General features: G+C 32.4%; 5 protein-coding genes and 2 long non-coding RNA genes across 9 annotated transcripts; 4 read left to right on the forward strand and 3 right to left on the reverse strand.

The window, feature by feature from the left end:
• The first annotated feature begins 4197 nt into the window (after nt 1–4197).
• Nucleotides 4198–14353, forward strand: LOC101252061 (protein NRT1/ PTR FAMILY 8.3-like). Of its 2 annotated transcripts, XM_004252238.5 has the most exons (5): nt 4198–4470; nt 5133–5238; nt 5322–5539; nt 9155–9711; nt 13434–14353. In XM_004252238.5, exons 1-5 carry the CDS (start codon nt 4417–4419, stop codon nt 14254–14256), a joined length of 1758 nt encoding a protein of 585 aa, XP_004252286.1. In that variant the 5' UTR covers nt 4198–4416; the 3' UTR covers nt 14257–14353. The 2 variants fall into 2 exon arrangements, with proteins under 2 accessions (XP_004252286.1, XP_010314236.1); XM_010315934.4 differs by lacking the exon at nt 5133–5238 and having other exon boundaries at nt 4200–4470.
• Nucleotides 14354–15019: 666 nt separating this feature from the next.
• LOC101252367 (uncharacterized) lies at nt 15020–25286 on the reverse strand. Of its 2 annotated transcripts, XR_011213498.1 has the most exons (5): nt 25021–25286; nt 19862–19927; nt 17025–17349; nt 16430–16594; nt 15020–15385 (listed from the first exon to the last, which is right to left on the reverse strand). It is a non-coding gene; the product is annotated as an uncharacterized lncRNA (long non-coding RNA). The 2 variants fall into 2 exon arrangements; XR_738922.4 differs by lacking the exon at nt 19862–19927.
• A 14370-nt stretch (nt 25287–39656) lies between these two features.
• On the forward strand, nt 39657–41569 carry LOC104645014 (uncharacterized). Its single transcript, XR_738923.3, has 3 exons — nt 39657–39836; nt 40008–40094; nt 40196–41569. It is a non-coding gene; the product is annotated as an uncharacterized lncRNA (long non-coding RNA).
• A 3873-nt stretch (nt 41570–45442) lies between these two features.
• LOC104645110 (uncharacterized) lies at nt 45443–45865 on the reverse strand. The gene has a single exon (XM_010316133.1). The coding sequence runs from the start codon at nt 45863–45865 to the stop codon at nt 45443–45445; it is 423 nt and encodes a 140-aa protein (XP_010314435.1).
• Nucleotides 45866–46289: 424 nt separating this feature from the next.
• On the reverse strand, nt 46290–50393 carry LOC101268847 (uncharacterized). The gene is made up of 5 exons (XM_010315935.3): nt 50159–50393; nt 49932–50057; nt 49691–49753; nt 48307–48924; nt 46290–47623 (listed from the first exon to the last, which is right to left on the reverse strand). The coding sequence occupies exons 1-5, from the start codon at nt 50315–50317 to the stop codon at nt 47336–47338; spliced, it is 1254 nt and encodes a 417-aa protein (XP_010314237.1). The 5' UTR covers nt 50318–50393; the 3' UTR covers nt 46290–47335.
• A 10303-nt stretch (nt 50394–60696) lies between these two features.
• LOC112940458 (uncharacterized) lies at nt 60697–62191 on the forward strand. The gene is made up of 4 exons (XM_026028664.2): nt 60697–60838; nt 60995–61026; nt 61108–61209; nt 61280–62191. The coding sequence occupies exons 1-4, from the start codon at nt 60758–60760 to the stop codon at nt 62034–62036; spliced, it is 972 nt and encodes a 323-aa protein (XP_025884449.1). The 5' UTR covers nt 60697–60757; the 3' UTR covers nt 62037–62191.
• A 1845-nt stretch (nt 62192–64036) lies between these two features.
• On the forward strand, nt 64037–67379 carry LOC138340471 (uncharacterized). The gene is made up of 3 exons (XM_069292197.1): nt 64037–65147; nt 65344–65510; nt 66348–67379. Exons 1-3 carry the CDS (start codon nt 64037–64039, stop codon nt 67377–67379), a joined length of 2310 nt encoding a protein of 769 aa, XP_069148298.1.
• The last annotated feature ends 4710 nt before the right edge of the window (nt 67380–72089 follow it).

Consider the following 72089-nt stretch of genomic DNA (forward strand, 5'->3'; position numbering starts at 1 on the left):
AGCTTAATTTTTTACTGCAAGTCATAGTAATTCATGTATCTATTGCAATTTCTTTTTTTTATTTTAGTGTCTTTTTTTAACTGAGTTAAAAATTCCAGTGAGGATGATTAAAAATTTATCTTCTATTTTGTCTCTTTCTATAGATTTATTCGTATACTTTTTGGAAAAATTTCTTGTGGATTGTGCTATATTTAATAGCACAAAATAATAAATATGTGATAACTAATACGCAACCAATGTTGAAGTTTGTCAAAAGAACCAAACATATTGCTCTCTTCTTTGCCATAGTTAGTATATTATTTTGATTGCTCATTCTTAGGTACAAACATTTTATATGTCATTGCACCCTTCCTAGAATATCAGTATAGAGACAGTCAGTTCACTTCTTTTATCGCAAGTTAACTAATTTGTCATATTTCTTCGTCTCTTCTTTTTAGGCATAATAAGAGTTCAAGTTTTCTCGAGACAAATAAATGTCCAAAATACACTAAAGCAAAAATATTTTTTATCGACAATGAATATTCACAGTAACGAAGAGTGCTAGAGCCTTTAATTTACCTACATTAATTAATTGTCATTACATTCAATGTTGTTATATGGACTTTTTCTATGGACATTTATAATTGTTGCTAAAGATCATTTTTGCCATAGTGATAATTCTTTCTTTTGAGATAAAGAAGTAATAACTCTTTTTTTTTTGTTTCTTTCAATTAAATTTGTGAACCTTAAATTTGGATACAAACCGATAGACTATCTTTTTGATATATATGTGAAACAACATGCGTGATTGTTAGGAAAGTAAGGTTGTCTTTATTATTATTTGTGGATATTTGTGAGTTCAAGCACTCAGAAAATTATGCTTTGAGATTTTATGTTAGGCATAATACATATATTGGACCCTAAATTTGGCTTCAATTTTTACCTTTGACCTCAAACTTTCATTGTGCACAAATAGGCACTTTAACTATCCTATCTTTCAATAAATAAACACATGATTTTTGGAGCCAAAAAGCATGAAATCAAACGCTCCCACGTGTATTGGTGAGCCAATCAGTGACTGTCAACTAAATAAACATTTTACATGTCTTTTTAAAAAAAAGTATCTTATATGTCATTTTGAAACTTAAAAAAAATTAAAATTAATTTTAATTAATATAAAAGAGATTCATTAAGAGTAGAATTGTCATTTCAGCATTTTTTTACCTTTGTGGGCCTCGAAAATTACCCCTCACTCGCGTAGAATGCGTGCATTTCATGCATTTTGCCAGGTATGAATCGCTTGTTTATTTATTAAAATATGGGATAGTTAAAGTGCCTATTTGTGCACTATGAAAGTTGAGGTCAAAGTTAAAATTTGAAGCCAAGTTAGGGTCCAATATATGTATTATGTCTTTATGTTATGTGTAAAAACTTTGGTTTAGAATATCCAGTTATGAATGATGTCGCCTACTGCTTGGTTGATAATTACACTATAACCATAACAATAACCATGATTCAATTCCAAATAAGTTGGGCTGGTGATATAAAACCTAAGCAATAGTGATGACTATTCTGAGACGATGAGAAAAATATTTATGATACTAACAATTCTAGGGTCATAAAAAAGGAGCCGAAGGTGCTTCATTTGAATTAGTTGATTATGTTTTTGTATGGACATGATATTCCACTTTACTTGGGAGTGTTGTTGTTCGAGACTTTTTGGTCTCTTCTTTAACATCTGATGTTGCTCTTTATAAGTTCTTGTAATTTAGAAAATTTCATTACTTCTGACCATGGAAATTTCTTAGACTTCTTTCTTATAATTAAAATAACTCAATGACTTATAAATTTTGTATAAAAAAATTAAAAGTAAAAAAAATATAGCACTTTTAAGATTTTGAATTGCCTTAAGATGAAATGATCTTGACAATGTAGTGTATATATCGAAAATCCGGACATTACTGAATGATCGATGTGAGCTTAATAATATAATTTAATTCCGTGCGAAGTACGAATAATTTACCTAGTAATATATAAATATATTGTTTCTTTGTTAGCTGCCAAACTATTCCATAACTTAATTTAATATTTCTTTCTTCTTATAATATAAAATAATTTATAATTATATAATTTGTTTAAATTATAAAACTTTTTTTAAATTATATTTTTCCTTCGAGCTTATTTTAGTGGTTGAGCACTTGATAATTCTGATGATGGAGTGGACAGAATAAAATATTATTCCAAAACAAAAAAAAAAACAAAATTAAAAAAAAAACATGAGGAATTATTTAAGTGAAATAATTAGGTAAGAGTGTAGTGGATGGACAATTATTGGAAGAAACGTGCCCTCTAAACTAATTTATTGCAATTTACAATGCCCTCTTCCACTTCTCTTTATTTATATTTATTTATAACAAAGCACATCACTTTCCTCTTCTTTTCATTAGACTAGCTTCTACTTGGCGAAAGATTTTGAAGTTAATTTTTTAAAAAATTGAGTTTTTATAATCAGCAGTTGATCATAAACATTTAAATATTTTTTCAAAAATATTTGAAGATTAGAGTAAAATTTGAATTGATGTTTCAAACATATTTTTGGAATATATTTCAATTTTTTTTTTTAATAAAAGAAAACATAAAACAAGATTAATACTTGTATGTTTTATAAAGGAAAAAGATTTGAAATATATTGAACTTTGATTGAAATTATTGTAACAATCTCAAATTTTAGGCATGACTTATTACCCTCTCCACTATTTAATAGTGTATTTTAGAGATATATAATTGTCCACGTCGACATCATAAATATTACATCATTATAATAGTAACTTGTCCAGCTGAACAATTATGTATCTTTAAAATACACCACTAAATAGTGCAAGGGGTGATAGATTCTATCCAAAGTTTGAGATTGTTACAACAATTTTGGTCAAAGTTTAAATGTATTTCAAACTTTTTTTCCTTTTAAAAACTAAAAAAAAAAGGTCAATTATGTGTACTAACTAATTCTAAAGGCATAATACATAAATATGTCATTTAATTTTACATCATTTTACATTTATGTTTTTCAACTTTGAATATGCACAGGTAGACACTCAAACTTGTATTAAGATGGAACAAAAAGACACACATGTCTGACATGACATCATACATGGTAATTTGCATCCTACGTGGTGTCCTGTAAGAATTATGCCACACAGGATTCATGTTTTCGTTTGTTCAACTTTATATGAGGTTAAGTATCTACTGATGCATACTCAAAGTTGAGAATATAAATGTGAAATAAGACCAAATTAAATAACATATTTATGTATTTTGCCGAATTAGAAAAAGATACGGTCTTCACTTGCATATGCACATTTTTCTCTTTGTCACGTCAGCTTTTGGAGTTAAGGGGGGGGGGGGGGATTATTTCATTTTAAAATAGTTTGATCCTAATTAAATTTAAATATGTTCCAGAGGTTTGGATCATAATTTAGGAATACTCATGCATTACTCCTAAAGGAAAATCAACATTAGGAAAATAATTTGTTAAAAAGGGAAAAGAATTAAAATATTCATTGAAATAAGATAGTTTTAAGTTTTAATCCGTTTAATTATAATAAGAGAATTTTTCAACCAAATTATTAATCATGATAAATATTTTAAAACTAAATAATCAACTAAGAATATTTTTCTTCATTTTACATAGTTTTATGTTTGAAGAATTTAAATTACATAATTTTTATATCTCATTTTATGTAACATTTTGGTGTTTCGTGTATCAAACAATTTAAGTTTGATCATAAATATACACATAAAATTTTTAAATTTTTTGAAATGAAATTTATATGGAAAAATTCTTTTTTTGCTAGAAAAATTTGGTCAGAATGAAATAATTTTACTTTTTTAAAAATATTTTTATCTTTTTATCTTTAATATCTTTTACTAAAAGATGAAAAAAAAGATCGAATTATTTTAAAACAAAAAAGATTATAATTTATAAAATTTTCTGGTCAAATTCTGGCCAAATTTTCTGATTATATAGTACTTCTCATTTATATATTTATAAACTACACCGGTGATACTAGTGTATAAGTTACAATAATTGACAATCCTAAATATTTAAATGATATATAAAAGTTTTACCTCTCAAAAAGTAGATGTATCCCATAAATTGATATATATATATATATATCTTTAAAACTGAAGCAGAGACTAAACTTGATGTCAAAAGTGATAATTGGGTTTGACTAAGTATAGATCAATATGATTTGAAATGAGATCAAAGTATGACTGTATATGCATCTTCAAACTGACCCAAAATATTAAAATGAGAGGGAACAATATCTTTTTGGCCTATTCAACTTCTCTGTCAGTTGACCCATTTTTGCTCTTCTGCCATTTCCCTTTGTAGATTCAACAAATATCTCAATTTTTAGTAAATTGTGAGATCCAATGGGTACTCAAACAGATGAAATATCTCTTCTACGAGATGGTGGTATTCATCAGGTTCTAATTTCTCTTTCTTTACTTCATAATTCATTTTTAATCACTCTGTAAGTGACCATTGCTTTATTTGAAATTTCCCAAGTTGGAGTTAGAATTGTATTTGATCATAATTACTATAGTATTTTATTTTGTTCACAAAAATTTCAATTAATGAAGTAAGAAGAACCTTCTCATTAAGGATTAGTTAGTTGAAACTATATGAATTTGCTAAATCTGAGATTTCTATGAATATTCCTTCATTTTATTTTTATAAATGCAATAATGCAATGACTTGTATAGTTCATTTTAGTTACTCTAACATATACATTATAGCAAATTATTTGCACTACAACTGTATTTGAAAGTTAATCATATACAATTGGGAAAATGCATAAGTATCTCAAATCTATGCTTGAAATTCAGGGACACATTTATACTATACCAAGATTCTATTACTCCTAAACTTATTTTATAAATAATTTTTTATCTTTTTTTCGGCGTACGTGGAATTAGCTTGAAAAATTTTTCGAACATGCGCTGGCTCAGAAGATAGTAGGACTTTAGTATAGTATAAGTGTGTTTGTGAGATTTCGGGCATAGGTTGGGGCTACTTATGCATTATGCAAATGTGATTACTTGCAAGTTATTTTTTTTGCTATTCTTAAAAAAATTCCTATTTGTAGAATGAGGATAGTGGAATGTACACTAGAGATGGTTCTGTTGATATCAATGGTAATCCTGTTTTAAAAAGTGAGACGGGGAACTGGAGAGCTTGCCCTTTTATTCTTGGTATGCATTAGTCAAATTGCCCATTTATTTTCTTCTCTTTTTACCTGTTTTGGTATTGATTTGGTTGTGGATCTTGGTCTCAGGTAATGAATGTTGTGAACGTTTGGCGTTTTATGGTATTTCTGTTAATCTTGTTACCTATCTTACCAAGAAGTTACATGAGGGAAATGTCTCAGCTGCTAGAAATGTCACAACTTGGCAAGGCACGTGTTACCTAATGCCCCTTATTGGGGCAGTACTGGCAGATGCATACTGGGGAAGATATCGGACAATTGCTACCTTCTCTATTATCTACTTCGTGGTAAATATCTCAGCTTCATTTTAAACAAAATTTTAAACTTATTGCTTGTGAGATGATTATAAAATTTCTTTCTGTGACTTGAATATTCATATTTTGTCATTTTTCCATTTCTCTTGAGGTTGTGTTCAGCCTCCTAACCGAAATTCTGATGCTTCACTCCTTAAACCCTTCAATGCTATAACCCGTGCAACTTATTCCACTCAAATTTGTTGTGTATCTGCACAACGAACCTACTATGATGTGGGATTCAGACAGAGTTTTGATCGACTTCATCAAGGAAAATTTACAATAAGATGTTATTGGTAAATTTCATGTACATGGTCGTAACTCAAAGATTTAAGGAAGATCATTCCAATTCAATATGATCAAGGTTGATTGTACGATAAGTTTCTTAAGAAATCATTTTGTGGTGATAGAACTTTTAGAGGACTAAGTTAATGTGCTAGCCAAACCGGTGTTCTATCTCAAGTTTAAAGATATTTTACCAATGTTAAAGTGAAATCCTTAGTTTGATTCAGATGAAGAACGCCATTGCAGTTGCATATATTTCGTTTCTGGACTACCTCTTGATTTATCTGCTGAAGAGTCGGTATTTCTCTTGCATCAGCTCTCGGGAAACCTTTGAAGGTGCAAATGGCTACAAATAATCAAACTCGACTTAGCTGAGGTTGATTAGCTTGGAGATTTTACAAAAAAGTGTAGATTGATTGTTGTGACATTGTCATCGGTAAAGTCAGATCAAAATGAATAAAAGCACATTATGATTATTTGCCCAAATATTGCAAACACCACTGGTAGGTTACACCGAAAAATTGATTGTGGATTAGAATGAAGAACAAACTGGTAGGTTAGATGATGTACCTTCTATTGATACGGCTGAACCAATTGAAATTGTGAGCAATCCTTAAAGGAAGCAGGTTTAGGATAAGGCTGAGACTAATAAGAAGGTTGATGGTGCAACTGATCAACGGATTGCTGCTTATAAATCTGATGGTTCAAAAGATAAGGAGTTGTTTTTTTACCAACAAATGATCCTCTTGCTCCAATAGCTGATATAGAGTAGAAAACGAAAACTAAAGTGATACTAATAATAATGTGGTGACTTTACCAGATGACTCCCTAAAGGAATGAAGCTAATACTTCTAATTTAACTACAACGCCATTTACTATTTTGGAAAGGGAAGATATTTCATATCAATCTAGGATGGAGGATATTGGGGACAACAATAATGTAGCCAGTCTCTTAATCACAAGAAACATGATTAAAATACTCTATTTTTCCTTTTCCTAGTGTAATTATAGAAATAAAATATTTTATTTCTTTAAGGACATACTGAAATACGAAGAAGGTTTTTCTTCTTTCTCAATTCTAAAGGAAGAGAGATAAGTCTGCTAAAGTGGTTATTAAATTGAATATAGATAAAAGTCACAATAAAGCATCTTGGATTTTTCCTTCAAACGTCTTGCATAAAATGGAATCTCGAGAGAGCTTTATTGACATGGTCACGAGAATATTTTCAAACAACTGGTTTTCGATTTTTCAGAATGGACAATCTTATGGATTCTTTTAATCTTCAAAAGGTGTGAAGCAAGGTGATTCCCTATCTCAAGATCTTTTTATTCTTTCTGTCGAAGTATTTTCTAGGAGTTTAAATGCATTATATGAAAACTTAATGGTCTGTGATTTTTCTATGCCAAAATGGAGTCCAAAAATCAATTATTTAGCATATGCGGTTGATACCATAATTTTCTATTCAACGGATTCTCTTTATTGAATTATAGAGGTATTATTTGAGTATGAAGATGTCTCGGGCCATAAGTGAAGAGAAGATTGGAGTTTATATCCATAATAAGCCATCAGAGGAATTGGTGCAAAGAGTATAGGATGAAGAGTTCTCATCTTTACTGGTATCAACAAGAAGAGTTCTCCTTAGAGGATCTCTTTTATGAGTGATAAAATATTATAAAAATCTTCACTCGATTATTGTTCCATGGAATAAGGTTCTCATGTATAGCGTAAAATATTAAGAGGCAAGAGAGTTGATTGAGCATTGAATTTGGTAAAAAAATTAACACGGGATCCTCTAACTTTTGGTTTGATAATTGGACCATATTGGGTGTACTTTACTTTATAGCGTCAGATAATTTTCCTATTGAAGAAGATGTCATGAATGTACCGGAGGTCCTGGACGATGTTTCATGTAAGGCTGCTATACATTCCCATTTTTTATCAGAGGATATTACTTCCCATATTATTCATGAAATTTAGCCCCCTAAGTTTGTTGATACTCATATTTGGAAAATGTTGCATTTGACGACGATGGTGAGGTATGTTTCAACTTTTCACTCATTTGAAGAGATTTTTCCCAAAGATAGTAGGATTCTTAATTTGTTCCAACATCCATTCCCCCACGTACCAACCATCAGGAAGTGATGAGTGAATGCCAAGGTGCTTACTATTTGTTGAAGTTGTGGGCCAATTCAAGTGAATTCATGTACCTGCAAAACATCATATGCAATAGGGATGAAATTATGAGGACAATGGAAATGTACTATTTCTTGGTTAATGGATGTGCAAGGCTACTATCAGTTTTTTATTATTTTACATGAGCATTTCTACTGTGTTTTCATGGTGTATTTGAATGTTAGTATTCAGTTTAAATCCTAAAATGGTTTTGCTCTACTTAATTTTTGCAAGTTCTAACTTTAGATATTCTGTAAAAGGTAGAAGTGACCCTGCCTATTCTATTGGTTTGGAATAAGTTAGTCACTTCGGATATTACCTAGTGAGATATTAACATTAAATAGACGTGATACATATTTAACCTCTTTCGTTTGTTTTATAATTGGTGGGTGCAACTGTGGCACCAAATATTTGACCTTGGTTCCAGGTGTATGTATTGGTTGTTGCAACCTATGTTGCGCCAACTCTGCAAAACAGTTGATGCACCAGTGTTGGATCCTCCAAAAATGCACTACTTTTGGAGGGCCCGACACGTACTCATCGACTTTTTCAGAGAGACCGAGTAACATAGGTTGCAACTTTGAGGAAGGTAGAGCCACTTTCCTGGAAAACTATTTAAGTGCCAATTTCCTTTTATGAAAGATCCAAAGAGAATCATTTATTTAGAGAAGGGCAGCCCAGTGCACTAAGCTCCCGCTATGTGTGGGTCCGGAGAAGGGCTGAACCACATGGGTCTATTGTATACACTATCCTAATACTATTTTAAATTAGCTATTGAATTCATCATATGGAACTTATAACAACTTTGTGAAGTGTGTGATATTTTACAAGTTTTAAACAAGCTAAAGTTGGGGAAAAGTAAGAATGTGATAAGGAAGAAAGATAGTAGCTATCTGCTCAATGCCTTTTCTGTTTTGAACTCTTGTGGTTAAAGGTCTCATCTTTACTGATATAGCAAGTTAAATGAGAGAGTAAATACATGTCTTGACTTTTGAACCGGAACATATCTCTCCTTTGTAATTGGGATTTTATCTTTGCTCCAGAATTAGTGCAACAGTGAATTACAAAACTATCCTCTTCTTGCAGTCTTTCTTTCTGCTGGACTTACACATCTTATTTCATGATTTTTGTGTTGTTGATTGGTTATATAGGGAATGTGCACATTGACACTATCAGCTTCAATTCTAGCTTTTAAGCCCCCTGAATGTGTGGGTTCTGTGTGCCCTTCAGCAACTCCTGCCCAATATGCCATATTCTTTTCTGGCCTCTATCTGATTGCTGTTGGAACTGGTGGGATTAAGCCATGTGTTTCGGCATTTGGTGCTGATCAATTTGATGACACAGATCCAAAAGAGAGGGTTAAAAAGGGATCCTTCTTCAATTGGTTCTATTTCTCCATCAACATTGGAGCTTTGATATCAAGCACTTTGATTGTGTGGATTCAAGAAAATGATGGATGGGGCCTTGGGTTTGGCATCCCTGCACTTTTCATGAGCATTGCCATTGCAAGTTTCTTTTTGGGTACGCCGCTCTACAGATTTCAAAAACCTGGGGGAAGTCCTCTCACAAGAATGTACCAGGTTCTGGTTGCAGCATTCCACAAACGGAACTTGTCTGTCCCCGATGATAGTACACTACTTTATGAAACCCCAGACAAAAGCTCTGCAATTGAAGGAAGCCGAAAGCTACTGCACACTGATGAACTGAGGTAATAATATTTTCTTCTCTGCTAAGGAAAACATTTAATTTTACACTCTTCTCCTCTATGCTCTCATAAAGCTCATATGATAGTTGTGACATTTATAATCGATATGATGCCAAAAGTTCTTACTTTGAAATCAACATCACAATATCTTTTATCATATTATTATATACTTAGAATTGTAATTTAAGCCATTACACTCATGAATGATGGGAACTTCACGCTCGTTTGCCTGCCCTTTCAAACATACATTCACATTCTAAAACATTTTCATACATCTTTGGAATTATGTTGTTGGGTAAAGAGTGTATAACTCAAACTTTCTTGGACGTACTCTTAGCTTTTCAAACAATTGGCACTTCAAACGGTCAACAATATCTACATAGATATAGTTCAAATCTATCGATTCATATCCAGTACAACTCAACATAAGCCATTAAGGTTTTAGACTTAGAGTGTGTTTGGTATGAAGGATAACATTTTCTGGAAAATGTTTTCCAATTTTCTCATGTTTGGTTGGGGCAAAAGTTTTGGAAAATGTTTTCCAAATCAACTCATTTTCCTCACTTCCCTTCAAAAACTAAGGAAAACATTTTCTAAAGCTCTCCTCCAATTTTAAATTATATTTTTTTAAAAAAAAATATCAATTTTTTAAAAAATATTTTCAATTTCAAAATTTTATTTTTTCACCGATTTCTGACCACCCTCCCCCTCTACCCCCCGCCCCCAACACCACCCCTCCCCAAAAAATTAATTTTACTTTTTAAAAATATTTTATTTTTAAGCTCCTACCTCTCCCCCCCCCCCCCCCCCCCGGCCAGCCTAAATACTATCAACTTCAAATTTTTATTTTTTCATTCCTACCTCCTCCCTCTGCGTCCCCCCCCCCCCCACACACACACCACTACTCCCACCCCTTATCACCACCACCCAAAAAAAAATTATTTTTTAAAAAATATTTTCAATTTCATAAATTATTTTGTATTCTAGTAAAAATAAAAGATATTCCTCAAAAGTATTTTTCATTCATAAATCAAACACTAAAAATCATTTTCAAAAAATATTTTCTACTCACCAACCGAACATGAGAAAATAAGTCCAAAATTTACTTGTTTTTCAGCAAAACATTTTCTAGGAAAACATTTTCCTTCGTACCAAACACACCCTTAGTCTTCAAGTCATCCAAGTCCCTAATGTTCATGGATGGTTGAAATCTTGATTTACCAATTAATCCCCTTGATTAAAATAGACTATTGGAACTGTTTGGACCATTACAATAACCAATTAATATTCACCTTCTTCCCCAACCAACACGACAACGTTCATTTATACCCGTTCCCCTATGGTTCATCCGATACTTCAAATCAACCATGGTTGCTCCTCAGAAATACTTTCTAGATACTTATTTAAGCATCATAAACGAAGTGTGGTAGTGTAATTACCTTTTTGAAGTCAATCCATCCTAGAAATCCAGTATGTGGTGATTCTTAAAAATTTGACGAGATAACAACTAATTCAATGTGAATTTGATGTTAGTGATAGCCTTTAATCAATGAAACCTATCCAAAAAAAAACATCATAAGATGATTCCTAGTGTGTTAACTGCCTTCAAACAATAAAGTCTATCCAAGCACTCTTCTCTAATACTCTATTATTTTCTCCCCCACTAATCAAATATATATATATATATCATATTATATTATAAGTGGGAAGCCCCTTAGCTCAAGTTGAATTACGAACTTGCCCTTCACTTGAACATTATTTGAATATATATAATATTATACGAAAATAAAAGCATGATATTATAATTTTTAATTACCTGAAAAATAAATTCACATTTCAATTACAATAATTAGAATGATTGAGAAGACAACTGTTGAAACTTACATTTAAATAACCATGAAAAGGATAAGCGAAAAGGCAATTAAAAATAATAAATCTTTTTCCAAGTGAATAATGAAATCATTTCATCTTCATATACATTTCAAAAGGCATAGAAGATATAGGAACACTATTTTAGTTAAGAAACAGAAGACTCTAAGACAATCATATGAAGTGTGGTGTCTGCAGCAATTTCTCGAAAGCGACAACGGCCAAGAATTGATTTTGTGTTCCTAGAAATCTCATAGTCCTCCTCCATCCCCTGCCCTTCACTAATTTTTTTTTTTTTAAATCGGAAGGTTTCAAATTTTTAACAATATTTCTTTGTTTGTCCCTCTCTCTCTCTCTCTTATTGTAAAATATGTCTCTTTTTAAATTAATGATGCAATTTGAAGTGTTCTTGGAATTCAAGATATATAGATTTATCCGAGTATTTTTATAACGTAGTTTCAGTCAGGATATTTACTGGGTTTTTTTCCTTTCTCTATTTTATTATCTTTATTTGTTCCTTTTACTCCTTTCTATTTTTTTCCTTAGTTTTTCATTTTTTAAAAGGTGAAATTTCAACAATAAATATGATGAAAGTATATAATTTACAGGTAATAGTAAAATAATTTTACCTTTGAAAATCACACAAGATATTTATCGCAGCTATAATTTTTTTTATGCAATATATTTATTCTCTTATTTTCGCATATGAGCTTTTAAATCGTATAAATCATCATTTCTCTTATAAGATTAAGATTTTAGTTAGAGAACATATTTTAATCATTCTATGTCTTAGATATTATTTTCTCTTTAGTTTGAATTTGTAATATTTTTTTCTGCAAATTATACATGACTCATCACAAACGTGTTTATAATGTTGTTATTGAATCGTCTATTTTTCTTATTTTATTAATTTATTTTCTGTTTTGTAAAAAATTAAATTTGAAAATGAAAACATATTTATTATTTTTTACTATTTGAATGAGTGTTGAATTTTTCATGAATACTGAAGCATCATATCATTAAAAAGTAACACAAATAGTGCTATATTTTATATAAATACAATAAAATATACTCATATATAGACCCGTGGACTTATCACAAGTAATTGCATTTTCAAGGCAATCTTATTATATTGTTGTTAAACTTCGATTTTTAGGTGCTTTATAGAAAAATAAGTTATTGTTTGGTACATATTTTAGGATCTTTTTGTTGTAGTATGCAGAATATGTAATTGAAATTTATATTTCTGATAAAGTTGTCTCACGCCTTTGTTATTTCATTGAAGACATTAGATACATTTATTATTATTTTTCAATCAATTATTCATAGATATTCTTTTAAAAGCGATTCATAGACATATTTTACATTCAGGTTTCACATATTTCTGGTTTGATAGCAACTGCATCATTCTATTTTATGAGTTATTCTAATGAATAAAAAATAATTAGTAAAATTAATATTGTTAATATTTTATATCTTATAACTCACTTAGGGAACCTGATTCTATGTAGAACATATATTTAGGATTGAAGAAAAAAAGATATAATGTCCCGAGGAAGGAGTAGAAGGTTTATAAAGAACAAATCTGCAACTCTACTATATACAACTGTAAAGAATTTTGTAAACACTTAGTTGTAGAAGTAAGAACCTGGTCCTTACACTGATACTGAAGAGATGTTCTTTAAAAAAGACAAGGATTTGATTGGGGTACCTGTGTATTTTCCCTTTTATAAAATATGTGAACAAAAACTAGTTCTCTGAAAAATGCTTTAAAGAATCACCAAGTATGTTTTCCACACTCCTTGCAACTTATGTTGAATTTGCTGCAACTTATTAGAATTATATTTATTCCTCAGGTGCCTTGACAAAGCTGCTGTAGTTTCAGACACCGAATGCATAGCTGGAGACTATTCCAATGCTTGGAGGCTCTGTACTGTTACTCAAGTTGAGGAACTGAAAATTTTGATCCGCATGTTCCCGATATGGGCAACTGGAATTGTCTTTTCTTCTGTTTATGCACAAATGGCTACATTATTTGTGGAGCAAGGGACGGTGATGGACACTGCCATTGGTTCCTTCAGAATTCCTCCTGCATCTCTTTCACTTTTCGATGCTGTAAGTGTAATTATATGGGTCCCAGTCTATGATAGAATCCTTGTTCCAATTGCAAGGAGTTTTACCGGAAATGAAAGGGGATTTTCCAAGTTACAGCGAATAGGAATTGGACTTTTTCTTTCTGTGTTGTGCATGTCAGCTGCTGCTATCGTTGAGTTCAAGCGTCTACAACTCGCAAGAGACCTTCATTTGGTGGATGAAGCAGTTGCAGTACCTCTGAGTATCTTTTGGCAGATCCCGCAGTATTTTATACTGGGAGCAGCTGAGATATTTACTTTCATTGGGCAACTTGAGTTCTTTTATGATCAATCACCCGATGCAATGCGTAGCTTGTGCAGTGCATTGTCACTGTTGACCACTGCTATGGGTAACTACTTGAGCTCTTTCATACTGACAGTAGTAACATCCATTACAACTCAAGGTGGAAAACCTGGATGGATTCCAAATAACTTGAACAGTGGTCATCTTGATTATTTCTTCTGGCTCTTGGCTGCACTTAGCTTCTGCAACTTTTTAGTCTATTTTTTCTGTGCCAAAATGTATAAATCCGAGAAGTCATCCTAAGTTCAAGTTTGTTTTACATGCCAAATGGGCATTTGACCGTCGTGAAAATTAAATATTAATCACTTTATTTGAAATTTTTAAAGATGGAATTGTGTTTCGTCATGCTTCTATAAAGTCTTCACAATTTGAATGTATTTTTTCTAAATTCCATTAACTTTACTCAAAATTAGAGCCGTCAAAATGGGCTTAGCCCATGTGGTCGGCCCAACCCAACCCGGGATAGGGGTTGGATAGAATTTTTCAAACTCATTCAAAACTAGGGCTTATTGTTGGGTTTTAGTTGTCCTAATTTCTTACCATAAATATGTTTCCCTTTAGGAAAAGGTTTTTAAATTACTAATTATTTTTCTTGTAAAAGAAGGTTTAGGAATCTATAAATAGAGGCTTATTCATTCTAAATTAATTAACATTCCACTGCTAGAAATTTGATATACTGTCACGATTCAATTAACGTTGCAATAGACCATCCTACCGTAGCCATAGGCCTAACGCCACGATTAAGGCGACCGCTACAACAGATCGAGTAGCAATAGATCTGTTGCTACAGTTATGTGTGACGGTTCCCATAATCGTAGTAGTAGGTAGACCTATTGCCACGGTTTTCACTTTAATTAGTTTCCCATGGTTAGTGTCGTATTAGTACGGTTATGAACCGTCGGAGTTTAAATTTATGCCACAGTTTTTCGAGGCTATGGCTACAATTCCTCTCTATTCAACAACCATTTGATTCTATTGTGATGATTGTTACATAGTACTGCAACAATTTTAAATGTCGCTCCGTGGCTATTGCCAACAGTTTTAAATGATTATAAATGTCGCTCAATGGCATTTGCAACAGTTATTATATGTTACTGCAACAATAGAAGATGGAGTTAATGCCTTGTTTTTCAAATAAACCTGGCCAACAATAGAAGATGGAGTTACAAAAGCAATGAACCATCGTTCATTTCCCATTCAGACTCAGTCATCAACCAAAACATTGTGGCTATCCTTGCTTTGAATTGCAATGTAACAATAAAAAGACACCATCCTTGATCTTCTCCCGTCTCTTCACTAAGTTGTCAAAAAGATTGATTATCTCTAAAAGGAAATTCACCTTTATGATCTTGACCACTGCATAGAAGCCAATCTACCAAAACACAAATATACACAAATTTGTATGTCTTTATTTCTTTCTAGTTTTTCCATCGTTGATAAAAAAAAAAAAAGCACTTCATATATATACACTTTGTCCATAATAGGTATTAAATCTAAGATGCCCTTGATTGGAAGTTAGTTTGATAAAGTTCACACTCCATAAGTTTCCTACTTGATTTTTCTTTATGCTTATGACATGTTATTTATCTAATTATTGTCTTCTCACTTTAACAGACAGCCCAATGCTTGTTTGAATTATTGTCTTCTCACTTTATAAGCTATATTTGACAAGTACAAATGGAAGAGAGAGTCGAGTTGGACTTGAAAAGTTTTTGGAACACTACAAGGCCATCAAACCAACACTATATTCTTATACTGATATTAAGAAGATAACAAATGATTTTAATGAAAAATAAGGAGAAAGGAGTTATGAAACTGTATACAAAGGCAGACTTTTCAGTGAAATATATGTTGCAGTAAAAGTCCTACGCGATTCCGGGAAAGAATTTATCAATGAAATTAGCACAATTAGGAGAATCCACCATGTTAATTCAAAAGGTCATGGATATACTGGTGGCCAAGACAAGCAGGGCATTACCAATTCCTTATCAATCAACATATAATAAACAAAGACAAGCTCAATAATTTGCTTCAATCAATGTATTGATACAAAAACAAATTACTCCAATGAAGTACCATTCAAAAATACTTTTTTTACTCGACTGCCACAACCACTAAAATTACTTGACTGCCACATTTTAAAAAAAAAAAAAAAAATCAGTACTTCACGCTATATCTTTCAACATTATCACCAAAATTAGTTCCTTTCCGTTTATCACAATTTTTTTCCACAGCAAAAGAACATAATTCACCACACCATCCACATCACCGTCAATAGAAAAATGAAGAAGAACAGCAAGAAAAAGGAGTAATAGAAAATAAACAAAGTCACAACAGAGAAAGGAAATAGAGTTGCAAGAGAAACATAAATAAGAAGAAGAAGAAACAGTCAAAACATGGAATAAGCGACACTAACCTTGCTCAGCCCCTTGAACATAATTATGTTCTCTTGGCGAAGGGATGGACAATCCTGTCAATATGTTAGTATCAATTCATCCCGCATTCGAACTCTTGTATAAACGCCTGTGTTTTCTTCTTCTTGTAACCACTAAGAGATCCTTAGATGACACTGTCTCCTTATCTATCTCCCAGTCACAGTGAAATGTATGTTAGAGATTGTTTAAATGTCATGTTAAGACTAGATAATAAATAAGTTAACACACAAGTTTATTACGGACTAAAGCGAAACTCTTTTTGCAAGCAGTGTGTGGATTCATCAGCTTTTTCGATTCTTAGTATTTGTTTCAGAGATTTTATGCAAAGAAATGAATCTATAATGTTAACCGAAGGTATATTAGTGCTATATAGTGTACTAGACAAGGTCAATATCTCAATATTTCTTTTTTAACAAGTCCAACTTAATAAAAAGTGCAAGTAAACAAATTTGAAAGGCTGCTATAACTATCAAACTCACAGCATTAGTCAAGTTTCAATTCAAGCCAATATAGAGACCAAAGAAGGCCAACATTAATCATGGATACATTTAATAGGTTTCTAAGATTATATCTTACCTTGTTCTTGAAATTGATCATCTGTTTGAGGAGTGACATAATTCATTTGCACTTGATCCTCGAAAGGCGGCTCCTCAATAGGCTGCTCAAGACATGTTGCTCTTCTATAGATTGTCTATTTGCTTCAGATTGTGGTGCCACTGGTTGTTGTACTCCAATTAGTTTAAGCAGATGCCCTTTCTCGTACTCTATATCTTGAACAATTTCATTTGTTGTCAATAACTCTTATTTGCTTAGAATGATAACGATATTGGTTTAGCAAATGTCGTATTTTTGCTTTTTTGTTTCTTTTTGAAGGTTCTTGTTGACTCATGACTATTCAAATCTGTGTAAAAATAGGACTAAAGAAGTTAAAAAGTAGGACAGAGTACACCTGCACTTAAACATAATCACCAAGGTCTTACAAATCACATTTTTATCTGTAAAATTTCAAACAAAATAATTAACTCTTTAATAATCATATAAGTTATATGAGACAAAGAGCTGAAAATATTTAAATTTTAAATAATCAGTACATGCTATATCAAGAGAACTTAACCTTTTGAAGTGTTAGATTAATCAAATATTAAACCTCCACATCAATTCAACACCAAACAATGACAGTATTAACAATCGAATAAAAAAATATTTACAAGTTAAGTTATGAGCAGCTTCTACCATTTAAGAAACTTTATACAAATGAATGAAAAAAAACAGAAGCAAAACTAATTAAAACCTGAAGTTTCAAAAAAAAATAAGGATGGGAAGACACCATCTCTTTATTCTCTACTACAACAAAAAAAGCTCACAATTTTATAATTTGTATTTCACTAGTATAATTTTGACTTAGCGCCGAAACACAAATCCATAGATTAAGAGTATTGAGAGCTTTTCCACATTGATGTCTTGCTACTCCTTCAGCTAACTTATCAACTCGCCCTCTAACTAGTAATTTTGTTGCATCATTTTGTATCAAAATTTTCATTTGTGCAGATAGGTGACATGATTAGTAATACTTCGAATTCTATTCATTGATAGTTATGAAATTAGCTTAACTTATAAATTTTCCATAACAAGTAATCTTTCATAGCAAATGTGATATGGTAACTTAAGCAAAATCATAATCATTCTTAATGTAACGCCCCAAAATGAACTAAGGTGAACTAGAGCCTCATGGTTGTATCTTGAGTTAATTTTAAGTTAAAATGAGTTATATTAGTGTTCTTAGGCAGTGTGTGAAGTTTGGTTAGGTTTGGAGGTCAAACGTTCATGACGTACGGAAGGTGTGCCTTAGATAGTGTTCTTGCGTCTTGATGTGTTTGAGTGAGCTTTACGTGTTCGTTTTTGCTTAAAACTGATGTGAGGTGTTCCTAATACCTAAACGACTTAGTTAAGGGGCTTAATGTCCGGTCACGAGCCCACCTAGGACCCACAAGGCCCTAGATGAAGGGCCCAAGAATTGGACAAGACTACCAAGAACACTGCCCAAACGACGGAGCAATCTACTGGGCGTAGGCCCATCGACGCCCCGTCGACTGGGGCCGTCGTTCCATACTTGGTGAGAGGTCCAGCCCTCCCTTGAACCAGCCTCGTGCCATCGATGCCCAACAGCACGGGTCGTCGACTCATCGACACCCAGTAGCTTGGGTCGTCGATTGGCCACTTCGAAAAGCTGTGGAAAGCTGCTGCCAACTTGGGGTGTTTTATGTAAATTCACCCCAAGTCTTTTATAACCCTAGGTATATACTTTTAGTGTTTTTAAGATATATTAAGTTAGTTTTAAACCCTAGACCTAGACAAGACCCCTCACTTCAAATATTTTAAAACTCCCTCTCTAAAGAAAACTCTCCCAAAGTCACCATTGAAGCTATGACTCAAGGAAGGCAAGGAGGGATGGTTTGGACGTGTATCTTCACCAAAATCAGTGGGTTTCCTTCTCTTTGAGGTATGGTATCCATCCTTGAACCCTCTTCCATTCAAGGAGCCATTTCCAAAGGATTTCAAAAAGGGTTTTCAAACTCAAATTCCTTCTATCTTTGATTTTAAGTATGAGTCTTCTTTTAAAAGTGTTCTAATAGTTTGAATGCGTTTATTATTGTATGAATTGATTATTTTAACGTTAAAAACCTAAGAACTCATGTATATGCATATTTCAAACTTTTAGCTTAAGAAATGGGTTAAATGAGCATGTTTGGGTAAGGTATGAACTTTGGTTTTCTTATGTTTCCATGTTGGTTTAGCTACTGCCCTAAGGGCCTTATTATGATGAAATATTAAGAAAATGATTATAGTTGATTATGGCTTTGTTAAATGGTGAATTTTTTATATTGCAGCTCTTATTGTAAATTGCTCTTGAGTGGTATGGTCCACATTCTTGGTGGCGGTGTTTATTTGATGAACTTGATATTACTTAGTATGTTTTGTGAGTATGGCTTTGAAGGCCTAGTAAATGAAATGAAGTGATATTGAAGATAAGTCTTGTCTTGTGTTTTGTGAAGTTGAATTGCATGTTTGGTTTAGATTATGTGTCACGACCCAAATCCGGGTCGCGACTGGCACCCACACTTACCCTCCTATGTGAGCGAACCAACCAAATCTAACCTTAACATTTCAATATAATATCAACAGAAAGTAATGCGGAAGACTTAAACTCATTAATAAAATCAATAACTATTATTATTCAACATCTATTATTCCCAAAACCTGGAAGTCATCATCACAAGAACATCTACTTTAAACTACTAATTCTAAGAGTTTCTAAGAAGCTAAAAATACATAAGAAGCTAGTCCATGCCGGAAGTTCAAGGCATCAAGACATGAAGGAGAAGATCCAGTCCAAGCTAGAAGCGTTAGCTCACCCTGAAGATCCGGTGTGACGAAGACTGGCTTGAGTTAGTGTTGAGTCGAAGATGACGGCACGTTTGCTGCACTCCACAAATAACAAGAAGAAAAACATAAAAGTAGGGGTCTAACAAAACACGGGTACTGAGTAGATATCATCGGCCAACTCAAAATAGGGAACAGTATATATCAAATATTATCGTAAATCAACTATAAAACTCAACATGTAGCAACAACAAGTACTATAATCATCAATAAGTACCATCAAGTTCATCCATGAGGGCTCAAGCCTCAACACCATACTCATTTGGGAATTAAGTTTATTAAGTTGAGTATATTATCATCTTTCAAGATTCATTATATTTCTTCCTCTTGTATCGGTACGTGACACTCCGATCCCCTACTACCATGTGTCGGTACGTGACACTCCGATCCCCTAATTCTATGTGTCGGAACGTGACACTCCGATCCCCTAATTCTATGTGTCGGAACGTGACACTCTGATCCCCTACATGTGTCGGAACGTGACACTCTGATCCCCTACATGTGTCGGTACGTGACGCTCCATCCCCTACATGTGTCGGTACGTGACACTCCGATCCCCTACATGTGTCGGAACGTGACACTCCGATCCCCTACATGTGTCGGTACGTGACACTCCGATCCCCTAATTCTATGTGTCGGAACGTGACACTCCGATCCACTAATACTATGTGTCGGAACGTGACACTCCGATCCACTAATATCATTCTGTAAATCATCAAGCCTTCTCTATTCCAAGGCATCATTAATCCCATTACTTTAATTCATCAAGCCTTCTTCTATACCAAGGCATCATCATTAATAATGTATATTAAAGTTTCTTTTCAAGATTTGGGATTCAATATTTTCATCATGCTTATCTTATCACAATCACATGATCATATTCATGCAAACATACCATTAAGCATATAGTAGGGTTTACAATAATACCAATACATATCATTCACTATTAAGAGTTTACTTATGAAAGCATGAAAACCATAACCTACCTCCACCGAAGAATTGAATCAAGCAAGAATTTTCCCAAAGCTTTGTTTCTCCCTTCTCGTTCGATTCTCTCTCTTTCTCAACTTTCTCTCTCTTTCTCTTGTTCTTTCTATTTTCTTTATTCAAACCCTCTTTCTTTTACCCTAATTAGTATATAATTAAGAATAAAAGATGGCAATAATACCCCACTAATTAACTTAAGGTCAACTCTTTTAACCCCCAAGTAATTAGACTTATAATCCTTAACCCTCTAACTTTATAATTAAGGCAAGAATAGTCAAAAACGTCCCTTAAAACGTATCAAGAAATCCGACCCAGACTGGGATTGCGCAACCTGTGACGGGCCGTCGTGCCTGCGACGGTCCGTCCTGCAGGTCGTCGCAAGGGTCAGAGAGTCAATTTCCACTGAACAATCTATGACGGTCCGTCACGCCTGTGACGGTCCGTCCTGCCATTCCGTCACGAAGTTCAGAGAGTCGATTTTCAGTACCCAATTTCAGATTTTCTAAGTGTTTTGAAACGAGACTCTGCGACGGTCCGTCGTGCCCATGACGGTCCGTCGTGGGGTCCGTCGCCTCAGCCTGTTTTTCCAGAAATAAAATCTGCTGCTCAAAACGACTAAACAGGTCGTTACATTTAGATTATGCCTAGGTAAAGTATATGACTAGTGAAGCATGTAAAGTGTGTAAATTGATTAATGTAGGACTAAAGCATGTATAGAAGCTAATGTTAATTAAATGATATTTATATGCAAGATGTGCTCACAAGTACTCACACACATTTAAATGAATGTATGAAGTTAAATTTAGTAAATAGAGGAGTTTTGAGGTGGACACTCTTCGTGAGTTGAGACGAAGTGTTTAGTAGCAACCTCACTACATCCTAAGAGCTTTCAAAGATAGGTCGGAGGATGAATGCCCTTCGTGAGTTGAGATATGGTGTTCACTAGCTATCCTTAACCTATAGTTTAAAGTGTTTAGAATCCGTAGGGGTTATGTCTAGCACAGAGAGGATATGAAGAAGGGGTGATTACACTTCGTGAGTTGAGATGTTGTATTCCAATGTACCTCTTGAGATGAGTACTCCTCATGAGTAGAGAATGATTACTTAGTAGAAATCTCTTTATCCCTTAACTATGCACCCATATAGGTGTAGCCATTGGAAAAGCCATGTAAAAGCTAAAAAGAATGACCTTACTCTACGCAAGTGAGGATCCCTCATACGATAGGGGTTAATGTCGAGATTCCATGTCTAACTATCATGGTAAATGTCGGTTAAGCTAACCCTCCACAAAAGAATTGATTAAACTAAGTGTTCTAAAAGAACGTACTACTTAGGGTAGGTGGTGGTATGAGACGCTATCTACTCATTGCACTAGGTAGGACCTTCCGAAAGGGAAGACTTGGTGTCAAACCTTCTAAAAGAATGTACTACTTAGGATAGGTGGTGGTATGAGATGCTATCTACTCATTGCACTAAGTAGTCATTCCGAAAAGGAAGACTTTTGTGGTTTGTTGGGTGTCTTTTAATGTCTTGCCATTGATTGAGGGGCATGTTTCTCCCGAGTTGAGTTAGCCGAAAGGGGTAGTCTTGAGGGTTGCTTTGGTGTGTATTGAAGGAGGCATATGCATACTTTCTTCATGTCTTACTCTTACCTTAGTTTGTCTTAGGATAATCCCGAGCAGTGTTTTGGGAAGCGAGAAGCGGAAAAAAGCGACGAGGGCTTGCTTCACAGAAGCAAGAAGCGTGAAGCGAAGCGCGCGCTTTTTTTAAAAAAGCGACATTTAGTATAAAAATAAAAAAATATTAAATAACTAAAAAGAGGTAATATAGTCTTAGATTGAAAGAAATTACTTAGGCAAAAATACTCACAAGTCATAACATATAAAGCAAAAAATCAAAAACATAATTAAATCACAAAATACTACAAACAAAAGGAAGTTTCAGAAAATAATAAAAAAAAGGCTGCTAGCATACACACTGATCACAAAAACATAAAATAAAAAAACAAAAAAATTGAAAAAAAACAGAGGTAGCAGTCAGTAAGAACTAAGAAGAAAAGAGCAGGCAGTAGAGGATAGAGATGAAGAAAAGAAGAGAAGAAGAAGAAAAAAGAGATGAACAAATTACCTGCAGGCCTCAGTCGAGATCTTGAGGAGAGAAAGAAGGGAGGCAGCCAGCAGCCTCAGTCGAGATCTTCACGAGAAAAAGAAGGGCGGCAGCCAGCAGCCTCAGTCGAGAGCTTCAGGAGAGAGAAGGGAAAGAAAGTCGCGAGGAGAGAAGGGAAAAAGAGTCGCGAGGAGAGAAGGGAAAGAAGAGTTGTGAGGAGAGAGAAGTTATATTTCAGATTTTTTAAAAAAAAACCTAATTTTTTTTAAAAAAAACACTCTAATTGTCGCTTTTTTTTATAAAAAGCGCGCTTTTTCCTCAGCGTCGCTTCTCGCTTCTTCCTCTGAAGCGAGTGCTTTTTTCAAATCACCTCGCCTCAAGTTAAAAAAGCGCACAAGGGTCGCCTCGCTTTGAAGCGCGCTTTTCTGCGCTTTTAACAACATTGATCCCGAGGTAAGGAAACTCTTACGGAAAATGAGTTCACTTTCTCTTTCGCTTGGCCATGGAAGTTCACTCATTTAGGAGAGGATAGTTCATTGTGAGTGCCTTAAATGATTCATTGTTAAAGTTCAAATTTGTTCGCTGTAATATTGGTTGGAGTTTACTGTAAAGTTTTGGAAGTTACTGTAAATGGTCCCTTTTGGTTTTAAATTATGGAATCTCTTATCTAGGTGTTAAGTGATGTTTCTTATGATGTTTTGCTTCTGTATTCTTGAATATTTTACTTAAATTGCATGAAAAGTAATTTTACTAAAATGTCCCTTTTCGCATGCATATGTCATACTAAGTACATTATTTGTACTAACCCCGTACTTTTCTATACCTTATTAAGTATAGGTTGAAGACTTTTTGAATGATTCGAAGGCGAAGCTTGGGAAATTCACTCTCTCAAGAATTGGTATGTCCTCCTATATCCGAGGACATAGTCTATTGTTTTCCAGCTTTATTATTAAGACTTAATATGTATTTAATTTCAATGTAAAGGGTCATGTCCCTGAGATATTATATGTTGTGTCTTAAGTTTGGCTTGTGACGAGGAGATTTGTTAAGTATTTATGAAAGATTTCTTTTTTATTAATTTATTCGTGAAAAGTTTTTACTCCGCACTACTTTTCATGTCATATGTAATGAATGCTAGTTGAAGGTCTTTACAAGACCCCAAAAGGTCAAGTACGCCCAGTCACGAAACGAGGGTTCCTCCTAACTTTTAGGGGATGCTTTCGAATCGTGACACTTAATAAGAGATTGTCCCATTCAAGTAAAACACTTGTAGTAATAACTTATACATTGTCTCATCCGTCTCTGTTCAACATAGATTAACAAAGTTTGCCCTTCAAATTTGGATGTTGATTGTGAGGACAATCTCGATTGCCAAAAGACTATTTATTTTTCAAAAAAGAAAAATTTATTTTTGTCTCTCTGTGGCCAAAGCTCTTAGAGTTGTGTGCATCAGAAGGTGATAAATAGACAGAAGGGAAAGAAGTAGAGAATATCACGGTAACTGAGCATATTATTGGTGAAAATGGGGAGGTGTACCAAATGAAGTAAAACTGGACCTAGTTAGCGAGATTAAACCTAAGTATATATGAATGACCTGATTGTGAAAACAAACAAAATTCGGACAATCCGTGAATTTGCAACTTGAGTTTTTCAAATCTGATAAGTCCATTATATTCAGTTTATTGTATAGAAAAAGAAGACAAGTATCTTAGACTTATTTTTTGCCTGAAATATGTCCTGTGCGTGATTTTGAGGAAAACAATCAACTACAAATTGAAATTTCTCTTATGAAATTGAAATTTCTCTTATGAAATTGAAATTCACCCTCTCAAAGACTTGTGCTTAAGAGTTGTCAAATCAACACCAAACAGGAAATACAATCTATAATCGACAAATATATTATATGGCAGACCTAGATTAGAGCAAACAACGTAGATTTAAGACAGACCAATGTAGTATTCTTTAAAATTTCTCGAAAATCATTCAATGGGGGACTTAGAAATCATGAACCAGCAGAGAATAGATCAAAATTATTCACCTTTATACCCATAAATTGCTGTCGTAAGACCAGTTAAGCTTCAACTGAAGTAAAAGACATCAATGTCCAAGAAGACAAACGAGCTTCACTAGAGAGATTTCTTCACCAGAAGTTCTGCTATTCTTTTCTTCACCAAGAACTTCGTTGAGAATTGCTGGAACAGAACATCGTTGAGAATTTGGTTGAAAGAGGGTTTTATGGGAAAGGGCTTTTTTCTTTTTGATTTTTTAATCAGATGAAAAATTTTGGCGCTTTGCACAATTAACGGAGGGAAATATATATATATATGCCCTTGCATTGCACGGGGCACAAAGCCAAACAATTTATATATTTTGAAATCTTAAATTTTATTTAAGGAAAAATGGTCAATAATTTAGTATACAAAATGGCTAAAAAAAGTCTTCTTTCCTGAATAAATGTATTTTTTTTTAAAAAAGACAATCTTCCTCTTAATTAAAATATTATTAAGCAATACTATTCTTATTTTCTTTCTTTTGAAATTACTTAACAAATAAAAGTGTAGGAAATATTTTTTTTTCTTTTTTATCTTATTTTATCAATTAAAATAGAATAATTTCATGTACACTTTTCATAGATAATATATGTCATATATGTAAGATCATAGTATATCTATCATTTACATAACAATAAAAATATCTTCATTTTTTATTTTTATTTTTGAATTAAAGTAAAATAAACATTAACTAATATTTTTAAAAACATTAATTGAAAAAAAAATGTGTCAAAAGAAAATAATAATACATTTATTTGAAAAATGAGGTTTTTGACCTATTAAATAACAATAATGACAATTTTGGATCAAAATATTGATGACAAGAGCATTTTTTGATCAAACTACAAACAAAGGATATTTTTGTTCTTTTCGCATAGTTTAAGGAAATTTTTTAACCAAAGTATTGACGATAAAGATATTTTTTGAGTCAAACTATAAACGAAAGATATTTTTATTTCTTTCACATAGTTTAAAAGTATTTTTGACCGTTTTCCCTTTATTTAATGTATAACCTTTTGTCATAAAGGGACAAAATGAAGGTGGAAGTAGTAATCGACAAGAAACAAAAGTTAAGACATAAAGGCTACTCAAATAGAGATATCATGTAAAATACGAAATTCACATTGTTAAAGAACTCTCACAACAAGTCTTATCTATAATAATCGCAATATATGAGAAATAATTTTAATTTCAATACATGAGAAATAATTTTTAAAAGATTGACAGAATTTGTAAATATGATGGGTGTGTTTGGTATGACGAAACATTTTCTGGAAAATATTTTCCAATTTTCTCATGTTTGGTTGGAAAAAAAATTTTGGAAAATGTTTTTTATATCAACTCATTTTCCTCAAAATTAAGGAAAATGACTTCTTTCAAAGTTAAGAAAAACATTTTCCAAAATTATCTTCCAACTTCAAATTACAATTTTTTTTTTAAAAACATCTATTTCTAAAAAATATTTTCAATTTCAAAATTTTATTTTTTCACCTCGATCCCGGACCCCACCACCTTCCCCGGAACACCCACCCACCCAAAAAAATAATTTTGTTTTAAAAAAAATATTTTCAAACTTCAAAATTTCTTTTTTCCACCCCTACGCTTGACTCCACCATCCCCTTACAACCCCCTCCCCCTACCCTCCTCTCCCCAAAAAAAATTAAGTTTATTTCTAAAAAATATTTTTAACTTCAAATTTTTATTTTTTCACCCCTAGCCTCCCCCCACCCTCTCCACCCCACCCCAACTCCTAAAATAAATTTTCATTTTATTTTTAAAAAATATTTTCAACTTCAAATTTTTGTTATTTCAACCCCCCCCCCCTACCAGCCCCCCATCCCCATCCAAAAGAATATTTTTCAACTTTAAATTTTTATTTTTCACCTCTAACCCCACACCCTACCCCATAAAAAATTTATTTTTTTAAAAAAAATATTCTCAATTTCATAAATTATTTTCTAATATAGTAAAAATAAAAAATATTTCTCAAAATATTTTCATTCATAAATCAAACAATAAAAATTATTTTATAAAAATATTTCCTAATCACCAACCAAACATGAGAAGAGAAGTTAATTATTTACTTATTTTTCAGGAAAATATTTTCTAGAAAAACATTTTCCTTCACACCAAACACACCCAATATCACTACCCTTTCAGTATATTGCTTTAGCTATTGCATTACCGAGAAACCTATGATTTCTATTGAGATTTTTATCAAATCTGGAGCTATCCCGTCTCCGGACTCCATCATAATAATATCAAACCACCATGAAATTAAACACATATAGCATAATATCATTTGTAGCCTAAGAATTGTTTTTTCATCTAGTAATTGTAAGGAATGCAGCTTGATTTTACATGTGTGTACACTTTTGTATTGCTCTCTGGTTTTCTTAGTGTCCACATTGCTTCATGTCTTATTAAAACGGGAGTTGTCTGTCCACTTTTACACCTAGAGCTTGTGAAATTTACAAAAGTGTTGTAAACCTTGTGGTTAAAGGTACTATCAAAGGAAAGAAATGTGTTTTGTAATAGGAAGTGTCAACAATGAGCCAACCTATTGAAAGTTAAGTTGGAAGAGTTTCTTGGATTTTTGCAGACAGGAGTGAGCCCATAGAAATTTATAAATCAATTCAATCATAGAACAATATTGACTAACAAATTTTACAAGATCCAATGTGAAGCATAGGCTATAACGTGAACATAATTATTTTTTTACAACACAATTGTGGTACTTATCTTTCCAAATTTTGTTCGTAATTAATCAGGAGTCCGGAGCCTAAAGGGTATAAAATATTAACAAAAATTTTAAAACGGTACATAAAATTTTATATTAAACAACACGGCAAAATCGCTGGAATAGCAGCGATTTACTCCACCGAAAAAAGCAAAATTGTTGCTACTACAGTGATTTTGCAAAATGTGATTTTTTTATTAAAAAAAAATCAAATCGCTACCTAGGCAGCGATTTTCAATTTTTTTAAAAAAAAATTAAAATAAATAAAAATCGTTGCCTATGAAACGATTTTTTTTTTTAAAAAAAATGAAAATCGTTGCCTAGGAGCGATTAAAAATGGATTTTCTAAAAAAAAAATTTAACTAAATCGCTTTCTAGGCAATGATTTTAATTTTTTTTTAAAAAATATTTAATTTTAAAAAATGAAATCGCTGCACATGCAACGATTTTTTCCAATTTTTTTTAATTTAAAAAAATCGCTGCTCTAGCAGCGTTTTCTAATTTTTTTTATTTTTTAAAAAGTTAATTATATGGATGCACTGGCAGCGATTTTATTTAAATTATTATTATTTTTAAATATAAAATCATTGTTAGTGTAGCGATTTTAGCTCCTTTTTTTTAATATTTTTAAATATCGCTTCTCACGTAGCGGTTTCATAAACAACAATATATATATATATATATATATATATATATATATATATATATATATATATATATATATATATATATATATATATATATATATATTCATGATCATTACTTCAAATTGACGATCATTATTTCGAACTGAAGTTTGCCATTATGGGAGAGTCTAGCCAAAATTTCAAACATTTGAATTTTTTCTCATCGGATTCAACTAATAGGTAAATAAAGTAATGTTTTCTTATTTCTTAAAATTATTTTCTTATATGTAATATATTTATATTATTATTTTTATAGGTATGATCAAATTTACAATGCAGTGAATTATTGTACACAAATTGTAAATAATAATGTTATGGGTGATGAACGAGTTGGTGAGTTGCACAATGATGAATCTTCTGAGCATGAATTAACAGACAGTGATGATGATAATGTGGATAATGCACCTAATGTATCTGTTGAAGATCAAAGTATTAATTATCATTCTACAGTGATTCCATACTTAGATCACACTGAAGAAAATGCAGAAGATTTTATCTACACGAGAAATGACGGTTCCATTCGAACGAAACTTTGAAATTTAAACAATCCTAAACATATCCAGTCAGGTTCGATTGTTGAAAATTAATTATTTTGTAGTTGTTTGTTTATTTGTTTATTTATTTCATGTTGATTAATTTAATTTGTATATGCAACTAGGGTATGTTATTTATGAATAAGATGCAAATGAATTATGCAGTAAGAGCATATAGTCTTGCTATTAAAAAAGAATTTCTTTGTGATCAATCCAAGAGTAAAAGTTGGAAAGTTATTTGCAAGCGTCATGAGTTTGGGTGTGATTGGATGATTCGGTTTAGAGAGATTTCAAGTGGTATTGTGGAAGACAACAAAAATGATTGAACCGCATACTTGTCTTACAGATAACTATAAAGAGGATCGTTTTAATTTGAATGATAACATGATTGTCACTTCATTAATACCATATGTTATGCAAAATCAAGACATAAATATTAAGATGATCCGTGAAATTATCAAAGGAAAGCATTACTATACTCCTGGTTATTGAAAAACACAAAAAGGTCGAAGAAAAGCATTTCGAATGGTTTATGGTGATTTTGAAAGTTCATTTAAGGCATTACCTCGATACATGGCTGCACTACAATTATTCAATCCATGCACTATTATTGAGTGGGAGCATCATTCTACAACAATTCAAGGTGAGCAAATTTTTAAATTTTTTTTTTGGGCTTTTAAACAGAGGATTGATGGTTTCAAAAGTTGTAGGCCGGTCATTTCTATCGATAGCACACATCTTTATGGTTTGTATGATATCAAACTGTTAATTGTTGTTGGAATTAATGCGAATGAAAATATTTTTCCACTTGCATATGCTTTAGTTGCACGTGAGAGTTTTGAGTCTTGGTCATGGTTTCTCAAGTTATTATGGACACATGTAGTTTGTGAACGACAAGGAATTGGTATTATTTCTGACCGTCATCAAGGAATCTTGCAATGCGTTCAATCTTATGATTGGTTGAGTCCACCCAACACATATCATAGATTTTGTGTTCGACACTTAAAAGCAAATTTCAATGAAAAATTTATAAATAGTTAACTCGAAAAACTAATGTGGTTGGCTACTACTGAGCATCAGAAGAAAAAGTTTGTGCAACGGATGCAACAAATCAAAACATTGTTTCCTGCAGCATATGAATGGTTAAATGAATTTCCTTTGGAAAAATGGACAATGTATAAGGATGGTGGTCGTAGATGGGGCGTCATGAAGACAAATGTGTCTGAGTCATATAATGGTTTATTGAAAAAAGCTCGGGGGCTTCCTGTGACTGCCATGGTTCGAATAACGTTCAAAGCTCTCGTTGATCGTTTTGTCGAAAGAAATGATATTGCAATTGCATTACTTAAAAGTAATATGTCATGGCCTCTTGCGATAGACAAAAAATTTAATGATTATTATCAAAGAGCTCAAAGGCACACAGATATGATGACTTATAACACAGGTGATGGAGTTTTTGAAATTCTTACTTTTGCTCATGATGGTAAAGGTGGAAATGTCCACAAGGTTACTGCAAAAGGTATGAAATGTTCTTGTGGAAAATGAAGAAATTATCATATGCCTTGTTCGCATGCCATCAAATTTTGTGGACTTCGTGGAATCGAGCCAAAATCTTATGTAAGTAAATTCTACAGTACAAAAATATTACAAACGAACATACACTGAGACATTTAACCCAGTGGGTGATGAAATATATTGGCACCAGCTCCTTTTAATTTAATTGCAAATACTGAATATTTATAGACAAGTGATACGAAAGTAAGAAGCCGACTTAAGAATGATATGGATATAGCTCCGGCTCGCATGACTAGAAAATGTAGTGTTTGTAAGGAGACAGGTCACACAAAGGCATGATGTCCTACTCAATTTTAAATATTTTGTCTATGTTTTTAAGGTTAATGTATTTTTGTTATCTTGTTATTAATATTATGATATATCTTTTATATTTATTTGTTGACATGAATTTAATTTGGCTTGCTGCATTTAAATATTATAGGTATAATATCTTTATATTATTATTATATTATTGATTTGAACTCTATTAAAAAGTAATGATTTGACCTAACATAAAAAGTATTGATTTGATGTATGACATAAAGAAAAAATAAATCCTGCAAACTTTCACTACTTAAGAATCTCATTGCGTAAGAATTTCATTACTTTGTTCAAACTTGCAAGAAACTAAAAAATTTACATATTTCATAATGTACTTAAATTTAAAAGTGCATATTACTAGTATATAAAAAATATTTAATTAAAAAATATGTATACCTGCACTAAAGAGAGAAATCCACAAATTTCATTTGATTTTTTCATTGATGCACGGCATAAACAATTATACAAATATGATAATGTGGTTGCTCCTCATGCTTGAGTTGACATTAAATCTAAATTTCTCATGTCAATCAAAATGTCCAAATTAATCTTATTATTAGATTTATCCGGATATATTGATCCACCACATAACCGTAATAAATATAATCTAAATCTTTGTTGCACTTCACGCTCAGTTGAGTGATCATTAATACCATTCAAACTTTCAATATAATCAATCAATTATATGTTAACAATCTACTAACATCACAACCAGTATCGGGTAACCATCCTGTTAATTCAAATATCATTTCTTGTATACCTATAATTCCTAAAGAATAAGCTCCATTTTTAAAATTATAGGACTACCATTTACTACCATTCTGAATAAAATTTCAACATCTTGTAAAGTTATAGTAGTCTTGCCAGTTCGCATGTGAAAAGTATGTGTTTCTGGACATCACCTTTCAATTAAAGTAGAAATTAATCTGGAGTCATACGACACACATGCTACATCAAGAATTTCTTTAAATCTACAATTTTTAAAATATTGACGGATGCGAGAATGTAATGGATGATATTTTATATGTTGCCAAAATTTAATATCACCACGACGCGTATATAAGCAAGACCTATCTTCTTTTATGCTACCATTCCAAATTCCTTCGGAACGGTGATGAACTTGAATTTTTAATACATCATGCTCTACTGGACCAGGATGTACTAATACATTTGACGGATGCATATACACAAAAAAAATATTAACATTAATATAAGTATCAAAAGATTGAATATATCCACACTATAATATTAAAGTATAAAATTAATTAACTAAATTAAAAATAAAATAAATTCAAACTCACCTTATAAAGAAAAGGCTTTAAAAAACTTTACAAAATTAGAAAAATAGAAAGGCTTTTAAGAATGTTGGAAAATTGAAAAACTACAATGCAATTTGAATGAGCAATTCAATCAATTTATAACGAAGTAAAAACGTGACATTCTGAGTTGACACTATTTGCACGTGAATTGTATCCAATCAACTTATAACAAAACAAAAATTACACTATTTGCATGTGAATTACAATTCAATCAATTTATAACAAAAAAAAATATTACACTATTTGCATGTGAATTACAATTCAGTCAATTTATAACAAAATAAAAATGTAATATGTGACTTTTACACTATTTGTATGTGAATTGACACAATATATATACATATATATATATATATATATATATATATCAAGGAAATCGCAGCCTAGGCAACGATTTTAATTTTTTTTTAAAAAAATTAATTATTTGAGTTTAGAATTCTATTTAAACTCAAACATCGTTTAAATTTAAATTCAATATAATATCTTTTTTTTAAAAGAAAATATTTTTGTTACCTTACTTATTCTTAATTTTTTAAAATAATGCATATTTGCTTATAAGCTATATATTTGAATTTCAAAAAATATTTGAAAATTAATGAAATTTGTTTTTCCTCCAATTTTCTTTTAAAAAAATATAAATAAAAAAAGAAAAATTTAGAAAATTGCTGCCTAGGTAGCGATTTTATTTATTTATTTTTAAAAAAAATTGAAATCGTTGCCAAGATTTTCTAAAAAAAAAAATTCTTAAAATGAAATCACTGCCTACGCAGCGATTTTCTAAAGAAAAAAATTACAAAAAAATGAAAATTGCTGCCTAGGTAGCGATTTGAATTATTTTTTTAAAAAAATCAAATTTTGTAAAATTGCTGCAGTGGCATCTTTTGCTTTTTCTGGTGGAATAAATCTCTGTTGTTCTAGCGATTTTGTCGTTTTGGTTAATATAAAATTTTTATATACCGTCTTAAAAATTTTTGTTAATATTTTATACTCTTTAGGCTCCGGACTCTTCTAATCAAATGCATCTTCTAAATGGACAACAATCAAATGACCATATTTGAGTATTCTAATCAAACGCATCTTCTAAATGGACAACAATCAAATAACCATATTTGAGATCACTACATATTTTACATGATGATTAGCAACAATTAATTCTTATTAATTGCTGCTAAATATGTATTTTTAGTGATAATTAATACTCTTTATATATACTCCTAAAACCTTACATGATATTGATTTTAATTAATGACACTTTCATTAATATCGATAAAATTTTTAGCACTTTTTATTAATGTCAATATTTATTACCATTAAAAATTATTCAAATTAGAAAACCAGTGAATTTCTTCAATATACAAAAGAAGAAAGTCACCCGAGTACATAAAAGATGAAAACTACTCAAAATTAGATAACCACAAAAATTGAACTTCACTTTTCGGGGAATCTAGGTTTTGATTCAAGTATGTAATATATTTTGCTCAATATTGTTCTAGTCCAGTTGAAAGTAATATTCAAATTGAATAAATTTCATAGTATTTTGACATAGAAATCGAAGTCATAATAAGCTTGTATGGATCATGTCTTTCCTTGTAAATTAGAGCGTTACAAATAGGAAAAAATCCTCTCTTAGCAATTTAGTTCGCCACATGTTTTGAGACTAAAAAGACGTGAAAAATCTTATGTCTTGCAACTGACTTGGCATTTTAAAATCATGTTAGGCAAATCTTTGTAGTTTAAAGCAATCTTTTTTTTAAAAAAAAATAATGACTTTATCAATGAATATCAAAATGCTACAACCGAAAGGACAATATGTCTTTATTAGCTTGTATAATTTAATTAATCACCTCAAGAATAATAAAGCTTAATAATTGTTACAAACTGATTCTTTTAACATAAACCAATAACAATTAAAAACTTGCATAAAGATAAACTTGTCTTGTTCTATATCAAGCTTGGAACTGAAGCACTAAACATTAATTCTACTCCGAATTAAACATGCTAGTACAAGTATAAAATTCAACATATGCATAAATTTCATCGAAAAAACTGCAAGCAGAGAGAATCCGTAATTTACCTTCTTCACGCCATCAAAGGGGGGAAAATTGTGTTTGAGAGAGATGAATACAGAGAATTGCAACTAAGAAGAATATGTGAATTGAAGTGTATCACCAAAAAAAAGGAATCCACGTGTGAAATGCAAGGTATCATAATGAATTTTTAGAGTGCTACACATGTTCACTAATACTTATTTTTAATCCACGTGTCTATTCAGTACAAGTTAACAGTATAATTTACTTTGCTTTGAGTACAACGGTCTACTACAATGTTCGTCCACCAAGTCCCGTTTCTAAATAAGAAGAAGATAAGAAGATAAGAAGACAAATATATATATATATATATATATATATATATATATATATATATATATATATATATATATATATATATGGGATAAAAATTAGAAGCATAATATTTATTCTAAAATAATTGTTGCCATAGAGTCATTTATTGCCACAATTTTAAAATTTTTAGCAATAGAAAGACTATAGGGACGGTTATAGGGATGATGTCACGGTTTATATTAAAAGTTGATCTATTAGATTCGAGGATATATTGCAACAGTTATAACCGTTGTAATAGGGAACCTATTGCTACGATTGTCTAACTGTCGCTTCATAAGCATTGCAGTAAGTCAAATTTCTCATAGTGTTCACAATGTAGTCTTATGGGCTTTGAGAGTTTAGGTTAGGGGGAGAATATGGGTCACAAACTTGATACATTATCACTTGTGTAAACCTCTCATGTATTCTGAGTAAATTGGTTGAGGTTGTTTCTCTCTGTATTTTGTACTATCATATATATAGTGGATTGCTCATCTCCTTTGTAGATGTAGGTCGATTGACCGAACCATATTAAATATGTGTCTTTCGGTGTATTTCTCGTTTGACTTCTGACTCGTAGTCGTTCGAGGTTTGCTTTGTTAGTTTCCGCATTACACTTGCTTATTTTCTGTCCTAACAAATGGTATCAGAACAAAATTCAATGATGGAGTCGGTTCAGTGGTTCGATGATTGAACCATATTAGAAAGAGGTGTTCATCTTGACCGATTTAGTTCTAGCCACAGCCTTTGTATTGAAGATTTTGTTGGACAAATTATTTCACAGAGATTCTCTGTGTCCAGACATAGATTTGATGGAGGAGATTATGGAGAGGAGAAGCAAACTGTTGAAGATTATGCAAAGAAGGTAGACAAATTTATTTTGTCAGATATTCAGGTCAAGGGGGAGATTTATTGGGTTTTAATTGCCCTAATTTCTTATCATAAATAGGTTTTTCTTTTACGAAAAGTTTTTGGAATGACTATCTTTTTTCTTGTAGGAAAATGTTTAGGACTCTATAAATAAAGGCTTGTTCATTCTAAATTAATTAGCATTCACAATATAGTCTTAAGGGCTTTGAGAGTTTAGGTTAGGGGGATAATTTGTGGGTCACAAGCTTGATACGTTATCACTTGTGTGAACCTCCTATGTATTCCGAGTGAATTGGTTGAGGCTGTTTCTCTCTGTATTTTGTACTCTCGTATTTATAGTGGATTGCTCATCTTTTTTGAGGGTGTAGGTCGATTGACCGAACCACGTTAAATCTCGTTCGAGGTTTGCTTTAATAGCTTTCGCATTACACCTGCTTATATTCGATCCAAACACTTATAAGCCCGACCAATATAAGTCTTTGACCTTTGAGGCTTGATTAGGGTCGGCCCATGGGGCAAAACTTTTTATTCAAGGCTAACGTACACTAGTATATAATCTAATAACTTAAATACGTGTTATGTTGTAATATCATGAATCTTATCAAATTTTGGTTCGTCTACCATACATATATCTCAAAATTAGGATAATATGTTGTAGTTACACTCTATCCAGGTAGATTTGCATATATCTAAGAAACATAGGCAAATCTCGCGCCCTTGGCTCCCTCTCATCTTTCTTATCACTCTCGTCTCACTCGCGTATCTGTTATGCGAGATACATGCTAATTAGACTAGATTTCTTGCTAATGTTATTGAAACAACACAATTGTTTGTCGTATTTGATTTGAAAATCTTCTCATTTTCTTGATGCTAAAGGATTATAAGTTTAAAAAGAAAAAAGACATTAAGTGACACCTAAAGTTATTCCAAATTTTCAAAAAGATATGTTCCTATTACCCCACAAAACATCTCAAATTCATAATAAATACACACCTTTTACAAAATTTGCATTCTCAATACCTGAGCGTGAATCTCGCCCTAATTAATAATATAAAAACATTTTTTCCAACCTTTTTAGTTAAAAATGGATAAAATATTAACATATTCACATTTTTAATCATGACCCGCTCCATTTAACTCTAAACCCCTTTAAAATTTTAACTCTACTCTCTCTCTCTCTTTCTCTCTCTCTCTCTCGTTGATGATCAAAACCCTAAAGCATTTTAATAGTCACAATAAATTTATTTTGCGGTGATAATTTTTTGAATTATGGAGTCAAAACGAAGAAGTGAAGGCTCACATGTTAATTGCTTCTTGATTTGAATTCAAATTTTGATTTAATTTGTTCTTTTTATAATCAACAAATCATTTTTATAGTGCTTTGTCGTTATTTTCTTCTTGTGCTATATATTATTTCATGTGTATGTAGTGTTCATTTATGACTGATTTGAGTTTGAATGTTTCTTCACTAATTTAGTTTTGGAATTCGTTTTCAATTTCACTTTCAGGATTTACAAATTAGTTGATGTCATAACTATTAAATTCAAATAAAAAAATGAAAAAATTGAAGCTAGTAAAGCTAGATGAAAATTTCATTGAGGATGGAGAATTGTTTTGTTGTTGTAGATGCAAAGCTCTTCAACATATATCAATGGAGGTTTTGGAGAAGATGAGAAATGAGTCTTTTAATAAAGAAGAAAATTCAAATTGTCAGCGCCATGTGACATTTTTACACTGATTTGGGAATATTTTTACTCCTCCACGCGCCTATCAAATGTGAGAATACAGGTCTTCTAAAAATCGGTCAAAAGTGTTTATTTATTATAATTTTGATAGTTCCATGGGGTAATAGGACACCCGCAAACTTTAGATGTCTTTTAGAAAACTCAAGGGGTGCAACTGGCTCCTAATGCCAAAAATCAAGCCCGACTCGACCCTACTGAACCATTTGCTACTAGCGCGTGGAAGCCACATGAAATCAAGAAAACAAACAAGTATATCTCGGCTTAAAATTAAGCCCTCGTCTGGAAAGGCCCCTGTTAATTTATCTACAAAAGAAACAACTACTTCCAAGAGTTCATGTAAATAAATAGCTAACTAGCACAACAGTCCTTATTGGGCAGCCAAGGCCACCAAATATCTATTCGAAAACCTAAATGTATAGATCAAGATAATACACCAAATAACTCACAAGTTTCAATAAACCAACAAACTAGGTCAGTATGGCAGTAACGTACTTATAGTCCCCACAGACTAGTATCCAAGCCTCTAAGAGTATAAAAGATCGGTGAGACATAGCCCCATCCTACCCATAAAGATATATACAACAAAAGCTAACAAACCACCCAACTTTGGCAGCTCGGGAGGACAGGGACTAGCTAAACAGATAGATGTCAATCCTTCTCCTGAGGAGGTCTACTGGGTCGTCTGTCGGGACCTGCATGCATGAATGCAGCGCCCCCAGGAAATGGGCGTCAGTACAAACTAATGTACAAAGTATGAAACGTTATAGAATAAATGAGCAAGTATCATAATATAACAAAACCAATCGCGTAAGGAAATTAAAATTTAGATAAGCATGCTAACCCACTATGACTCTAAAAATACTATCAAACAACAACCTGACCAAGCCCCCATAAGCTCAGAAGTTACAAAATACATACCACCTTTGTAGGCCCCCATAAGCCCAAAAGGTGCCAACCGATGTACATACCCTTACCAGTAGCCCCTTGTCTTTGTAAGAAGATACATAGCCCTTTTTGGCAAACATATAACCCCGTAGGCAGAGTATAGCCCTCTTAGGCAACATCATAGCTTTGTGGGTGCACATAACCTTCCTTTGCATCAAGATATCCCCTATAGGCAACACATAACCCTCTTTGTCATCAAAATAGCCGCGTAGGCAACACATAATTCTCTTTGGCATCAATATAGCCTCGTGGGCAACACATAGCCTCCTTGGCAATAGTATAGTCTTATTAGACGACATTATAGCCCTATATGCAGTTCAAAGCTCAATAACAAACCACAATTTCCTAAAGGCGACAACAAGCAATTGAATAGGCTAAAGGCAAACAATTTAGCTATAAATAATATGCATAAATAATCTCCAAGTCGTTTCTAACTTAGGATCGTTCTTAACATGTTATGAGTCCCTAAAATAAGGGTTTATAACCACTTAATCAGCTAACCACTCACAATTACATCTACAAGATCACCAACATTAACTGGACTGTGATATCACTCCTAAGCTCTAAATAAACATGTCAAACAAAGGGAACAACCTTAACATACCTTTTCCTTTATATTTTAAGCTAAAAATACCTCTGTCCGCACCACACTAAAAAAGGTAAAATCAATCAGTAATTAAGGATGAAAAATTACTACGACGACTCGACAATCGATTACGGATTCCTATCGAAAATTACAATCCAAGACCCAAGGTATTCGTAAAATGCTAAAAGGTGATTCCTACCTTTTATAATAGCTTGTATTATGTGTATGCTAGTTCTATTCATGTGACACTTGACATAGACTTATAGTATAGGTGAGGGAACATGTTTCTTATATGATTAGTGTTGGTTTAAACTAGATTTGAAGGTGATGTAACATCTTTCACGTGTACTGCAAGTTTACTCTGACAGAAGTATTTAAACTACAGATAGTAAGGTGGTAATTATGCTTAAAGTTGAAAGTTAAGTGCTAAGTTAAAGCAAAAGGGATTAATATTTTTCAAAAAATAGAATAAAATAAGTGAGTTTCTTGCTTGACTTAATTTAGCTAGTAGGTGACAAGTAGGGGCATCACCTGCTTTGACTTATCGACCAGCTCAAAGGATCAAGTAGGTGCATCACCTACTAAGAATCTTTTGACCATGTAATCGGGGTCAAGTACACTACCACTACTTGCATTAATCTGGCCCAACTAAGTATAATAATAGGAAAAATGGACATTCAAGGCCCAATAGTCTTACTTCCAAAAAGGCCTAAGTTAAAAGTCCAAGTAGGTGGATAACCTGCTTGCATTAATTATGGCCCAAATTGACAAGAATAAAGGGATAATTGACAGTAAGTCCCAACAAAGTTGAAGTCCCCAAAGGCCAAAGTTAAAAAGTCAGTAGGTGGGTCACCCACTTGACAATATATGGCCCAAAATTGACCAAGAAAGTCGGCCAATACACCTCTTTTTTAAAAGGGTAAAGATCAGATCTTTTGCACCATTTTTAACTTGTAAAAATTTTAGATTTCTTAAGTTTCTCTCTCGGTCTCTCTAGGCTTCAAACAGTGGCCCTAAAACACCTTAGGGTTCTTGAGTATTATCCCCCTTTTCAAGTAAAAGTTTGAAGGAGAGTTTTAGTTCTTAAAGTACGAGTTTAGAGGATAAATTTTCAGAAACTAAGGTAAGACTACTGCCCATTTTTGCCTATCTTTAAATACAAATTTAGGGTGGAAAATTTTATATATATCTATCAAGAACTAATGGATGGTGATAAATCCTTGTGTCAATATTCCCCTATTATGCTGAAAGATATTTAGAGATTGATAGTGGTTGTTTATGTAAATTGTTGTAGGAGGGAACTTGGTTATCTTGGCAAAGGATGTGGGAAGTTATATTAATGAATAGAAGAGGGGTGTGATGGTTCACCATTTGTGTAAAGGTTGTATGAATCTGCTTTCCGTCAAATGTTTAGCTAATAATTTTTGAGGACCTTAATGTGATTAGCTACTAACATTAGCTTAATCATGACTTATATTGTAGATTAGCACCCAAAAAGGAAGGTTGAATCGTGGTAGTTGAATTGGTCAGAAAATAAGGTATGTAAGATTATTCGATTCACTATTCTTCGGCATGAAATCTAGTACTTGCGATTAATATCGATAAGTGAATTTCCTAAGTTCTATTCCTAGTAAAGGAAACATAGTAGCATCGTACGATCTCTCGATACCTAGTGATATTTCCCCCTCTCCTTAGTGTATAGAATTACTTCATTTTATGTTTACTACTATACACTTGTGTAATTATCCTCCCATGTGGTGGTATAGAAATAGTATTTGCAAAAGCAAGTTTGGTGAATCCTCCTCTTAGTCAGTTGTAGTCAATTGTTTCATTTAAGCTCACAAGTAATGTGTCGATGTTACATAGCTCCTTATGTCAATGTTCCTGCCTTGAAGTATTATTGTCATGTCTTCTACTACTAGTTCGTATTTCCAAATCTCAAAAATTATTCTGACCACCAAAACAACAATCTCAAAAGAGTTATAATAATTATCCAAAAAACAATCTCAAAAAAGTTATGAACTGATACACAACAATCTTAAAGATTAAAGAACCTAAGTGAAGCAATATGTATAATTACGGGTGGCAGCCCAGGGGGTAGGGAAAATTCCTAGCATGGGTCGATCCTAATTGTTATATAAGGGTGTCAACTCAGGGGCGAAAGCCTAGCATGGACCGATCTCTATTGGTATCAAAAGGTGGCAGATCATGGGCGAAAGCTTAGCATGGGCCGATCCCAATTTGTGTAATTATGAGGACCTCATCCCATGGGTTAAAAGCCTAGCATGGGTCATACGATTCTACCACTGATTAGTTGGTCATTTGTATCACATGCCTTGTAAAGATCAGAATACACAAAAAGGTAAAAGACAAGAATGTAACATACATGATCCCACAAGAGTTAACAAAGGTGGTATTTATATTCTAATTTATGCACACATATATTGATACTTGGTTTCATTCGTACTCTTATTCTATATATGTTATTGCCTTACATATTCAGTATATTTTTTTGTACTCCGCTGCATTTCATGCTGCAGGAAAGGTACTCCAGCCAGTAGACCTCCTCATTAGGAGTACACGATACTTAACTACTTTTGGTGAGATCCAAGTTGATTCAGAGCTTTACTGAGTCCTTGGTAGATTCATTTTGGTATTGTATCATAGTTAAGGGTAACGCAGGGTCTGTCCCGACCTACTTTGAGGTTTCTATCTTCTAGAGGATTTGTAGACTTATGTATATGGTTCAGTTGGTTCTTAACAAGTTGTGGCCTCAACAGCCAAGTCTTGTATATAACTTTTGGGTCTACTTATGTTGGTTTTTATATCGCTACATCCTATGCGAACTTGTTATCAGGTGTATGTTTGTCTTAATGGGATTTGAGGCATCATACCTTATTTAAACAACCAGAACACTTGAATACAATCACCCCACTGAAAATAACCCTGCTGCCACAACCTCCACATACCAACACCGCTCAATTCACCATAAAAATTATACCAAAATGACGAGCTCGCGACGTTGTGCAGTTTTTGATAAGGAGTCAAGAAGAGATCATGAACACACAAGGATGATTTGAGGAGTAATTCTCCAATTTTTGTGGGTTTCTTACGGGTTGGAATGAATAAAAATGAATAAAATGCTCTCTTATAAGCTTCCACCAACTCAGGGGACCCACCTCACTAGCCTGCTTGCGTAACCTCGTAAAAATGCAAATATCTCTCTATTTTTGTAGTTGTATGAATAAACTCTTAGATGAGATAGAAACTAGACTTGTTGACCTTCAATTTAATGGGTCGTGGATGCCATAATTAATTATAAATTGGGAGATTTCTTACGAGACATTGAACCTAAATTTAAGAGAAAACTTTAAAAAGGAACTTACGATAGCTTTCTCCAACTTTTGTTATGCGACTTACCTTACTCTAAAACTTGATATACAACCCATGGACACTTAAAAAAATATGACATACCAAATCAGTTTTAATTTATCACTCACCCTCTTTGTCTTTCCATGAAGGTACGAGTTAATTTAGATGTTTCGAAAAGTCAAGGTGTTACAGTTCATTAACTTCTCAAATACAAAAAAAAATTATTTCATTTTGTTTGGGCTAATACCCTCCTCCTCCCCCCCCCCCCCCACGCACACACAAAATATTGTTATAATAAAATTTTGATATTTTTAAAAATCCCTTTGTATAATTACGAAAATGAGAAAAATTGTCTCAAAATAACTCTTTCAATTAAACAACTATCCAAAAATCAACACAAAAAAGGGATTCATTTAGGATTTATAGTAGCCAAAATAAAGTGAGAATTAGAAAAATGGATATATATATATATATATATATATATATATATAAAGGATTCATTAAGGGTGTAATGATATGTACGCACCATACATAAACATGACTCTTAACTTGGCTTTAGTGGACAACTATACCCTCCAACTTTGAGTGTGCATAAATAGATATTTATGCTTGTATAAAATTGAACAAGTAGACACATGTGTCCAACATGATACCGTACACATAGGACATAAAATTGTCATGTAGGGTGTCATGTAGGACGAATGTATCAATTTGTTCAATTTTATTTAAGCTTAAGTATATACTTGTGAATACCCAAAGTTAAAGGTCATAGTTGTCAACTGACGTAATGTTAAGGGTCATGTTTATGTATTATGTCATAATATGTATGTATGTGGTTTTGTATGTGGCATAATACATAAACTTGATCCTTAACTTGGCTTCAGCGAACATTATGTCCTCTAACTTTGAATGTGTACACGTAGGCACTTAAACTTGCATAAAATTAAACAAGTAGACGTAATAGTTCTACATGACATAATGCACATAAAACGTCATGTAGGACTCAAAATTGTCATGTAGGATACCATATAGGACGAATGTGTTCATTTGCACAATTATATACAAGTTTAAGTGTCTACTTGTGCACATCTGAAGTTAAAGGTCATAGTTACGAACTGGCGCCTATGCATTATGCCTTTGTATGTGTATATTTTGTATATAGACATAATACATAAGCATGCCGCTTGACTTGACTTCTTCTGATACTTATGGCCTTTAACTTTGTCAGTGCACAAGTAGACATTTCAACCATCCAAAACTTGAACAGATGAACACTCTATTTTACCTTTGACACACGTGACTTGCATGAATTTCACGCACTTTGTCAGGTAGAAAAGGTAATACATAAATATGTTCTTTAACTTGGTCTCATTTCACAATTATGCACTTCAACTTTGTGTGTGCACAAGTAGACACTTAAACTTGTGTAAAATTGTACAAATCGGCACACACATCCTACGTGGCATAATCCATGAAAATTTGCATCCTACGCGGTGTCTTACGTGTTTTATATCACGTAGAATTCATGTGTCTACTTATTCAACTTTACAAGTTTGAGTTTCTACTTGTGAAGAACCAAAGTTGAAGGGCATAAAGATAATGTGAGTTGAAGTTAAAGGACACATTTATGTATGTCATAATACATATATTGGACCTTAAACTTGGCTTCAAATTTTAACTTTGACCTCCAACTTTCATAATGCACAAACAAGCATTTTAATTGTTCAACTTTTAAATAAATAAACACATGAATCTTACATGACACAATACACGTAGGACAAAAAATGACATTTAGGATGACATATAGGACATGTGTGTCTCTTTGTTCAACTTTATACAAGTTTAAGTGTTTATTTATGCACATCCAAAGTTGAAGGGCTTAACGTAATTTGAAGCCAAATTAAAAGGCACATTTATGTATTATGCCTTTATGTATTATGCCTATGTATTATGTCCAAATATTTCTATGGTGCGGATACATTTTAAATATGAACTTCATCTACAAAGGTAAAACATTGATAACGTCTTATTCAAATGCTAAATAAGGTAAATGATTAGAGAAGTCACATATTTTTGTTTTGACTTCTAGAAGTCATCCCGAAGAATAAAAATGGAAAATAACATTTAATTTTTGTCTCTAAATATTTTTTAGAAGTCAGTCAACTTTATTTAGTCAACATCTATAGTCATTTTGACTTGAAATATAATTTACAAAATCTTGGAACCCACTATATATATGAAAGTCCAGCCGACCAAAATCCTCAAAACTAGCAAAGCTTTTTGTTCAAAGGAAGCGACAACCATGGACGTCAAAAAGCTCATTTTGCAATAGAAGAAAAATCTCTCATGTAACGAGGATTGTGGATCTTCCATGGCTGATCATGACAGAAATCCTTTCAAGATTGTCAGTTAAGCCAATTTTCAGTGTAAGACTTATTCTAAACTCTAGTTCAATATTTTATCTCAGGACCTTTATATGTTAACATGTATCAAACCAAATCCCTTAACTTCCCCTTCATTTATCTTTTGGATGGTCATTCCAACCCTTCACTTCTAGAACTCAAAGCAAAGTATGCTTATTATGTTCGCCATTGTAATAGACCCATTCAATTACCCCGAAGTTTCACTTTCCTCCGGGGAGAGTGTTTATAGTTAGTTTGTATAACTGATTCATTTGCTTCTCGAATGGTCCAATGCCTATTCAGAAACATTTCATTTATATTAGTAATCCTCTTTTGGGTGAGCATTTTGAACTTAAATTGCCCGAATGGGAGATAAGTTAGTCAAATTGACTAACACTTATCTCCTATTTGGGTAATTTAAAGTTCAAAATATTCAACTAAAATAGGATTACTAATGGAAACTGAATGTTTCTCAGAATGCCTCAAATCATTCACCAAGCAAATAATTTATTACACGAACCAATTGAAAACACACTCCCTCCTGGAGGGTAGTGAAACGTAGGGGTCAACTGAATGGGTCATTTAGAGCGGGCGATAAAAATAATTATAACCTGCTCTGAGTTCTAGAAGCGAAGGATTTCCCACACCATTCGAAAGCATAAATGCAGGGCAATTTAAGGGATCTTGTTTAATACATTTTAACAAATAATGTGTCGGGATACATAAAGATTATACCAGTGTTTACAAACGCATTTACATCGAAAAATGGACTTGATTGACAATCTTGAAATAATATCGATCATAATCACCCATGGAAGATCCATAATCCTCATCCTTGACTAAAAGTTTGAAATACCAACATCAACGCGCTCTGAGTAAGCACTATTTGTAAAATATGTTCTATCCCAGAAAGAATAGACATTCAAGATACTACAAAATCAGGTGTCTCCATTTCTCAACCTGGTGCAGGAGGTGGAGGAGGTGGCTGCATCGACATATGTGGCATAGCATGGTGACCGTCATTAAAGTGCTGAGGAAGTGGTGGTGGAGGCCAAACATTACCACCCATTGAAGCTGGTGGTAGAGGGGAGTTATTTAAGGATGGAGCTAACGGCGGAGGGGGCATTCCTCTGAATTGCATTTGCTGCTGCGGAATACCACCTGCAGCTGGTTGCATAGACTGTCCCTGCCAAGCTTGTGCTGCAGGTATATACATTGGTGGGTAGACATTAGGCTGCATAGGTGACGGGTGAATTGCTGGAACAGGAGCTGGAGGCATAGGACCATTTGCAAAAGCCCGTGGGGGAATAGGAGCACCAATCGCACCATTGGCTTCTGGAACACTGAGAACTGTTGGTTTCCCATAAGGTTCTGCCATGGTCGGTACCTTTATTGCATAGTCAGCATCCTCTTCACTTCGGAATTCCACAAAACACGCTGTTTCTCGATATGATCAGTCAAACAGAGACAATTCCCCAACTCTGCTAGCCTCAAACACGAGGATGGAGTTTCCAGACCTGGTGGAGCAGGCAGGGACTTGATCTTTTCTGTCTCAATATCATTGGGAGTAAATTCTGTCATTTTCTTCACGATCCATCCAATGAAGAGCACCATTGACATTAACCTCACCAAAATTATACAATACAGGACACGAAATTTCACCCACATATCTCCATTCCACACCGACTCCAAGAGTATAAATTTCCAATTCCGATACTTTAGTATGATCCTGAACCTTTCTATTTACTAGTGTCAATACCTTATAATCTCAGTATTGCCTTCTTTCTATTCATTCTTCATGTGTATTATTCTGTAATTGTATGTATATTAGATCAAATTTTGAAATTTTAATATATCGTGCCTTTTGAATTACCTTTTTGCTCGTTTGATCTTCTTCCTATTTATCAGTCCTGGATATGCAGTATTGTTGACCAAAAGTTGTGAGATAGACCCCGACAGCGGCAGTGTGCTTGGTGTGGGAAATAGCCTTGCAAGGGTTAGCAAATATGATTTGGTTTGGGCCAATCCCGTGATTTAAGTGTCAATCTCGAGAAGGCTAGCACAAACAAAATTAGCACCTAAGTTGGCTAGTTTGGTAACAAGTGCAGGATCACTGTTGCACTTGACAGCACAGAAAAGTAGAGTAGTTTTTTCTTTTGCTGCTTCTTTGCATTGATTGATCTCATTTATATAGTTATAGAATGCCCATATGTGACGAAAATAAATCACACTAAATATCATTTATGTTACAAAATTGCATCCATGTTGCCTGATAGTTGAAGATCGCTACACAGAGATACACAATCTGAATTAATATGTGCTAATATTTGTTGAATACCTGCTTTAGGAAGCTTCAAGTGTCACACCTAATCAAATTCCTAATATCCCTACTTCCTTAGCTCTGACCGAACTCCTCTAGAAATGTTTATCATAGTGAACAGAGTTATTTAGTTCCTATATCGACATTAATGCATCTGCATTTCCGCTATTGTTTAACATATACTACTACTACTGCTTTGTTTAGGAAGTAACTATGTTTCTCTTACTCAATTAATAATGCAGTTGGGACATGGTAGCTCTTCAATAATTTGCAGACAGCTTTTGCTTGTAACCGCTGTCCACACCAGAGGATATTTTCATGGTTTAGAATGTTTAATAAGTGAATCCACTCTAAAGTTTATATACTGTCAACATGGTGGAATAACAGCACGCAAAAATGGCAAAACCACTGAAGCACTTTGTAGTAAAAGTTAAAAGGTAATCGAGGTATAGTTACGAAAACCATGCCAAAGGCAAACTGGTCCAAGCCTCCTATCAGCAAGTGACCTGCGTGCCATATGCTAAAATCTTATGTATGAAATCCGGATTTGACCTTTTTCTGAGGTTTATGTTGTGGATACGTCACTGAAGGCGAGGTACCCAGGGGTATCATGGGTAGCAAACGCTGCCCATTTGAACTGTATGTAGGTGAAGAGGAGGGACCCAAGTGCGGGGTTCGTGGACCTAGCTCTTTCAACTGTCTCAATGAGCCACATGGTTTACTGCTGCCATTTCCCATGCCTAATTTTCTCTTCTTCTGTAGTAGCTCCCACAGTAGGTTGTCCTCTTTAGCATGATCCCGTTCCTTCACTACAATCTTTACGATAAAACAAAAATTTTCAAACAACAGCATTGTCAGTAGCCTAAAAGGTTTACAAGTGTGCAGAGACGATATTTCTCAAATGCAGCTACTAATCAAACCAGTTTACAAGCAATTCTCATTTCGAAAATTGAAATATAAATAAGAAAACTGGATCCTAATTGAAGTTGTAATACTACAGAATATAGAAAAACTAAGGAAAGGAGACGTGCTACACAATGTTTAATGCACAGGGATTGAGAAAAGCATATGTGAGTGGCTGACTATTGTCTGTATAAATTCCATCCATATTAAGATGTTTCATTCACCATGTCTTTCTAAGCATATGTACATTCTCAGAAGCGTGTATTCCACCATCCAAACAATCATTGAATTCGTTAATTTTGGAAAAGTAACAATTTTAAATTCCTTCAATAGATAACTGAAGATCATAACAAGAAATATAACGAGTTCAAAAGGTTTTGGCATAAAAAAAATCAAATTCATATAATGACAGCAAATGAATTGTCACCAAATTACCAGCATATGTAGTATGGGAGGTAGATTTAATTACGAAATAGCATGATTCTTAGAGACAATGCATCCTTGACCACCCATAGTGAAGAAGTTTTTCTCTTCAGACTAAAGACATGGTTTACATTAACTGAATTTGCAGTAAGCTAATCAAGTATGATTAATACCTTCTCTTGCTCAAATAGCTCCTTTGATCCGTTCTTGGCTTTCGAAAGGAATCCTTGATATTTCCTTGCCATTTCTTCTGATTTCTTCAACTTGTACAACACCTCAAGTCTATTATGTTCTGCTATTCTTGCCTTCTTCCTTGCTTCCTCCAACTCTGTCCTCCCTGTTCTCATTGCTCCTCCCATCTCTTCCACTATGCTCAGTAGGTGATGACATCTTCCTGATCTGACTTCTAGCTTAAGACCCTTGACATAGTCGACCATTGGACTACACATTCTTGTGGCTAGCTCATCTACCAGGTTGTCCACTCCATACTCTACCGAGCTCAGTGTAGTAACAACAAGACGGAATATGTGTTTTAGAAGTTGAATTGTGATCAAAGAAGTGTCATTATTTTCACCTGTTTGGTGAATGGCAGAAACATATGCAACAGCTTTCTTGAAAACATTATGTATGGAATTTTGATGGTCACTAAGGGTCTGAAGAATGTTGGTTTGGCTTGTATTTACTTGGGATTCAACTTGTCTTAGCAGATGGATCAACTGCATTAGCTGCATCTCTTGTTTCTGGATTAGCTCTCTGCCAATAGTTTTGGCTCTATTCATATAGCCTTCTTCCTGCATTTACAAATTGAGAAACCAAGTTCACATCTATCATCAACCACTTTATGTCGAAATTCATGGGTATCTTTTGAAGAGTCATCCCATCCCAACAATTCATTAAGTTAGTGTTATTCATGAGGCTTGATACAAGTAGTATTTTGGCAACATCTTGAAGGGTATGTAGACAATTACCATACTATAAACTCAGCTTAGACCTCAATGCTAAACATCGATTAACATTGCATTACCACCTTAAAGATAACAAAATATTGGATACACACAGGCAGAGTGAGTAAAAGATAGAGTTTCAGATCTGTATGGAGCACCGATATATCCTTCAATCACTTCTGGATTTCATGCTTTTGTCATTTAAATGAAAACAGTGTCCATCCAGTTGCTTGATACACATATAGGTATCAAGATTAGGAGCTGGAAAGCATTGCCGCTCCAATTAATCTCAAGGTTCAATTACTGATAGAAATACACATCATACGCAGACTCCTGCTATTCTAATTATATCACACACTTTCTGTCTTGGAACATTACACTGTTTGAAACTATTACAATTTCACAAGTTTCAAAACGTAAAGTTCATTTAACTGTTCAAATTTTATACTCAGATTGTCTCTCTATCAAACTGGGCTTTCAATCACTATGAATAATGTAATAGGAGTGCATAAATTAAACTAACATCTTGAGCTTAGAGTCATATAAAATGAAAAGGAAAAGGAAATCTGCCCATTATCAATGCATACAGAAACTCAAACTCGTTACATATTACCTCAATTTCACTAGCCTCTTTTCTCACCGTCCTTTCAGCTCCATTCTCGTTTCTCTTGCAGTCCTGTCACCAAAAAAACATTATTTTTCGCTCTCTCTGGGGAAGTAAACATAGAATTGAGAAACCGAATATACATAGGTATATCTTGACGATTATCAACAGGCTCAAACAGCACTTCAGAGTTCAGATATTGATTAAACAAATGGAGATAACAGAGTATACGAGTTGGACGAAAGAGTACATCAGGATAAAAATGATCATAATCGAAGACAACAGTATTGATTTTTCCTTCCTCAGCCATTTCAACAGTCTTCAATCCTACTAGCTTCATCAGTGGATTAGCTAACGATTCAAACACATCAGCAGCCTTCAAAAAACCAAAACACAAATCAAAACTTCAAATTTACAACTCTCCATTTGCTTTAAGTTTTGACAGATGGAACGTAATATTAAAATTAGGACTTGTACTTCCTGCAAGCCAGTTCGGATCTGAAAATCTAGCTGATTGAAGGCGAGTTTGAGCTGTTCCTGATGAGAAACAATTCGAGAGAACTTAACACGGAGATCGCCGATCGACGGAGAAGGAGATGAAGTCGGCGCGAGGAATCGTCGCCGGCGGCCATTCATGGCTGTTTTTTTGGCGGGAGCACGCGAATATCGGAATTTGAAGGAGATACTGATTTTAATTTCTAATATGTTAAAAGTTAATGAGGAAACAAAACTTCTTTGTGCGAATTAACATAGTAAAAATTTAAGGAATCCCATAGTGTAATTCAATAATTTCATTCTGTCCCGACAAATTTAGTATTTACAAAAAATCTCTTAAATTTGTTGAGCCGTGATACTTTAGACTCTAGTGATACATGGTAAATGATACATGGTAATTTTAAACTGTTGAGAAAAAAAAGGGGAAAAAACGGTACAGTTAATGTTGTTAATAAAACAGCTAAAATTTACGGTAACATATCATTAATCAACATAAAATCAGCACTTAATTGGATATTAATTTCAAATTTTGAAAAACAAAGATTATATCATCAATTTTGAAAATAATTTTTTTGAACAATCTGTTAAATTTCGAACTACAGTAATTTATTGTTGTTACAGTGGATTTTTCAAGATGAATACTTCGATTTTGATGAGACATTCCGGAATTTGGGTGAACGAATTGCAGAATGAAAGTTACAAAATCGATGGAATCGTTGTTGGAGATTCAATTTCGTATCTAATACATGTATCAAAAACATCGACTAAACAATATACACACTGATTCTATATGTATCATCAAGTACAGTTGATGACGCATTTATTAAACTTAGTGAATGATAAATTATAACAATTTTCAAAACATGTATCAGTACATCAACTAAACAACTAATACCTTACTGATACATGATATCAGTTTTCAGAAATTCATACTATATGCAAAACATGTGATACATATCTACTACATGTATCAGTGAATTGACTAAACACTGTACACACTGATTCTATATGTATCATTAAGCACAGTTGATGACACATTTACTAAACTTATTGAATGATACATTATAACAATTTTTAAAATTTCATGATACATATAAAATATTATGATACACAACAAATTCATGTATCAATTCACCATCTAAAACACTATACACACTTATTCAAATGTATCGGCAAGCACACTAGATTCCTTAAAATTTTTACTAATTTCAACAACAGTTTTAAGTACCAAAATACTAACACGAGACAATGTAGGCCTAACAAACTTTAACTTTTTGAGTCCTGTTTGGCCTTATGCAAAGTTGATGCTAGAGGAAGAGGAAGGGGAAGTGGTAACTGGGAGAATGTATTGGGATGAGATGAAGATTGTCTACTTGTTTTTATCACCTTAACTTCTTCTAAGGCAAGAGGCACTGGTTCTTATGTTTTTGGTGTGTAAGCAAAAGATATGGAAGTAAGAACAAAACGGTAGAAAGATATGGAAGTTATCCTGCTTCCTGATTTTTTGAATTTTGAAATTCAAAATTTCAAAATTTGGTCTTTTATTTAAAATTAATTAAATTTAATAATTCAAAATCAAAAAGCTGATTAAAAGGTTTAGTGTTTAAATGAATAAAATTTAAAATTCAAAAACTAATTTAAGAGGTTGAGTGTTTTAATGGAGAAAAAATAGGCATTAAAATTGGTAAATGTGTATTATAGGAGAGAGAGTGTAATGTATCCAAAAAATTACACTAAAATAATAAAAAAAGAAATTATGTAATATTTAAAAAAAGTAGGGAAAATTAGAGAATATAAAAATTATAGTTGTGTATTTAAGTTATTTTTCCATTAACATATGAATATATATATATATATATATATATATATATATATATATATATATAGTAGGTAAAATTATGCAATAAAGCAAACTTATACTACTAAATTACTCATCATAACTATAGTTTGTTATAATTATCACTCGTGATTAACATTATATGTTAATTACGTGGGATAACTTCAAATTTGTATAATTAGTCATGTTTGTATGTGTATAATTCGCCAGAATATACAAATACATATGTATAATATACAATTATTTAACCTATATACATATACAATTCACCTCTCTCCCACTCTTTACCCTCACTCGCTCGTCTATCCCCTCACTCTCCCAATCTCGCTCGCCTCTCTCCTCCCTCTCCCAATCTCGCTTGCCCTATATACAAATGTATATGTATAATAAACAATTATATACATATACAATTCACCTCTCTCCCACTTTCTGTCTTCTCTCTCTCTCGAGATCTCGCTCGCCTATCTCCTCCCTCTTCTAGTCTCGCTCTGCTCCCTCTCACAATCTCTCTTGCCATATATACAAATACATATGTATAATATATAATCATCTAATCAGTTTAGATATATAATTCACTTTTCTCCAACTCTTTTCCCCCTCTCTCTCCCAGCCTCACTCGCCTCTCTCCTCCCTTCCCTCCTCCATATAACATGTAGCTAGAATTGTAATTATCAAACTATAGCTAGAGAATAATTAATTATTTTTAACTGGCTATATGTGAAAGTTTCCCTATATATTATTATATATAAAGAGAATAAAAGTTGGGTTGAAATAGACGGTCCAAAACGGAATCGAAATTCATAATTGAATCTAAAAGAAGTTATTAATTATTATTAATGAGTATTGTTTAACAGATTTGATTTTCTTATTATCGAACTATTGATTTTTAATGATTGGAGATTTTTTCTTAACAGTTAATGATAACCTTATAGTAAACTAATAAATTATATTTTATTTTATTCTATATTTGGTCTTTGACTTAGGATATAGTTTTCATTAGTTGAAATCTTTTCATATTGTTTCAAAATTATCACATTGGTTTATTAAGCACAGACGATGAATAAAACTGCTTCTTTTTTAAGGGGAAATAGGGGAGGGGATCACAGTGGCAATCTAATTCTAACCAACAATCATCTAGCTAACCAACTAAACTATTAAAATTTTCCGATAAATATAAAAAAATTGATAGGATGAGTAGAAAAAACAAGGATTAATTACTTGAGTAGATTCTTTTTAATAAATAATTACTTATTTTAAATATACTCTTTAATTATTACAATTTGTAGCAATATATGACATTATTATGTATTTTATTAAATTGTCTCTCTCTTTTTTTCTCACTTTTTCGCTCTTTTTTTCTCTCTCTCGCTCTCTTTCTTCACCTCTTCTCTTTACCCACTTCTTTTATGTTCTCTTGTTCGATCTCTCAAAAAAAGAGAAGCAACTAAATTAAATGCAAAATGTGGCAAATAAAAGAGCATCTTATTATCTATAAATTGAATAAAATTTGTATCAATAATTAAATAAACCAATAATTTAATAGTAACAAATCAACCAATAAACTGTAAAAGTGAATTAAACTTGTATAAAAAGTATATAAAACAAATATTAAAGTTGAATTAGAAGAGAGAATTAATCGTGAAACAAAACGTAACTAATGAAAGACCAAGCATTGATTATAGAGTGAATTAAACTTGTATCAATAATGAATTAAACAAGTAATTCAATAGTAACAAATCAACCAATAAACTACAAAATGAATTAAATTTGCCTTAAAAGTGTATTACACAAATACTAAAATTGAATTAGAACATTAAGCATGAATGAAAAAAGTAACTAATGAAAGACAAAAATGATCTACAGAGTGAATTAAACTTATATTAATAATAAATTGAAAAAGTATTCTAATAGTGACAAATATCAAACTACAAAATGAATTAAATTTGCATTAAAAAAAGCATTACACAATATTAAAGTTGAATTAGAAGATAAAATTAAGAATAAATGAAAATGTAACTAATGAAAAACATAACAATAATAATCTATAGACTAAATTAAACTTGTATTACTCTTGAATATAATTTATTGTTTATGATTTTAATACAATTTAAATATATATATATATATATATATAAACAACTTTAATACAATTGTGATATAGTTTCATATATATAACCTTTTTTTTTACTTTCAATCTAATATTTCTCCTAAAATCACTTATAAACTTAATCAAACCCTCTTAAAATTGAGATATAATCTCCAAAAATTAAAGCCCTCACCGGCCACAACCTCCAGCCCCTCTATCTTCTCCGTTCACTCACAGCCACTCTACGTCGGCCGGCGTCTCGGCAACCAATAAACACAGCGGAGCAGCAAGACTCTTGCCTGTCGTTTCTCAGTCTCTCAGGGCGACGGGCGGATTCCTTGCGATTTTCTTAATCAATTTGAAGCTTTGATTCTCCTATTGGAACTGAAGTGAAGGTTTATGACCAACTGAAGGGTTTGTGGAAGAAGATCAACTTTTTTTCAATGGATCCCAAATATGTAGGAGAAACCTTGAAGCATCTGGAGAAAGAAAGTGAACTATCTTGAGTGCCCATAAAGCAATGTGATATTCTACACGACCTAATAATTACTGATTTTAACTTTTCATCAAAGTGTGAAACAGGTTGTCTAACGTGTTCCAACAAAGCAGTAAAGACAGTAAGTAATTACGTTGAAACACCTAGCTCAAAAGGTGTAAAAATCATGACTTGTACCCTTACAGGATTTAACTCCAACTTCACTAAATCAACTATGAGCCTCCAGATAAGATAAATTACAAACTTTGGAACCTACCTTAACTGCAAGTTATGGATTTGGACTACAACTCTTGTAATCCTAGGAACTAACTCTAATTCCTAACCTTCAACACAAACCTCCCAAGGTATGTGTTCCCAACTCTTCAAGTTATTACAACCTGAAGACAACACTCCTATTTCTGTTTATAACTCACTGAAATAAGATTACATCAATACTCATTCACAAATAAAAAGACTCCTAACACATAAACTCTGTAAAAGGATCAGGTTCTTCGATGTGTTCCTTCAGTTCGTTGGTAGCACTTCCAAAGTGAATTCCCCAATCGCTCTTTTGCTTTGTAAGTGCACAAGTATTCTGAACGACTTCACTTCTATTTAAGCATAATTTATCATAGATTTATTATTCACTTCAAACTCCTTATTGACTTGAACTCTCTTGACTTAGGGTTCTACTTCAAGTAAGACCCCTTCTTCAATTCAAACTCCTACCTTCTTTGCACTTATTCTTCAAATTACATTAATTGATTCTGTTGTATTGTAGTCGAACTCCAACACTTCAATTTAACAGTAACTTTAAGAGTTTTACTTTAAGTGAGACTCCTTCAATTAAAATTACTTGCCTTTTTAAACTCCTTCAAATCGAACTCATTGATTCTTTCTCTTTAATTCATCAGATGTTTAATTTCTTGGGGTTTCTCATGAAATTAACATTATTCATTCCTTTATTTCTGCACTCTTGTCTTAAAGCTTTCTCGAATTCAACACTGTCATTGGACCGTGTTGACTGACACGATTCTTCTTTCTTTGTCAATCATCAAAACTGCATAAATCTCAACACAATGTCTGATAAATTGCACAGACTTTAGGTTGAGGAAGAATTAATGATGCGCAAGTTACATGAACTTATTTCAGCTCAAACTCTAAGTAAAAAAGAAAGGCTTAAATGATAATTCTGAGGAAAGGCAGAATGACCACCGGTCAACATGACTAATGATATTGATGGAAGGCAGAATGACGCTGGAAGGAGCTGCTATTGACATGAATAAAGGTGATCACTTCTGTATTAGTGAGATAGATATCCGATCCCTAGGCTATCTGTACAAAAATCCATTGTTAGTCTTACACTTGCAATATGCCATTTTTGGTCTCACATTGTTGAGGCTTTTAGATTGCTTCTCACATAGATATCTCAGCTACATAGAAAGTGTGATACACATGTCTTGATAATATAGATGATGCAAGCTATTTCCCAAAAAAAAAAATTGTGAGAATAATCTATCAAAACTAATCACAAATTTGGAAAATTCAAATAATAAATTTAAAATTTAAAGCTTTATAATAACCATAATTTTATAGATTGAAAATTTTGCTTGAAAACATAATTTTGTGTGAATTTTCAATTTTTCTGTTACTTTTCTTGTCGTGTTTTTAGATAAAATGAAAAATATAGACAAAAAATGACTTGAGAATATTTATTTGAATGAAATTTTAAAGAAGAGAAGAAAAAAAAGGAGAAAGATACAGAGAAAGAGAAAGAGAAGAACAAGAAGAAGAGAAGTAGAAAAAATGCAAAGAAAGAGGCAAGCGCCTGTACAAATTGTTTAATTCCAAAAAATTGTTATATTTAGTTAGAAAAATCATATTGACATAGATGGTAAATATTTTTTTGATGTAGCATATTTATGTGATTTTTTCAAAAAATAATTGTATATGTATTAGCTTCGTATATTATGATACTTTATTAGGAAAATTACGCAACAAAACAAACTTATACTATTTAATTACTCATCATAGCTATAGTTTGCTATGATTACCACTAGCAACTAACACTACACATTAATTACGTGGGCTGACTTTGAACTTGTATAATTAGTTATGCTTGTATATGTATAATTCGCCAGAATATACAAATACATATGTATAATATACGATTATTTAACCTATATACATATACAATTCACCTCTCTCCCACTCTTTGCCCTCTTTCGCTCGTCTCTCTCCCCCCTCTTCCAATCTCGCTCGCCTCTCTCCTCCCTCTCCCAATCTTGCTTCCCTATATAGAAATGTATATGTATAATAAACAGTTATATACATATACAATTCACCTCTCTCCCACTCTCTGTCCTCTCTCTCTCGTCTCTCTCCTCCCTCTCCCAGTCTCGCTTGCCTCTCTGCTCCCTCTCGCAGTCTCGCTCGCCTCTCTTCTCCCACTCCCACTCTGGCCATATATACAAATACATATGTATAATATACAATTATCTAACCAATATACATATACAATTCACCTTTCTCCCACTCTTCCCCCCCCCCCCCCCCCTCCTCTCTCGCCTCTCTCTTCCATATAACATGTAGCTAGAAATTGTAATTATCAAATTATAGCTATGAAAAGTAATTAATTATTTTTAAGTGATTATATGTTAAAGTTTTCCTACTTTATTTTAGGGGCGGACCCATGTGAGATTCAGGGGTTCACCTGAACCTCCTCGATAAAAAACTTCCCTATATATATAAGATAAATTTTTGTATTTCTAATATATATAAATTTTGAAGCCCTTAGTAACAAAGAGAAACTATGGCGCATTGGCTAGTAACCTTGCAATTTATTAGCCTCCTGTCACTATTTTGAATTTCGGTCAAACTTTTTTTTTTTAAGTTTTAGTTCTGTCTTAGGCTGGCAAACGGACAGGACCGGGTCAACAGGACCGGTTTTATCGGTAATCGAATCGGTACCGATTTTTTCTTACCGGATTTCCTTACCGGTACCGGATTTTACCGAAACGATTTTACCGGAAAAGTCTCCATGTTCCGCCCTGTCCGTTAGTAACCGGTTTGGAACCGGGTTGGACCGCTTTGGAACCGGGTCTTACCGGTTTTTCCGTTTTTTTTTAAATTTTAATTATTTTAATTATTATATAATATTATATATTTATATTAAAACTTCAATTGAAAACTTTAAAGTTTATATAAGTTTGAAATTAAATTTATACTTTAAAGTTTATATTGAATTTAAAGTTTCAAATTGAATTTCAAGTTTTATATTGAATTTAAAGTTTTTTAAACTTTATATTGAATTTAAAGTTTGAAATTAAATTTAAACTTTAAAGTTTATATTGAATTTAAAGTTTTAATATAAACTTTTATTAAAATAATTAAAAATTAAATTTATAAAATGACATGAATTAAATAGAAGAGACTATTATAAAAGAAAAAATCAAGGCGAATAGCCGTATATTTATTCAAATAAATAAATTATACAATACAAATATTAGAAAGAGAATAAGAGTACATAATTCTCTACGATCTTTTTCTTTACTATACGTGCGGTGTGTGCTTCGACTAGCCGGGTTAGACATATTTAATACACTTTGAACCACATTAGAACCTCCAACACCCATAGAACTTTCGGGTATGGGTGTTCCATTTCTATTAGCTCTTTCTATATCATCTAGGCGAGCAAATTCTTTATTACACTTTCGTAAATGTGTTCTTAGTCGTCCCGTTCCCCCTTGCGTACCCGTAGTTACATGTTTCATTACCAATTTACATTTAGTGCACGTAACAGTAGTTTTCTCCTCATTTTGTATCAAAAATTTCCATATTAACGATCTTTTAACACGTACGACGGCGACATTTGAAAAAGTAGGTAAAGAGGGGACTTCGGTAACCGGACTAGTCGGGGTAGGGGTCTCTTCATCTTCCTCATTTATTTCTACTTCTTTTTTTAATTCTTCTTCAAAATTAGTATAATGTCTATTTAAAGACTCATGATCTACTTCATTTTCAGAATTAAATTCAATAGGTCTTGGTGACGTAAAAAAAGTTTCATTAACACAAGTATAATCATTAGTATTAACTAAATATCTAGGTGGCAAATTTTTAGAACAAGAACTACTTACTCCTTCCTTTTTATTTTTTAATTCGGACATTGGTCTTTTACCACTATTTCTTTCCGAATTCATGTTAAAATTTAAAACAATTGAATATTAAGAGAAAAACAAGCAAAGTAATATAATAAAAGAGATAAAACAACTAAATTAATAAACAAATAACAATTAAAATTAAAATTTATGTACAATTATTACAAACACTATTTATACATCCTGTTTAAATATTATGTTATGTATAACTAATACATGAGAAATTATGATATTAACAATGCAAGAGGATTTTAATACATGCATCATGATTAAACATCCTTGTCACCATATATTGTGGATAATACTTATATAAACTACATTTTAAAGAAAATGCCTTAATTAAATAATATATAAGAAATAATTTCAATATAATTAATATAATCATAATTAATATTAATTAATATTTTTATTATTAATATATCATATTAAATATTATTCTTATAAGTTATATACTTTATCAAAACGATTTGTGATAACAAAGAATAATACTACCTTAAGCAATGTGTATTCCTATTCACCACTAATCCTATCTCAACGTGATATATACTCTCTCCTTTTAAAAGGAATGATCTAGTTTGACTTGAAATAGAGTTTAAGAAAATAAATAAGACTTTTTAATCTTATAGTTTTAAATTAAAGTTATGTTAAATTTACCAAAATATTCTTTAATTTTGTGGTCTTAAACATGTCACATGAAAAATTAAAGTTAAAGTATTGCCAAATAAAAAGGACATTCTTTTTTAAATAAAATTAAAAATAAAATATGATCATTCTTAGAAAGTAACAAATTACTATATTGACGTATAACATGAAAGCCAGGAAAAGAAATCCAACTGTGCACAAGCCTAATTGGAAAATGGTTTGAAGACAAAAAAAAGTCATTTTTTCCACTTAAGATTCTATATTTATTTTGGGACCCATTAATTCAACATCAAAAAGTCCCCCTTTAGAGTAAAATTTACTATCAAATAATTTCACCTCAGATCTTAAATTCAAAATCTTAAAAAAAATAACTTAACTAATACCTGAGAAATTGAAAGAAAACACCCACTTAAATAACTACCCTTTAGATATATACGGATGAAAATTCTACCTTAACTTTTCATTTTCTCTTTCCTTATAAAAAAATCATTTTTTACCTTAACAAATAATGTTATTAGAGAAAAAATGAAAATAGTAAAAATAAATTGCACTAAAGAAAAGAATAAAATAAATAGTAGGTTTAGAAAAGAGAAATGTCCCACTCCCTCCATTCCATCTCATGTGGCATTTTATTTATTTAATTTATCAAGAAACAAATTAATTATAAATTTTCGATTTATCATTTCCTAATAAATATTTTAGTTTATAATCCCTATTTATGATTTCTTTTCTTCGGAAAAGATAATTATTTAATTAGGAAAACTCATACATTATATTTAGAGCAAAAAAATTCATAAATAACTAAGAGTTAAAATATAATGATTCTCCTTAACTATAATTTACTTAATCACATCGGATAATTATAATTTCAGTAAATTTTATATCTCCGTGGAAATTTAATATTCTTTTTATATATATGAATGCAAAAGAAGTCTTGGAGAATAAAACTATAAAATCATCTTAAGGGGCGAAAAAATAATACTCCCTCCGTTTAAAAAAGAATAACTTTTTTCTTGTTTTGGTAACATTTTAATTTCAACTTTTCACGTTGCATATTTAAGGCCATAATATTAAAGAACTGTTTTGTACATTTCAATAACTTTAATTTAGGACGACAAGATTCAAATGACTTTTTTATTTTCTTAAACTCAGTGTCAAGTCAAATCAAATCATTTTCTTGAAAAGGAGAATAATATTTTTCTTCCTAAGTGGAAAATTTGTTCAATGTGAAGCAATTTCAGATTTTCCCTCCTTTTTTTGAAGCAACGGTAAATTCAAGAATCAAGAAGTGGCCTTTCTATAAATATAAATAAATATCAACATTCTCTTGTCATTCCCATTCTGTATCAATATTTGTCTTCAACTCAATTTTTTTTGTGGAAGAATGGCTCCTACTCAATTCATCCATTGCCATGAATGCACAACTCGAGTTGCATTCTCCGACGACGAAATCCCTCCTCTTCTTGTATGGATTCTCACTCTGCATCTACTAATGCTACTGATTTCAATATTTTAGATTCTTCTGTTCATATCTGTTTCATGAATTGTGATTAATTCTTAGCTTATATAGATCATTTTGTTTTCATGAACATAACGATTTTGTTATTAATGATTTCTTCAGATGGCACTTGCTCGAATCTTGTGTATGAAATGGTAAGTTTGTAATTACAAATTGAGACTGTAATAACACATATGCAGTATAAGGGTTGATACAAGTGAGTATTTTTGTGGCAGGGGAGAAGTTAGTTTGTCGAATGAAGGCACTAATGAGCAAAATGTTGATCAAGAATTAGGGGTAAATGATGATCAAGATGGAGATGCTAATGATATGAGATTGTAAGTTTCTAATTACATATATGTGACATGAATTGTAAGGTGTTTCATTCGAATGAGTATTTTGTGGCAGGGAGGAGCTTATTTGCTGGAATGATGTAACATTGCTTCATCTTAATGAACAAGATGGAAATGCTAATGAACAGGTTCCTAGTGATCAAGATTTGGGCACTAATGAGCAAAATGTTGATCAATATGGAGATGCTAATGATCAAGATTTGGGCGTTAATGAGCAAAATGTTGATCAAGATTTGGGCGTTAATGAGCAAAATGCTTATGAAGATGGAGATGGTAATGAAGAGGATCCTAATGAACAAGATTTAGGCGCTAATGCTGATCAAGATGCAGGAGATGGTACTAAACGAGATATAGAAAAGAAACTGTTCAGGATGGAGTTAGAATTGATCACGATGAAGGCAGAACTTACGAAGATGAGGCTGCAACTGATCACGATGGAGATACAACTGCTCGAGACGGAGGACATACTGCTCAACTTTCTCAGGAAGAATAAACATGATCAAGATGGAGACGCTACTGATCAAGATGAAGGCACAACGAATCAAGATAAAGGCACAATGAATCAAGATGGAGACACAACTGATCAAGATGAAGACGCTACTGATGAAGATGCTACTCATCAAGACGCTACTGATCAAGATGCTACTGATGAAGACGCTACTGATCAAGATGCTACTGATGAAGACGCTACTGATGAAGACGCTACTCATCAAGACGCTACTGATCAAGATGCTACTGATGAAGACGCTACTGATCAAGATGCTACTGATCAAGATGCTACTGATCAAGATGGAGACGCTCCAATGAACTGAATGAAGACATTGATATTCTGCTTATACAAAATACTAGAATTCATAGTTGTGTGATATTCTATTTTCAATTTCTGTTTTGTGATATTCTGTTTGAGACTGAACTTTTTACATGTTCTGCATATGCTTCTTAGTTTGTTTTTAATTTCTTGATACAATTCATCTGTCAAGCATTTGAGTATAATCAACTACTTAGATTTTGCTTGACAGTAAATGACACTCAACTTTAGCTTGTGGATGATTTTTTTCAAAGCCACAATGCTAGTGTTATAAGAATGGAGCTTTTAGGAAACTGTTATAGTAATTCACTTTCTTGTACACTCTGTTTTGTTCTTTTGTATAAAGGACATTCTTTATCGTTTATAATGACTATTTAAATATAAGTTTGATCGTGATCGTAGACTACATGTGTGAGATGCATAATTACGTAATTACTACACTTACGTTTATTATTTTTATCGAGCAATTATTATATTCAGATATAAGTTTAATTATTATCGTAAATTGCACGTACGCTAAAATGAGTATTTTAATATAAAAAGTTGTTAGTGAAATTATCACAAGAGTCAATTAAATTGAAACTTTATATGTCATAAGTGAAAAGTGGATAAAAAAAGAAAAAACACATTAACTATATTTATGTCCATTTAATCTATTTTAATTTTTCAAGATTCAAGAACCTCCCTCCCAATCCTCTTTTTTCTACTCTACTCTTTTTTTTCTCACTCTCTTGTATAAGGTACAATGTTTATTATATTGAGCAACTATTATATTCAAAATATAAGTTTGACCATAATCGTGGACCACATGTGCGAGGAGCACGAACATTATTATTCTTATATTAGTGAAATCTTTACAAGAGTTGCATAATTAAATTGCAACTCTATCTTAGTGAATAAAAGAAGAAAAGAATCATTAATTATATTTATGTCCTTCCAATATGTTTTAACGATAAAAATATTACTTTTCAAGTGTCAAGTCAAGAACTGATTTTTCAATATAAAAGAACCTTTTCTAAGTTTTCTTTGTACTACTTTACTCTCTTTTTTACTTTTTTTGTGTGTAACATACGTTTGTTATAATTTATTTTGATCATTAATATTAGACTTCACGTGCGAAACACACATATGCTAAAATTGGTATTTTTATAATTTTTTATTTTGCTAGTGAACTACAATTTTTATAATTTTACAAATTATTATAATTACATAATTACTATACTTATGTTTACTCTTTACATCAAGTAATTGTTACGTTTAAATATAAGTTTTACCATAATTGTGGACTACACCTGCGAGGCGTACGTACACTAAAATTGATATTTTAATAAAAAATGAATATTAATAAAAAAAAACTTTACAAGAGTCATATAATTAGCAACTCTATTTGTCACAGGTGAAATGAACAAAAGAAAGAACAAAAGAAGAAAAAAAACTTAATTATATTTATGTCATTCCAATTTGTTTTAATTCTCAATATTCTAGAACTGATTTATTAAAGAAGGCATTACTTAAAGTCATTATGTTAGGATCATTGTGTAAATAATTGTAATTAAAGGACTCTATATCAAAGAAGTTGTTAAAGTAGTTAGAGTGGTAGTTAGAGTAGTTAGAATAAATTCAGTTTTTCATTCTTGTATATATATACTTGTATGTACAGATTACAAATACACTTTTGAGAATACAATGGAATAAACGTTTTCTTCCTCCATTCTTCTTCTTCTTCTCTGTTCTTCTCTGTTCCTTCTCTTTTTCTTCTTTACGTAGCTTCACATTTATGCATGATTGATATGCATCTGCTGCAAGAAAGTTAACATGGTATCAGAGCCAACACAGTAGAGCTTCAAGATCTCAGCCAAAACCATGACAACTATCGACAATGAGTTGCCTGAGAAGCTGAGCCATAATCATCCTTTATTCTTACATTGAATTGATAACTCATGTGTATTACTTAGTTCAATTCAACTAACTGGAGCTGATAATTTTTCAGTATGGAGTCGAGCTATGAAAATTGCAATTATAGGTCGCAATAAACTTGGATTCATTGATGGATCATGCAGAAAGGAGTTATATGGTCCTAACTTGACAAGTCTATGGGAACGATGCAATGCCATAGTGCTTTCGTGGATTATGAATTGTGTTTCGAAGGAGTTACTTGGAGGCATTGTTTATTCTACCAATGCAGCTGCTGTGTGGAAGGATTTATGTGAAAGATATGACAAAAATGATGTATCAGGTATCTTTCAACTACACAAAGAGATTGCTACTATCAGCCAAGGTACAAGTTCAATCTCAAGCTATTTTTCTAAGCTGCGTGAGTTGTGGGTAGAGTATGATAGTTTTGCACCTGTTCCTGGTTGTGAATGTGTGAATTCAAGAGAGTATGTAGTGTTCATGCACAATCAGAAGTTACTGCAGTTTCTCATGGGATTAAATAATTCATATGAGCAAGCTAGAAGCCAAATACTAATGATGGTACCTTTGCCTACTATAAATAAAGCATACTTTCTACTTGTTGAAAGAGAAAGCCAACGTATCATGTCACAAACTTCTCACAGTTCAAGTTCATCTGATCTGAATGCCTTGTTTACTGCTCAATCATCAGTTCCCAAACCAAGGTTTCATACTAGCTATGATCCAAATGCATTTTGTGACTATTGTAAAAGAACAGGACACATGCAGGCTGTGTGTTATAAACTTCATGGATATCCACCTGGTTATGAAAGGAAGAAGAGAGGTTCTACTGGTCCTACTTACAATTGTCAAGGGAGAGGAAGATCAAGTAATGACAGGAGATCTTATCCATCTGCTAACAATGCAATTAGTGACACTGACCATTCTGATTTTAATAGAGTTGAGAATCCAAGAAATCAAGGTTATGGTAGAGGTCATAAACAATCTGATCCTGTTGATTATCACAAAGGATTGAATGCACTGCAGGAACAATATAATCAAATCTTGCAGATGCTTGGTCAATCCAATAGGCAGAGCACCACTGAAAGAGATTCAACTTCACATTCCAGTGCAAATCTAGCTCAAGAAAACTATCCTTCATCAGGTAATGTCACTGCTCTTTCAGCTAGTATAGCAAATACAGGATGGATTATAGACTCTGGTGCAACAAATCATATGACTCCTCACTCACAATTATTGATAAATAAACATCCATCCTATTGATGCACCTAGAAGTGTTCAACTACCAAATGGAGATAGTACATTGATCACACATACAGGCTCTAGTAATATGACCTCACAAGAAATTATCAATAATGTTCTTCTTATTCCTGACTTTAAGTACAGTCTATTGTCAGTCTCAAAAGTTACTAAGGATCTACAGTGTGCAGTATATTTCTATCCTGACTTTGTGACTATTCAGGATCTCTCCAGTGGGAAGGTGAAGGTGATTGGTAGAGAACAGGCTGGACTTTATCTCATTCCTCATCCCTCATCTTCTAAGATCCCTCATCTTCTACAGATAGTACTACCTCTCAAGCATACTCTCATTTAGTTCATGATGGTTCATCAAGTTCACAAACTGTCCTATGGCACCAAAGACTTGGTCATACTTCATCTAATGTTCTAGCTAGAACTCTCAATCTTCCAGTTACACAGTGTTCAAATGAAGTTCACAACTGTACTACATGTCCTCTAGCTAAACAACCAAGACTTCCTTTTTCAAATAGCTCTACTATATCTTTTAGTCCATTTCAATTGATACATATAGATGTTTGGGGTCCATTTCATACTCCTACATATGATGGCAATAGATTCTTTGTCACTATAGTGGATGATTGTACAAGAATGTTGTGGTTGTTTCCAATAAAGTTGAAGAGTGATGTTTGTGTTGTATTGAAAAATTTCTTTACTCTAGTCAAAACTCAATTCAACTTATTAGTTAAAGTCATTCGTACTGATAATGGTTCTGAGTTTATTAACACTGAGTGTACACATTTGTATACAAGCATGGGTATTATTCATCAAAGAACCTGCATTCACACTCCTCAACAGAATGGTATAGCTAAAAGAAAACACAGACATATACTTGAGGTAGCTAGAGCCATCAGATTCCAAGGTCATATTCCTATCAGATTTTGGGGGCACTGCATTCTTAATGCGGCATATATTATAAACAGGTTGCCTACATCTGTTTTGCATGGTAAATCTCCATATGAAATGTTTCACAAATGCAAACCTTCTCTACAGCATATGAGAGTGATAGGTTGTCTATGTTTTGCTAAAAGTATGCTTATTAAGGACAAATTTCATCCTAGGAGTGTCATTGCTGTACACATGGGCTATAGTGCTCATACAAAAGGGATATCTGTTATACAACATTAAGGACAAAACATTCTTCATTAGCAGAGATGTACTATTTAGAGAAGCTATATTTCCATTTGCTTCTCCTTCATCTACTGCATGGCAAATGTTTACTAATGTTGATGAACCTTCAGAGGTTACACCTTTGTTCCAGCATAATCCTTATACTACAGATGCACATACTGAGACAATTCCAGCTCAAGATACTTCTTCTATAAGAAGATCACAAAGAAGTACCAAAGTTCCTTTATGGCTACAAGATTATGTTGCATCTGCTCAGCTTCAACCCAATAAGCCTCTGTACTCTATTGACAAGTACATTGGCTATGACAACTTGTCTTCTTCTTATCGAGCCTTTCTTTCTTCCTTTGGTACTGAAGTTGAACCTACCTCTTTTGAGGAAGCTTGTAAGGATCCTAGATGGGTTGAGGCAATGCAAGCTGAAATATCAGCTTTGGAGTCAAATCAAACATGGCAGGTGGTTCTTTTACCTACTCACAAGAAAGCTATTGGTTGCAAGTGGATTTTTAAAATCAAGTATCATGCCTCTGGTGAGATTGACAGGTTTAAGGCACGTCTTGTGGCAAAAGGATTTAATCAGAAAGAAGGCCTGGATTACCAGGAAACCTTTTCTCGAGTTGTGAAAATGGTGACTGTTAGGAGTGTTCTATCCTTAGCTGCAAAAGAACATTGGCATGTTCATCAGATGGATGTGTCTAATGCATTTCTTCAGGGTGATTTACTTGATGAAGTTTATATGGTCCTTCCTTTTGGCTTTAAGCATCCAAAGGGTTTTAGTGTGCAGGGGGAGAAACCAGTGTGCAGGCTCACTAAATCCTTTTATGGATTAAAACAAGCACCTAGGCAATGGAATGCAAAACTCACTAAAGTTCTTGTCAAATTGAAATTTGTACAAAGTCATCTTGATTACTCATTATTCATCAAGAAAACTAGTGCATCTCTGGTTATACTGTTAGTATATGTAGATGATTTGATGATCACTGGAAGTGATATCAATCTTATTCAATAGACTAGAAGCACCTTACAAGAAAATTTCAAAATGAAAGATCTAGGGAACCTCAGGTTTTTCCTTGGGATTGAGTTTGCTAGATCACAAGATGGAATTGTAATGCATCAGAGGAAATATACATTGGAGATCATATCTGAGGCAGGTCTTAGTGCTGCAAAACCAGCTGCTACTCCACTGGATCCTTATGTGCTGTTAACAACTAGAGAATATGATGAACTAAATGGAACAAACAAAGATGATAAATTGTTGACAGAGCCAACAGTGTACAGAAGGTTAGTTGGAAAATTACTATATCTAAATGTCACTAGACCAGACATTTGATTTGCTACACAGACTCTAAGTCAATTTCTACATCAGCCTAAGCAATCTCATCTAAATGTTGTTGTCAAAGTAGTAAGATATATCAAAAGACAAGTTGGACTGGGTGTTCTATTATCCAGTACAAAGAGCAAAGAACTTCAAGTTTACTGTGACTCAGACGTAGTTGCTTACATACAAGGAGGTCAGTTACAGGCTTCATGGTGAAGTTGGGAGGCTCACTAATATCATGAAAGTCTAAGAAGCAAGCAACCATTTCTAGAAGCTCAACTGAAGCTGAGTACAGAAGTATGGCAAGTGTAGTGGCTGAAGTTGTGTGGTTAGTGAAACTATTCAAAGAGCTTGGAGCTGAAGTACACACTCCAATAACTATATACAGTGACAGCAAGTCAGCTATTCAAATAGCTGCTAATCCTGTGCTACATGAAAGAACAAAGCATATAGAGTTGGATTGTCATTTTATAAGAGAGAAGATTCAGAATGGACTAGTGCAAACTCAATAATTGAGTACCAAAGAACAAGAAGCAGACATGTTAACTAAAGGCTTGGGAAAAACTCAACATGAGTATCTACTATCCAAGTTTGGGGTATTAAACCTATTCATACCTACAAACTTGAGGGGGAGTATAAAAGAAGGCATTACTTAAAGTCATTATGTTAGGATCATTGTGTAAATAATTGTAATTAAGAGGACTCTATATCAATGAAGTTGTTAAAGTAGTTAGAGTGGTAGTTAGAGTAGTTAGAATAAATTCAATTTTTCATTCTTGTATATATATACTTGTATGTACATATTACAAATACACTTTTGAGAATACAATGGAATAAACGTATTCTTCCTCCATTCCTCTTCTTCTTCTCTGTTCTTCTCTGTTCCTTCTCTTCTTCTTCTCTACGTAGCTTCACATTTATGCATGATTGATATGCATCTTCTGCAAGAAAGTTAACATGATTTCAGTATAAAAGAACCTTTTCTCAGTTCTCTTAAAAGTTACATTGTTTATCAACTAGTTTTTCCATTTATTTCAGTAGTGAATAATTTTTTATTTTTCTTCTCCATTTCGTTATTTGTTCTGTAACAGGTTTTTGATTGACAAAGTTAATACAATGGAAGTGATTATTTATACAAATGATCAAGTTCATGAAGATGATTTAATCCATTGTAATGTCTGCTAAAACCCATGTTGAATTTGTCAATGATCACCTTCATATGGCACAATTTTTCTCATCAATCTCTCTGTATTTGTTTTGTCTTTCATTTTTGAATGTTTTGAATTTTTCTTGTACACATCTTTCATCAGTTTCATTTCTTTATAGTGTTTATGTAATGAGAATGGTGTTTATGATCTTTACCGTTAACTATGAATTTTTCTTGTAGATCTTTGAAAACTCTACATTTAGGATAGTCTTGAATTATTTTAATGAATTTTACTTTACTACGTTTTCAATTAGTTAAGTATCTGAAAATAGCCTCTTTACTCCACGAGGTAGTGCAAGGTCCGTATACAATTCTGGTAGATTTACAATTGTGATAATTATACAGAATAACAAACTAATAATCTAAATAAATGGAATAGCTACTGTTTGATTTAATTGTGCCCCATAGAAAACGTTTGTCAGTCGCCTCCTCTCCCTAAACTCTCACTCGCTACTCTCCCTCTGCTCGCCTCTCTCGCTTTATAGAACAGAAGTGTATAAATTGTGTTTCTGTTTTGTATAAAGCGAGAGAAAATTGTATATACACATGCAAAAACATATATCTTCTTCCTATACACTTAATTATACAATATACAAACACTTTACTTCGATTCAATTGTACTGCAAATTTTATACAAATATTGCAGCGAAATAGGCCAGCGAGTTATACAATTGCACTGAAATACAATTTTCTCTCGCTTTATACAACAGAAATGTATAAATTGTGTTTCTATTTTGTATAAAGCGAGAGAAAATTGTATACGTACATGCAAAAACATATATCTTCTTCCTATACATTTATAAATATACAATATATAAACATTTTACTTCGATTCAATTGTATACAAATGCAAATTTTATACAGATATTGCAGCGAAATAAGCCAGCAAATTATACAATTGCAGTGAAATACAATTTTCTCTCGCTTTATACAACAAAAGTGTATAAATCGTGTTTCTGTTTTGTATAAAGCGAGAGAAAATTGTATATATACATGCAAAAATATATATCTTCTTCCTATACATTTATAATTATATAATATACAAACATTTTACTTCGATTCAATTGTATACAAATGCAAATTTTATACAGATATTGCAGCGAAATAGGCTAGCGAATTATACAATTGCAGCGAAATAGGCCAGTGAATCATACAATTGTATATGTATAGTGAATTATACATTTATATGTTTGCTATGAAGCGCAAATATACAAACTTTGCTATAGCATACAATTATGATTTTTTATTTGCTATATGTGAAATTTGCCCTTTATAATTTACTTGGTGAGATTGTTGTTATAGTGATTTAATTGCTTTATTTCAACAACTATTTTTGTTTATTTCCTTTTGCAAGTTCAAAACGGTAGAATATGGGCCTTTATCAGTATGTAAATCTCCAGAGTTGATGCAATTTGGAAAATTGAGTATTATTATTCAATTAAACATTTATATATGTATATGTAGATATGTTTTATATGTAAGAATATATGTTGTGTGTGTATGCAGGTTCAATGTGAAGCTACTCGACAACATGAATTATCTTTGCCATGTAAATGATAGTAATGTTGTTGATGTTTATTCTGTGCAATGTGGAATGATGCCTTATCACATGAAGTATTATCTATATGATAAATTTAAAAAAATTATAACTAAAAAGGGTGTAAATTTGCAAAATGAAATGACATAATATTCTATTGTTTATTTTTTTTTTATCGTTATTTGCATTCATATCTAATTAGGCCTTAAGTCATTCTTAGCCTCTTAAAGTTGTCCGCATAATTCAGTTAGACACTTTATCTAAGGTTTGTTTCAATTGAACACCTTTATTAGTTAAAATATATTTCTATTGAACATTTTCTGACAATCAATTAAAAATAGAGAGTGAGTGACATACACTCGCGGATGATGTGGTACAATAACTAATAAAAAAATATATGTGACATTGACCCCATAATAACAATGAAAAAATTAAATTAGAAAAAATAAATAAAATAAAACTACTTTTTAGCCAAAAAATAAATAAAATAGAAATAGGAAAAGAACCTTTCTTCTTCGTTTTTCCTCACTAATACACCTGCCCCATCTCCTTTATTCTAAAATTCAGCAGCATTTCTATGCTATTTCTCTAAATCTCACCTCTCTTTTTTTCAAACTCAATTCAGATTCCCATTTTTTCTTTAATTCCTCTACGTTGTAAGAATTTTAGGGTTTATTAATTTTTTAACAATATTAAGAAAATAACTTCAAATTCGTATTAGTCTTGCCGAAAAAAAAGGTGTTTCACCAAAATTATTTTTAACACAATTTTATTATTATTTTTTTTGATGAAATTCTCTTTTAAAACTCCAAGATAATGCTGATGATATCGAGAATGACGGAGCAATGCTAGAAAGAAAGTATATAGGGAAGGGGTGAGGCGGAGGATGGTGGCTTAGGAATTTAGCCAGTGAGAATTCAACGCGGAACCAAAACAGAGCGTAAAAGATCTTCTAAAGATTAAAGAAGACTGGTGCTCTGAAGAAGATGATTGTTAAAGGATAATGGGTTTTGTTTTCCTTTTTTTTTATTAAGAGATCCTTGTTGAACTAAATTATTAATTTTTGTTATTTAATAATATATCTAAGTTTCAAGAAATTACAAAATCAACTTAAAAAAATAAAAAATAATAATATTGAGATCTATTCACACGCTCAAGGATAGTGAATTACACTTATCTTGTCACATAATTATTTTGTGTTTAATGAGTATATGTTTTGAATAATTTAAGTGTTCAATTGAAACATGTCCTAGTTGAGGTGTCTAAGTGAATTATACGGACAACTTTAAGGGGTCGCCTATGACTTAAGCCTATCTAATTACCTGTTCCATTGTTACACTCATGATATTTATAATTCTTAATTTTCATATTAATAACCTCAAAATATTTAATTTAAAATTTTGAGATATTGTTACTTCAAATTTATTGTCGTAAGTTTATATTCTTCATTGAGCTCAAATTAGCCATTTTGTGACTTTACCGAAAGCTAATATTATTCAAAATTCAAAAGTTACTATTTGCTGCTTTAAAGAATTAATTTGCAATATCTAAATGTCCCTTTCATTTTTAATGTTATTAAAGATTTATTTGTAATTGTTGTATTTTTTACTCATCATATATATAATTTTATATAATTTTAATTATTCTAATAAATTTA

The sequence above is a fragment of the Solanum lycopersicum genome, chromosome 12, assembly GCF_036512215.1.
Source record: "Solanum lycopersicum chromosome 12, SLM_r2.1".
In the NCBI taxonomy this organism is placed as follows: domain Eukaryota; kingdom Viridiplantae; phylum Streptophyta; class Magnoliopsida; order Solanales; family Solanaceae; genus Solanum; species Solanum lycopersicum.

Bases quoted from the DNA above. Each gene is read 5' to 3' on its own strand.
- LOC101252061 (XM_004252238.5), top strand. From the start codon at position 4,417: ATGGGTACTCAAACAGATGAAATATCTCTTCTACGAGATGGTGGTATT. The intron at 4,471-5,132 runs GTTCTAATTTCT...TCCTATTTGTAG, and splicing joins GAGATGGTGGTATTCATCAG to AATGAGGATAGTGGAATGTA. The intron at 5,239-5,321 runs GTATGCATTAGT...TCTTGGTCTCAG, and splicing joins AGCTTGCCCTTTTATTCTTG to GTAATGAATGTTGTGAACGT.
- LOC104645110 (XM_010316133.1), bottom strand. From the start codon at position 45,865: ATGGCAGAACCTTATGGGAAACCAACAGTTCTCAGTGTTCCAGAAGCC.
- LOC101268847 (XM_010315935.3), bottom strand. From the start codon at position 50,317: ATGAATGGCCGCCGGCGACGATTCCTCGCGCCGACTTCATCTCCTTCT. The intron at 50,058-50,158 runs GTACAAGTCCTA...GGTTTTTTGAAG, and splicing joins TCCGAACTGGCTTGCAGGAA to GCTGCTGATGTGTTTGAATC. The intron at 49,754-49,931 runs GTACTCTTTCGT...TTTTGGTGACAG, and splicing joins ATGATCATTTTTATCCTGAT to GACTGCAAGAGAAACGAGAA.
- LOC112940458 (XM_026028664.2), top strand. From the start codon at position 60,758: ATGGCTCCTACTCAATTCATCCATTGCCATGAATGCACAACTCGAGTT. The intron at 60,839-60,994 runs GTATGGATTCTC...TGATTTCTTCAG, and splicing joins ACGAAATCCCTCCTCTTCTT to ATGGCACTTGCTCGAATCTT. The intron at 61,210-61,279 runs GTAAGTTTCTAA...ATTTTGTGGCAG, and splicing joins GATGCTAATGATATGAGATT to GGAGGAGCTTATTTGCTGGA.
- LOC138340471 (XM_069292197.1), top strand. From the start codon at position 64,037: ATGAAAATTGCAATTATAGGTCGCAATAAACTTGGATTCATTGATGGA. The intron at 65,148-65,343 runs GTGCAACAAATC...GTCTATTGTCAG, and splicing joins AGGATGGATTATAGACTCTG to TCTCAAAAGTTACTAAGGAT. The intron at 65,511-66,347 runs GTACTACCTCTC...CTCATACAAAAG, and splicing joins TCCCTCATCTTCTACAGATA to GGATATCTGTTATACAACAT.